Source organism: Echinops telfairi, unplaced genomic scaffold, assembly GCF_000313985.2.
Source record: "Echinops telfairi isolate 266 unplaced genomic scaffold, ASM31398v2 ScPeMD7_11;HRSCAF=52, whole genome shotgun sequence".
Classification (NCBI taxonomy): domain Eukaryota; kingdom Metazoa; phylum Chordata; class Mammalia; order Afrosoricida; family Tenrecidae; genus Echinops; species Echinops telfairi.
Window position 1 is genome coordinate 19,573,994 of NW_022103908.1, and position 72,089 is coordinate 19,646,082.

Sequence of the window (72,089 nt, forward strand, 5' to 3'; positions counted from 1 at the left end):
TAATTCCAAAATATGAGCAAGGGATTAATTAAATTGGAAAAAGAAACATATACTATCAGAAAATGAAAGAGATTTGAAGAAGATTCATAGGATATTTTATATAAAATCTATACTAATTATTATCTAAATGAAACATTAGTGGCAAGTAATTTATTGGAAAAAGTTTCAAAACACTGAGATCTTCTACAAGCACTGAATTGTTTTTAATATTCCCTGTTGAATAACTATGTATTTATCACATTTGTGTATCATTTTGTTCATGTAAACATTTCATGATATTTTTTCATTTATTCGTCACTTTGGAAATTGATTTACTTGTATAACTCTACCTAATTAATCATAAAAACGTTCATTGTATATTGTGTGACTACAGTGATAGGGGACCTCTGATACCAAAACACATAAAGTAAATCATATATCTACTCTTTTGAAAGCAAGCTCTAATACAGAGAGTTGTAGTATTTACTTATATTATTTTGTCAATAGTTTAATGTTAATTCATGGATTATTTTCAACTCAATATAAATCATTTCACTGATATTCCTAGAACATGTACCTTGGCCTATTTCTCTTTAAATGTTCTCTTCTCAATTTATATTAACTATTTATAGTTTTACATAATCTTTATAAATATTTTTTTTATAACAGCCATGTGAAATGTCTTTTCTCTCTTCTCTTGCTTTCTCTTCACATCTTTTCCTAAAAATTGGCATATTTGCTTTGATTAGACATTAATGATATAATTGACCAAATCAGGTTATTTGGATTCTAGGTATAGATACAAATTTAAATATCAGAAACTAAAAACAAGGCAATGAGAAATAATAACCGCCAAATTGGATACCCTTGAACATTCTCAGTACTCAGTAAAGATTACCCTTAATAACTCCATTGCTAAGCTTTTCATTTAAAATTCTTATCCAGATACGAAAAACCATGTTGCTTTCCCTGTTTCTCAAAATCTGTGTTCCATCTTAGTTTTTAGGGTTTTGACTCAACATATTTAGGACCCTATGACTTGCAGATCATGTGATTCTTTGAAGTTCAAGGTTCTTTATATTGTTGTTTGGTGCCAATGCTGCTGAGTCATTTTGATGCAGAGCAGCCTAAAGTGTTAAGCATAGACTTGCCCCCTAAGGTTATTCTACGGTCAAGACTGTAATCTTTATACGATGACATTACCAGGTCTCCCTTTAGTGAAGCTACTAGTGAGTTCAAACCACTAATCTTTTAGTTACCAGCCCATGGGGAACACTAGAGCCACCAGCTTTCCACACTGGGGGGCATGAGAAGTACTGAGCACTAAGCATTCCATTCTACTTTACTGTATAGGAGAATGTGACTGAGCAGTAAACATTGCACAGCAATCTGCAACCACACTTATCCATCTTTGCCAAAAGTACCTGCCTTTTGTTCAGCGTGAGCTCATTAGATAAAGAATAAGAGCGAGGATTGAAAGTTCCTAGGTACTGATCCACATTTTTAAAATGTATGGTTTAAATGATTTTTTTCCATACAAGTTGAAAATGTACAAAATTGATTTTATCTTGGATTTCCTCAATACTGATGGATTCCCTGTGACACAGTATGTTCCCACTGTTCACCAGTAGACTAAGAGTTTTGTACAGTATTTTCACAGAATGTTTTACCTACCAAGGCAGTATAGAAATAAGAACAAAACAAAACAAAAAACCAGCCTATTTCTGTTTAGTCAGTTCTAATTTATGGTGGCTCCATATGTTACATCATACTACTGCTCTGGAGGGTTTACATGGCTGTCATTTCTTTGAAGGCAGATTGCCAGATTTTTCTTTTGTGGTACCACTGCTTGGGTCATAATGTCCATGAATACAAAGGTTATCTTCATTTGCTTCCACCATCTGTAGAAGTATTGGAATATTTATAATTATGTGTGTCTATGTATTTATGAAGATAAATACACACTAGAAACATAAATGCAATAATTCAATGTATGTTTAATTAGACTTAATTACTGCTTGATTAGGAACACTGCCGGAGCAAGTGGTAAATATTGGGTTGCTATCCTACACGGTGCTGTTCAAACCCACCAGGATTTCTGCCAGAGGAAAACCTGGTGATATGTTAGAAAGTTTTAAGAAAGCAGTCCTGTTGCTTCATATGGGGTTTCTATGAGTTGAAATTGATTGAATGTACCTAACAACCTAAACAATGGTATGATTAAAGCTCATAGTCTACTTTCTCTGTAGACTCGTAGACATGAGATCCAGAAACCTAATGGTAATACCTATTAAGAGATGATTTGTTTTTTAGCTACAATTGTGTTATGTTTTCTGACCTTTTTTGCCCAAATATAGCATTGTAATTGATGCACTTTCTTCTCCTTATGGGTACTAAATAATCACTAAAATCATGTAAAAATATCTAATGAACTATCAAAGTCCTATTAAATAGAGGAATTCAAGGTCCCCATCAACTTATGTAATAACTAGGATGCTTCTTCTCTACTACTAGGTGCAGGAATACAAATAATTTAAATTATGATAGTCTGTATTCAAAGCACTATTCAATATAGGAAAAAAACTACTATGACACATGGATCTATTAACCTATACATAGATGGTTTAAATTACTTTCTTTTAAAATTCTGTTTTTTCAAGGACTGTATTGTACCTTGATTGATAAAATTTATCTTATTCATTATTTGTTTTAGGTACATGTTTAAAAATTGAATCTAGGATTGTAGTACCTTGGAGACATAATGAATTTTCTGTCATACTTGAATCAATAGCAAATATCCATTAATATTTATTTCCCAAAGCAGTAAGGACCAATGTTCCCTTTGGCAAAAATTTGCAACATTTAAATGCACTATATGTAATAAGTTTATTATGTTCATGATTTAACAACATATATATGCAGTATGCAAAATACGTAATGCAAATTTCATTAATATACTACATGTATGTCAGGGATGAATAATGTCTACAGTTTAATGTTCACACATTTTATCTTGTACATGCATTTTATTGGAAGCATGCTTTAATGTCTTAGTATTATATATAACTCAATATTTATAATATTTATCAAATATATTTTGTCCTGTTTGCACATTAAACAAATCACATTTAAGCATATGCCTAATACAATATATGAATTAGATAAAATGATCATAAATGTGCTTGCATCAATGTCATACAATAATGTGAGTTTTTTCCATGTGATACAATGTGGCCTTATTTTTATTATGTGAGATGCTAACAGTAGAAACTGTGCATTTAATTACTCTTACCACATTGTCATTTATGAGAAAAATTCATGAATGAAACATTGAACATGTGAAAGTTTAGGTCATTTTGAATGCATTACCTATTTCTCAGTTTAACTATATAATAGCAGTTTATTGATTTCTACCGCGTTGACTATCATAAGAAATCTAATAGAGTACAGTAAAAGCAAATGTAATAATCCGAAATCTAATACTAAAGCACCTCTTGGGTTCAGTGTGCTGTGCTCTCAACCAATGTTTGATTTCCTCCTGTTGGGTCTGACACTGTATGAGAGATGCGTGAGGATCTCTCCTAAAGACATATCACTATGCAGTAAATGCTACAGCATCAATTCCATCCATTTTTATTCTAAGAAAAGCCAAAGTTTCTTTAGAGAAAAGCTATTTTAACCAATAGAAACATGACTAAATTAATAGAATAAGAATGACTCTCAAAAGAACAAAGACAAAAGGAAGTAAAATGATATCAATTGTCCGCAAGAAGGTTCAGAATGAATCCAAGGAGCTCTCAGAGCCCTAACAAGGAATTCTTCTTTCCAGTATCCCACTATCAAAGTAACTCAGCATATCTGTTTGAAACAAATTGCAGAGAAAAGTCTTTTATTTTGCTTTTTTATAGCCAATTTGTTGTCTTATTTGGGGTTAAGGACATTCCATTATCCCTGAAGCTATTGCTAAATGTCAGCAAAATAACACATAGCACATTTTGTTTCATTGCGCACTTAAACCAACCAAGATAGCTCCACATGATGGGGTCCTTGTTGCTGTAATGTGAGCAGTTGGGTTTGCATCTCACTTTTTCATTTAATCTACCTAAAATACTTGGGGCGGTTTTCTCTGTTAGCTTTGCTATTATAAAACAGAAGGTTGGAGAGAAGGGATAAGAGTTATGGAAACTAAAATAGAGATTGAGAAAATGAAAATACACTCAGGGTAGTGAAAAAAAAAAGAACAAAGAAAAGAAAGACAAGAACAACATGGCAATGGATTGATTCAATTTGAAGTATGTGACCAACCAAAAGTCTGATCCATCAAACCAATCCCAACTCATATCAACCAAAAGGGACAGGGCGGTTCTGTCAGGTTTGTTCAGGTAGAACTGCCCCCCTGGGTTTCACAGACTGTCACTCTGTCAGGGAGTGGAAAGCGTGGTCTTTCTCTTGCGGAGTGGTCGCTGAGTTTGCACTTCTGACTGTGATTAGCAGCCCAACTGGTAACAAAGATGGCACCAGCACACCTCCTAGAGTGGTGTCATGATAGGGCTTGAATCCAAGAAATGAGAAAGACAACATTAACGAATTAGAATTAGAACACGTATTGTATGTTAGGTATAATTTAAATCCCTTTACATAGTTTTGGTCATGTTCAATGCTTTTAACTACTTTTAATTTCTTTCATTTTACTGCAGATTTCTGAAATATATATTAATTACTTAACTTTTCTAAATGCACCCAGCTTTAGATGGTGAAACTGTGATTCAAAGCTAAATGTATCTAAGTTAAATTTATATGCCTTTTTCAGTATTCCATAATGTGACCTTTTTAAGTATAAGAGCATTACCTAAACTAATAATTTTACTTTTAAAAAGGTCCATATATGAAGTACAAAACTCAAGGAACTGGAATATGGCCATTAGAAAATAAAATATATATATATATAGTATTGAATAAGAAACTATTTAGCTATTTTGATCTATATACACATTCCTATAATCCACTTAAAAGTTCTTAAAGTTTAAACTCTAACTTATTTGCTATCTTTCAAGAAAAATGTGGCTAAAGATTCAATTTAAGAGAGCTCAATAAACCCAATAATTAATTTGTATTCAGGATCCACCTGTTTTATACAACATGACTACATATTTGACATTTTGTAAATATTATATCTATTTTTTACACTTAGAAACCTCATATTTCATTTTGCTTATTTTTGCATTTCTGGGTCAGTGAGTTGACATCATAAATGTTCACTCAATTCTTGTCTCATTGTTCCCTTTTCAATTCCTATTTAGGTAAATTGCACATTTAGCAGTAAACAGAGGAGAAAATATGATACTGAAGTGAAAGCTATTTCTAATGACATGATTTCCTCTCAGCCTCATTATTTTGTGAATAATAATGACAGCTAATTTAAACTTAATGCACAGGCAATTTCTTTGAATATCCACACCAATAATTTTAGAAAGTCAATGGTGCTGAGGCAGAGGAAAGGATCTTTAGGACAATTTGGGACAAATTCATCTCACTGAGCAAAACACCATTGGAATGAGGCTATAGAACTACAAATAGAGACACAGTTTAATACTTAATACATATGTGTCAATATAGTTTTGTATAGTTTCAGTACTTGGATTTTTAAATATGTATAAAATAGTTGTTCAGTGGATTCTGACTCATGTAGTCCCGCAGACTTCAGAGAATTTACCTTGGCCGTGGCATTTCAGAAGTAGGATATTCTGCCTTTTCTCAGAGGCAATCCTGGGTATTTTCAAACAACTTATCTATGAGCTGTACGTGTAAAATATAAGCCATGCAGGCAGTCCTGTTTTAAATATAGTAATGCTTATTTACTTCAAAATCATTAAGAAATACATACTATGTTTCTCTCAAAAAGTTTTCCTATATGGAATGTTCATCGGTATTGGTCAATGTAATATACATTATTATTTTTTAATTTAATGACACTATTTTCATCTTGAATAGGTAATATACTTGTTGCTATTTGTTATTCATGTCTTGTTGCTCATCAATAATGTTTTAGGTGCATTTGTCATAGCGCTACAATAAATAGCATTTAAGTTAATTTCCCATGGTCTTCCCCCATTTCACCCTTGGCAGAGAGAAGATGAAGTCATGCTCTGCACGGAAGATCTTTAGAGATTCTCTTACAAGTGGTTATTAAGGGAATTGAATGTTAGCTACCATTGCTGTAATTTATCAAGAGGTTCTACAAGGTAGTGGATGGACTTTGGGACTTTATTCATATGATCTCTCAATGCAAGAACACTTTGTTCTAACAAACTGGCATTCTGTGATGCTCACCCTCACAGCATAATTGCTGAAAAGAAAATGTGTGCATAAGCAAATGTGGTGAAGAAATCTGAGCGTACCCAGCTATTAATAGATATAGCATCTGGTGCCTTATAGGCTTGAAGTTAAACAAGCGGCCATCTAGCAGAGAATCAACAAGGCCACATGGAAGACCACACCAGCTGGTGTGATCATGAGGTATTGTCGAGACAAGGAAACAGACATCAGAAGACTCATAAAAAACAAACAAACAAAAACATTGTTGAGAATGGGGGGTGGGGGTGGAGTAGAGACCCAAAGCCCATGTGTAGGCAATGGGACATCCCCCACAGGGGGGTCACATGGAAGGGATGAGTCAACCAGGGCGCAGTAAAGTAATGATGAAGCACACTATATTACTCTAATTCCTTGAGGCTTCCTCACCCCCTACTATCATGACCCCAATCCTACCTTCCATGGCAGCCTACACCAGAGCATGTACTCAGATACAGATAAAAAGATAAGAGCTGATGACATACGGAATCTAGGAACAGGAATGAGAAAAGAGATATCAGAATGGTAAGGGGATGTTGGGGAGGGGAAGGGACGAAAGGGGTACAGATAAGAATGATCCACACAAAACCACACCCATCCCCCCCTTAAGGGGTGACACAACAGAAACCATGGGGAGAGGGAGACAGCGGTCAGTAAAAGATATGAAAATAATAATTTATAATTTATCAAGGAGTCACAAAGGTGGGGGGAGGGAAAAACAAAGGATCTAATACCAAGGGCTCAATAGAAAGTAAATGTCTAGAAAAGAATGATTGAAACATAAGTACAAATATGCTTGAGACAATTGATTTATGGATTGTTATAAGAGGTAAGAGCCCCCAAGGAAATGATTTTTTAATTAAAAAAAGAAAAAGTATAAATAAGTGAGATATAAATATTCCTAAAGAATAGCCATCAGATGAAAGAAGGACTGTAAAGGAGACAGAGGAAACACTCAAGAAGCAAAGCTATGGATCGAGTAATAAACAACGGTGTGTACTTATGTAAATATGTTAATTCATAAAAATAGGGGTATTGACATATGTACATATATTTATATGGCAATACACTGAGGAAGTGGATGGACTTTGGACCTCTGCTCAAGCCTTCCCTCAATGCCAGAACACTTTGTTCTAACAAATTGGCACATTCTGTGATGCTCACTCTCCCAGCAGGATCACTGAAAACAAAGTAGGTGCACAAGCAAATGTGAAGAAAGCTGATGGTTCCTAGCTATCAAAATATATAGCATCTGGGGTCTTAAAGGCTTGGTGTTAAACAAGTGGCCATATAGCAGAGAAGCAACAAGTCCACATGGAAGAAGCACACCAACCTGTGTGATCATGAGCTGTCTATGAGATCAGGTTACAGGCATCAGAAGACTCAAAAATAAACAAACAATCATATTACGAATGAGGAGGGTCAGGGCAGAGACTCAAATACCATCTGTAGACAATGGGCCATCCTCTCACAGAAGTGTCATGAGGAAGGGATGATTCAACCAGGGTGATGCATAGTACTGAGGAAACACAATATTCCTCTGGTTCCTTGAGGCTTTCTCACCCACCAGGATCATGACCACAATCCTGCCTTTCACTGTAGGCCAGGTCAGTACATATACACAGGTACAGATAAGAGCTCATGACACAAGGAATCCAAGTCAGATAAACCCCTCAGGAACAGAAATGGGAGTAGGGATACCAGGAGGACAGGGGAAGGTTGGGAAAGGAAGGGGGAATAAACCATGGGGGAAGGGAGACAGTAGTTGTTATAAGATATACAAATAATAATTTATAATTTATCAAGGGGTCATGAGGGTGGGAAGGGTAGGGAGAGAGTAAAAAGAGGAGCTTATAGCAAGGGTTCAAATAGAAATTGAAAGTTCAAAAAATAACGATGGCAACATGTTTACAAATATGCTTGATACAATTGATGTATGGATGGTTACAGGAACTGTAAGAGCCCTCAACAAAATAATTTTAAAAGACAAAAAGACTATGTGAATAATACAATGTCTGAAATTGCTAATAAATCAGCTTTAGTGAGGTTTTATTAAGGCTGTTCCTCTTAAACTCCTCATTATCATACCTTGTCCATCCTAAGACAAATCTCTCTCAATACTGTATATCAGCCAGTTAATTCCAATTATTGGTGGCCCGTGTGATTTATAGAACTACACTTCATAAAGGTTTCCATGTATGCTTTTCCAGAAGCTGATCAATGGGTCTTTCTCTCAACATGCCTCTCAGGACTTACATCTCCAACTTTTTAGTAAATCCCATATTGTTTTCTACCAGAAGGTCTACCATATAGGCTGCCAAGCACTAATTGAGAGTTTAATTAAAGTATTTTGTAATGAAACACAAATAATAATTGTGATCACTATAGACAGATGGATTCAGTATCTTGCTTTTGTCTGGAAAAAGAGATAACTAAAATGCTGGAAATAATGAGTTTGCCTTTAAAGTTGGTAATAAACAAAGTGCTAAAGTAGAAAATAATTGTTTTGAAATTAAATAATTCTCATCGAAAATAATTTTTTATTTTTTTCTTGAAGCATCAGTAGGGCTAGCACAGAGTTGTAGGGAGTTGTTTTTGTTATGAGGTGATGTTGAGTCTGTTTCAATCCATAGAGACCCTAAACGACAGAATGAAATGTCACACGGTTCTAGCCTCACAATTGTTCTACAGTTGAGTCCATTGTTGCAGCCAATATATCAATCTATCTCGTCTAGGATCTTCCTCTTTAACATTAACCCTATACTTTACCAAGCATAAGATCTCCCCTGATAAAATGTCCAAAGCATGTGAGAGGAAGTCTCACCAGTCATGCTCCTGGGGAGATTCTAGCTGTAGATTTCTTTTGTTATTTTGACAGTCCATACTCCATCAGCACCATAATTCTAATGCACCAGTTCTTCTTCCACAGTCCTTATTCCATGTCCAACTTTCACGTATTCAAGAAGTGATTGAAAATCTGATGGCTTAAAAATACCAAGGCGATTGAAAATGCTAGATAGAGGACGCAACATTTCCAAACAGTGTAAGGTTACAACAAACTTAAGGTGTGCCAATGTGGATTAAGTATATTCATGACTCCTAGAATGGTATGAGTTGAAGTTTTAATTTTACCATTAAGAATCATTATATTAAATGACATTTGAAAGGATAAAAGTTAAGTATAAGACAGATTTTAATTAAATGAATCACCTGATCAGTATTAAATTTTGAAGGATTGGCTCTCAAAGTATGTTGCAGGGAGCATGCTGGGTGCAGCAAAACAGCATCAGCACCAACATAGAAATGCAGAATATTTTACTTCATCTCAAACCAATGAAAAAATCTTCTTTTAAACCTACCCCAATGAGCTATTTGTACATAACAATTTTTGATGCATTAAATTCCTTTTCTTTGAATTTACTAATTTCAGGCCACAATCTGCGCAGTTCTCATCCTGGGGTTTCTCTCAATTTACACGGCTCATCACATCCGAGAGATCTCCAGTCCTCTGACCTTTTGGTTTCATCTTCACCTCGCTAGACCATGCTTTTAAATACTCACTCTCTCGAGAAGAAGGTAGTGGAGCTAAGTCTTCTAACTTTCGCACTCTCAAAATGCAATAATCTTTATACTTCTGGATTAAGATAATATGTGTATGTCTTTCTTTTCTTTTTTTTATATTTGTTTCTAGTTAAGGAATTCTAGGAATCATGGAATTTTAATTGTTATGTATTTCTTTGTTTTAAATTTTCCTCTGTTTTCGTTTATTTATTTATTTTTAATCGTTTTATTAGGGGCTCATACAACTCTTATCACAATCCATACATACATTAATTATGTAAAGCACATTCGTACATTCATTGCCCTCATCATTCTCAAAACATTTGCTCTCCATGTAAGCCCCTAGCATCAGCTCCTCATTTTTTCTTCTCCCTCCCCGCTCCCCTCTCCCTCATGAACCATTGATAATTCATAAATTATTATTTTGTCATATCTTGCCCTGTCTGACATCTCCCTTCACTCACACTCTGTTGTCTGTCCCCCAGGGAGGAGGTCACATGTAGATCCTTATAATCAGTTCCCCCTTTCCCACCCATCCTCCCTCTATGCTCCCAGTATTGCCACTCACACCACTGGTCCTGTTCTTGTTTATTATGAAGAAAAATAGACCTTTATGCCTCATTGTGGCTAAAATTTAACCCAATATCTGTCATTCCATGTGTCATGTTGCTTGATAGTTGGACATAGATAAAATCAAAGAACACTAAAACCAGACACAATTACCCTGATATGATACCAAATTAAAACAAAAATAAGGTTACCTTTAACTCACTGTCATGAATCTATGATGACTCAGAGTGACTACATAGAACAGGTAGAAAAACTCCTGAGTTTCAAAGAAAGTAACGCTCTATGGGATTAGAAAACCCAGTCTTTCTTCCAAAGTTACCCTACAGCCCATAAAAATACTAAACATCCCCAAATTTGGCAAACATCAGTGGTGGTGGTTGTGTTTTATTATTAGGTTTTCGGTTTTGTTTACTTTTTTGTGTTACCAAATATAGCGTTATTCTTGCTAAAAATCTTGCCCACTATACATAAGACTTATTGAAATACTGAACCATAGAATGATCTATGCCTCCAACAGCACTGAATATATAGTGGGGCACCAATTACGTATACTTTCCTAAATCATTCAATCATAGCCAAAATTCAATAATAGGTGCTTTTTTATATTCTCTGGCGACAGTTCATTATGAATTTGTTCTACTTCTCTACAATTTCCAATAATCCCAACTTGTCCATCTAAATTAGTGTTAAAAGTAAAATTGGCATCTGCCATTCATAGGTATGGCATTTTATTCTACTTTGGGGTATGTGGTAACACCAAAACCAGGAATAATCATCACCCTGGGATCACATATCACTTTCAGAGTCATGTTTGAATTATGGGTTGTATTTTATTAACGTGAACATTGAATATGTGAAATTCAGTTCACAATTGGTCAACTGGAATTTAAAGATGTTAATTGATTTTGCAGATTTTTCCCCTTTCATAGCTGATTATATCCTCTTACACCTTCATCAGTGATGCATCAGAATGCTCTGTTATCCTTTGAACAGATAACTTTGCAGATTTGGTTGTCTGTGACTTTGTGCTTCAGATGCTTCGGACTTGTAAATGCCCTTAGGTGGTGCAGTGGGTTATTCCGTGGGATGCTAACCTTGAATCCACCAGCTTCTCCAGGAGGGAAATGCGAGGTTTTCTGCTCCCATGAAGATTCACAGCCTGGGACAGCCAAAGGAGTAGTTCTACTCTGCTCTTCAGAATTACTCGGAGTCAGACTCAACTCCATTGCCATGTGTTGTATGTGTTGCTGTGTCCGTCCATCTCATTGAGGACTTTCCTCTCTGTCGCTGCCCCCTGCACTTTAACCACATGATGTCCTTTTACAGGGGTTGACCATTGACTGAAGAAGGCAGAAGAAGAATTGATGCATTTGAATTCTGATGCTAGGGAAGACTATTGAAAGTACCATGAACTGCTCAAAGCACAAATTATATCCTTATTGGAAGAAATAAGGCCACAATGCTCCCTAGAGGCGAGGGCTATAATATTTCGGGTACATTGTTAGGAGAGACCAGTGTTGGAGAAAGACATCATACTTGGTAAATGAAGGAGCATCCGAAAAGAGGAAGGCCCTGAAAGAGATGGACTGACTCGATGGCTGCACCGATGGGTCAAGCGTGGGAACAGTAATGAAGCTCAGTAGTTATGGGTTGGAATTGTTGAACTGACACCTTGGCACCTGACATCAACTACTTACAAATTAAACTATTTTATGACACTATAACCAAAGTACATAAGAAAAAGTATTGCCAATTTCCATGTGCATATAAAGTGTTTGAAAATGCCACAGTTTTGGTTAGGTACACATTAATTGTCAAAGTAAGCTCGCTGCTTTTCAGAATTCTGAAGAGATCTTGTGCAACAAATGTGTTCAATGACCTCCTGGTTGGCTCTTCCGTGAGCATTGATTGTGGATTCCAACAAGACAGAATCCTTGACCACCTCCATCTTCCCTCCTTTTATCATGATGTTACCTTTGGTTTAGGCCTCAGGATTTCGGTCTTCTTTACTTTGAGTCATAAGCCACACTGAAGGCTACAATCCTTGATCTTCCAGAGTAAATGTTTCATGTCCTCCTTGTTTCAGCAAGTAAGCTTGGGTCATCTGCATATGTTGTTAATTCTATAACTTCCTGTAATCCTGATGCTGACTTTACTCATATAATCCAGCTTTCTCTCAGCATACAAGTTGAAAAATGATTGTGAGAGGAGGCAACCCTAACACACATGTGATTTTCCAGACTTTAAACCATGCAATATTCCCTTTTGTACATAAAATTGCCTCTTCATTCATGTACAAATGCTTCATGAGAACAATAAATTATTTTGCATTTCCCATTCTTCTCCGTGCTATGCATTGGTATGATCCAAACAGTCAACTGACTCGGCAGAGTCAATGAAACACAAGTAAACATGTTCTGGCATTTTCTGCTTTCAGCCAAGATCCATTTAACACCAGCAATAATAAGCCTTGTTCCAAGACCTCTTCTGAATCCAGCCTGAACCTTTGTCATAACCTTGTCAATATCTGACTGCAACCATTGTTGGGTGATGCAAGATTTTACTTGCATGTGGTAATAATTACAGTGGTTCACAATTTGAATATTTTGTTGGGTCACATTTCTTTAAAATGGCTACAAATATTAATCTCTTCTAGTCATTTTGCCAAGTATCTGTCTTCCAGTTTCCTGCATAGATTTATTACCTTTCAGTTGGTATCTGAGATAGTTAAGGTTTTATTGTGCCAACCTGGCCAATAAATACATGTGGCGTTAATTGAAGGGAGGAGAGATAGATGGCTCTTTCTGTGAGCATTGCCTTTCTAGTTCTCGGGTCTCTTGCTTTGCAATGGTCAGATCAAAGTGCCCCTACCTTAGCCAGTTCACTTCCTACAAGACATCCCTGAGGAGAAGCCACATGAACCAACCCCGATGCAGCCCTGGGTGCTGGAGCAGCCATGTGGAGACCCCTGCCAGCAGTGCGATATTTACACATTCACTGACTGCTTTCCTCCTGCAGTCAGCATCATTGCATGTACTTTGTGAGATAGAGGAGGACTTTGTGGATTGGTGTTGAACATATGAGTTAATGTTGGACTTGTGGTTTTGGGCAGCACTCGGTTGGGCTGCTTTCTTAATGTACACTTACCCTTTATATAAAACTCTCTCTTATACATATGAGTTTCTATGGATTTGTGTCCCTAGCTTACCGAGACCAACACAGCATCCTGGTGCATAACCAGCTATGCCACCAGAGTCACCCACCCTGATTCATAGGCACATGATTTTCTTCATATTTCAGAAATTATGAAGCACAAGTCCTTTGCATTACTTCTATAATTGCCATCTACCCAGAATAAACAGATCATTTGAAAAGAAATGTCTACAAAATTAACCATTTTGTAAAATACTTATTTTATTTTCAAATTTCTAAAACACGACTATAAAGATTAAATTTGGGATAGTAAAATATTGCTCAATTTGGCAATTCTACACTTGAGAACATAAAATTGTGTAAACTATAGAAATTGCTTTTATTTTAATGAAAGGGGTGTGTGTGTGTGTGTGTGTGTGTGTGTGTGTGTGTGTCTAAAGAAGCCCTAGGTGCAATTGGTGAAACTGGTTAAGTATTTATCTACTATCCAAATGGTCGGAAATTCACACTCATCAGCTGCTTTGTAGGAAAAAAAAAGGCAGTATATTTTCCTAATGAGCTATTGCTTCTCCATCCAGTGGTTCGAGAATGTGCTGAAGTACAACAATCGTAAGCACGGTACAGGACCAGGCATGGTTTATGCTGTAGTACACAGGGTCACTCTGAGCTGGAACCACTTGATGTCACCTACAGCAATAACAAGCCCTAGCAACTGTTGTACTGTGTCATGTCATCACTATGGATCCTTATAAACTCCATGGTAGTCAATTTGGATGCACACGTGCACACACACACATGCACACACACATCACTCACTGCTGTTAGGTTGATGCAGGGTAGAACTGCCCTGTGGGTTTTCAAGACTGTTTACGGAAGTAGAATGGACAGTGTTTCCCCTGCAGAGACACCGGTGGATTCAAACTGCTGACCTTGCAGGAAGCTCAATGGATAATCATTATGCCACTAGGGTTCCACACACAAATATATTCAGATATCTCTATGCATATACAGACATATAAGCATAGATACAGATGTATATACATTATAGATGTATTATACAGATGTCTATAATATATTATCTATCTATATATATTGAATTCAAAAATTTCCTGGGAGAAAGTTATACCAGTCTGCTTCCATAAAGAAATTACAGTCTTGGACTCTCAATAAGGCAGTTTTACTCTGTACTATAAGGTCACTATGAGTCAGAATATACTTGATGGCAGTTGATTTCTATACAAATACACACACACACGTGTATAAATGTTTAATGACTTTAAAATGGTTATAGATATTTTATAGCAATGTTAACACTAAGTGGGACAGGCAGACATGAATGAAAATACTAACTTTTCTAACTGATTTAATTAATTAACATGACTTTCAAATGAACCTTACACAAGGAATTTAGTTTTACATTTTTCTATGTAAGCCTATAGAATTTAAAATAATATTTCATGGAAATACTTACTATTTAATATCTTAACACAAAGATTATGTAACAGAAATAGACTATATGTTTTCCATTACATCAAACATACAGTATTATATATTCAATAGAAGTACAAAGACTATCTATTAGTATCATAAGCTTAAGCAACTTGTAAAAGCTTATTTACATTTTCAAGGTAAAATCTACTGAACAATAGGGGTGAGAAAATATATGTAAACTGAATTAAATGTTTTTTTCATATTTAAATCATTTTATTGGTGGCTCATACAACTCTCTTATCACAATCCATACATCAATTGAATCAGGCATGTTTGTACATATGTTGCCTTCATTCTTTTCTAGATGTTTACTTTCTATTAAGCCCTTAGCATCAGCTCATATCCCTCCCCGCCTTTTACCCTTTTAACCCCCTGGTCGAATGTACATTGTTGCTATTTTCATTTCTCACACTGACCCCCTGTATCCCTTCCCCCATGTTTTCTGTTGTTCTTCCCCCTGTAGAGGGTTAATTTAAATTTTATTAACAGTTGAAATAATTTTTATACTTAATACTTATATGAAATACATAAAATAATGTTATATAATTCATTAAACATTATAAATATCAATATATAGTTAAATATCTTATAAATATATGTTAATAAAATAAATTAGTAAATAAATAATTCCAAGACTAGTCTTTATATAATCCATTTGAACTTTTATTTGGTTGTATCTATCTGTTCCTATTACTTATTTTATTTCGGGAAAGTTTCAACAAGTATATTAATTGTATTTATAGTAAATTTTTGTGATAATCACTATGACACAAATTCTTACATTATCACATTTCATCTTTACAATAAATCTATTACTTGTGTAAGATGTATAGATACTTCTCCAAGATGTACAGATAACTCAAATACATAATTTGTCCAAATCCACACTTCTGAGAAATCTCCAAAGTGAACTTCAAGGCTATTTCTATCAATTTTAAAAGCACAGTCTTTTTTGTCTTCATTCAGTCATTACCATTCTCAGAACACTTTAGAACGGATATTAAAAAAAGGAGTATTTCAAATATAATAATCTTTGCTATCTTCATATAAGAACATTGCGTTAACTTATCTTTTTATTTAAACCTTGTTCACACCATCAGAATTGGATACGGGAAATGATATGTCAGCTAGACTAAATTAAAATATTCCATTGTGAATAAGCAAATATTTTAAAGTTATATTTTCATAATCCAGGCCACACTAGTGTTTGGAAAGGCATGAATATCAGATGGAGGTATAGCCACCTTTCCCTGGATTCTTTGTCTCATTACCCATGAGGCTATACAATCTCCAAGCCCACTGAGAGTGAGTGGATGAAGCTCATAGTGACCAGAACTAGGGGTTCTGTAAATGTTTACAGGGGCCAAGAGCCTCCTCTTTCTATTGCAGAGTGACTTGTGCATTTGAACAGCCAGACTTGGGGTTTTCATCCATCACCTAAACCAAAGTCCCATCAGGACACATTCAAAGCAAATCAGGCACCTTGATTTACTTCACTTACATTTAAAAATATTCATGTTCAGTACCTGTGTAAGTGTAGGGAAACAAATCCACAGAAACCCATATATGTATAAGACAGAGTTTTATATAAAGGCTAAGTGTACATTAAGGAAGCATCCCAATGCAGTGCTGTCCATGCCCATAAATCTAACATTAGCCTATATGTCTGACACCAATCCACAAAGTCCTTCTCCATCTCACAAAACACACACAATGACACCGACTGCAGGATGAAAGTCTCATCAGTGAATGTGTAAGCAAATCAGCACTGGCAGGGGTCTCCACATGGCTGCTCCAGCACCCAGGGCTGCATCGGGGTAGGTCCATGCAGCTTCTCCTCAGGGATGTCTTGCAGAAAATAAGCCTTGCCAGCTGAAGCAGGGAACTGACTAAGGCAGCTGCACTCTAGTTGGACCATCAGAAAGCAAGAGACCCGAGAACTAGAAAAGTGAGGCTCACAGAGCCATTTACCTCTCCACCCTTCAATTAGTCCCATATGTGTTTATAGGCCAGGTTGGCACAATAAACCTTAACTACCTCAGACCCAAATTGCTATTCATGGTGACACCATGAATACTGTGGTGACAATGAAAACTGCCATGTCTGATTCAAACAATGTATAAAAATGTTGTTCAACATAGTATAAGGGGTGGATGATACTAAGTTCAAGATATTCATATAGCCTTCTTAGTGGGCCAATACAGCATCCAATATCCATTGATACTGAAGGATCAAAAGATCAGTGGAAGTATACCTAGAGTCACAGTATCAAAAATACTTGGTCAATATTCAGCCATTTCAAGAAGTAACATGTGATCAAGAGCAAATGCTATGGAAGAATGAAGTCAAAGTTGCACTGAAAGCATTAGTGAAAAGCAAGGTTCAAGGAATTGAGATACCAACTGAAATAGTTAAACATACCACAGAGCTGAAAGCACTTCGTGTTCTAGGCGCCATCAACAACAAACCTGGAAGACCGCTGACCTGACCCATCTGTAGGAAGAGCCCAGTTCCAAGTTGACCTAACAGAATGTAAAGGTCATAGGACATTATGATTAATATGACATGCAAATAAAATTTCCTGAAGATAAGTCAAGACATTTGCTGCAGTGCATCAATGAGGAATTACCAGTAATTCAAACTATAATCAGCTAACTATTAATGCAGAGTATCATTGCTGATGTCAGATGGCTCTTAGCCTAAAGTGGATAATAACGGAAAGATGTTTAATCCTGTTTCATTGACTATGTAAAGAGATGTATTATATGGATCATAATGAACTATGCATAATTTTGCATAGAATGGGAATTCCAGAAAGTCATTTGAACAGCACAAGTGATGCTGTATGATTTAATTTGGGGAAAGGTGTGCCTTAGGGTTGCATTTTTCACCAAATTTATTCAGACTTTATGCTAAACAAATAATCCAAGAAGCTGAAAATTGTGAAGAAAAATGCATCATCAAAACTGAATAAAGACTTATGAAAATGTATTACATTCCGTTGTCACTACGGTGCTACAAGTGAAGAGGGCATGAAGCTTTTAGTGACAAACACTAAGTTGTACAGAACAGAAACTATTACACATATACATAGAGACAACAAAAGTCTGCCTCACAGAATAAGCAACAGCATAATCAATAAAGATAAGTTCAAGTTCTGATGAATTTCATTTTACTTGCATTCATAAGGAATATCCACAGACAAAACAATCAATAAATCAGACTACTGATTGCAAATCTGCTGAAAACAAACAAAAATCTTTAATGTGTTAAAAAATGAAAATGCCACTGAGAATTAACGTACGTCATGGTTTTCCCTTCTGCTACATATGCACGCAAAATCTGGAAAATAAGTAATGGGGGTCTTATATCCCTTTGTGTGGACTGTTAGCTCCAGTTTTGCAAGAAGCCTAACTTCAGTGAAACCATGTGGGCAATTAAGGTATCAGCCTATGTCCCAAGGCCACGGTGCCAACTTCTGCGCCAAGACACAGCAATGAGCTTCCTTGTCAGTTAATAGTGTGTGTGTACTGGCACCTGCCACGGCCAGGAAAAATGAACACAATGCATGGTTTCATAGAAGGCAAACAAGGCCAAGGTCTGTCGCTAGACCCTTCTCAAGTTCACCCTGTAAGTCTCTACCTTTGGCTGATTGTAAACTGTATTCTTTCTCTCTAATAAATAGAACTAAGCATAATAGGCCTTTAGTGACTCATATGTGTCTTTTTAGCATATCGAACCCTAATGGTGTAGTGGTTATGAGTTGGGCTGAAATCCCAAGGTCTGAATTTGGAAACCACTGGCAGCTGTTTCAAGGGAGAAAGAGGTAATGGGTGATTTAATGGATTACGAGTTCGGTTGCTAACCACAAGCTCATCAATTCAAAACCACCAGCTGCCCCCTGGGAGGAAGATTAAGTTTTACACTCCACAAAGAGCTACACCCTCAGAAACTCGCAGGGACAGTTCCTGTCTATCTCATAAAGTTGCTATGAGTCATAATTGAGTCAATGGCAGTGAGTTTGAATTTGTGAGCTTTACAAATTTTCTTGTGAAAACATAAAAATTTATTTACCCATGGGAGAAAGATAGGACTTTCTGCTCCTGTGGAATTCCAGTCTCAGAACCCCATGAGTCATTATGTGACATGGTTCACTCTGTGATGCTGTGTCACCATCATGTTCTCTGGTTGATTATTGGATCATATTTGTAAATGGCTTGGTCGAATAATTTGATGCTAATATTTACATGATAGACTAGAGAACCGTAACTAGATCTTATTTACTATTTTGCCAAAACTACTTTTGCTCATTTATGAAGAAAACACATCATATTATGCTTTAAAAATATATTCCTTGAAACTTATACATTTTATATATTACATAGCTTATTATTCCGATATGCAGAACAATTCCTGAAATTTTTCTTTAAAAGTATGTATTTTGTTGTAAAACCAAAAGTATTCACAAAATACAGGTAAAGAAGTAGGGATATAAGTAGACTCAGAAGAAAATAATATTCCTTTAATGGAGTTACCATAAATTCCATCCTGATAATATTTTGTATTTGTTTGTTTGCTTTGCATGCTAAGAAAAACATGATAAAACATTAGAAAATTAGTCCAGGTAGACTAGAGAAACAAATCTAGGGAAATTCATATGTGAATAAAAAAGAGCTTTATATACAAGAGCAGTGGAATATTGAGAAAACATCCCCGCTTAGTCCATATCAATTCATAGATCCAATATTGGCCCATATGTCTGACACCAATCTATAAAGTAAGTCTGAAGAGGTTAAGACTCATACAACACGTGCAATGACATTGAATGCAGGAAGATCACAGGCCATGGGTGGAAGGTTTTGAGGATCCAGTGGCAGTGTAAGCATCTCAGCCCTGGCAAAGGTCTCCACATGGATCCTCTTACTCCAGAGCTCTAGCATACCGCCATGTGTCTTATCAGTGGAAATGTCTCTCAGGGAGTGAGCATGTTTCTCACCTCCAGTGAGCTATTTATCTCCTTAGTGCCTCCAAATGAGGCCATCAAGCAGTGGCCTAATTCTTGGCCTATACTCCACCTCTTCATTCTTAAATCTCAAATTGACAACAGATTATGTAAAGGATGGAAAGTCTAAACCATGGTGGAAAAGAATTACTTCTGCATAAAGATTCAGGTGAGACTTTTCTCTTTTCATCATTGATATAAGAATCAGAAAAATATATATTGTAACCTATACAGGATGACAGATTATATACACACACATATGTATATGTATGTGTTTTATTGAATATTGTACATATTAAAATATTATTCTTTCAGTGAATACTTTTATATTTTTTCAATGACTCAATCCATACATATTTTTAATTTAAAAATGTATTCATTGGTGAATGAGGAGATACTATCTTTTTATAAATAAAATACCAATATATATTATATACATTACAGAACTTATATAATATGTTCCTTGAGTATATTAAAAAACCTCATGTAATTTTAAATTAAATTATTAATACATGGAATGAAAAATTATTGAGGAAACTGAGAAATTAGAACAAATAATGTATAAGTAAATATATAAAAACAAATACTATAAAAATAAATTAGAACAAATAATATATAAGTAAATGTGTGTTGTAACATTGCAAATGATGTAGTGCAGAGATTAAAGCCCAGTGGGCTGGTATGGGACGTGGTGGTAATGGCACAGGCCTGGGCAGTGTGTCCTTGGTTCTAAGGTCACCGTGGGTCAGAACAGACTCAATGGCACCTACCAACATAAACATTTTTTCCTTAGCATTTGTACTCTTATTTTAAATACCTATTCTATTCAAAGTTTTATAATGTATGAATACAAAGTTACAATTTAGTTAGTGTGCCTATAAAATAATACAAATTGTAACACAATAAAAACCATCAATTATCATACAATTCTATTCTCTTTTTTGGTTCCCACAAGAACTCTAGTGGTTTAGTGGGTAACATGTTGGACTGTAGACTATATAGTTTTCTGTTTAAAACCATCAGCCTTTCTTGGCAGAAACAATAATCTTTCTGTTTTAGCACAGATGAATAGTCTCAGAAACAAAGCAGTGCTTATTAATATTTAAAAATTAATTTATTAATTGTTTGGTGAATTGGTTCTTTATTTTTTAATATACTAAATACCAAAGTTCAGTAAGACTAGATATCTAGTAAGTCACCCAGCAAAATATTTGTTGGATCAGTAATAATTCTGCCACTAAAATTCTAGAAACCACACCATTTATTATAGCATATTTATATGTGTGCAGTGGAGGAAAATAAGAGATATGTACATGCAATTAGATAAACAAGGACGGTTTCAATAGCTTTGAGTTGTCTAAATAAGACAAATATGGAGGAAGTTATAACTGCTTGAAGAAGCTCTGGTAGCATGATAGTTAAGTACCTGGCTGACAACCAAAGCCCAGCAGTTCAAATCAGTCACTGGTTCCATGTGAGAAATACGTTGGCATTAGCTTCTGTAGAAACATGTAGCTTTGGAAGCACTATGCCGCAGTTCTGCTCTGCCCTATAGAGCCTCTACGAGCGTGAACTGACGCAATGACGCAGTGTTTGTTTTTCAGAAAAATATGACAAAATACGAGCTAACAGAAATACAAGTAATGATTCACTATGGAATGAACCATGGTCCACATGTATGGTGGGGTGGTGATCAGTGAGGCAGAGCATAGAATGGGCACAACATCATGGAGGGACTCTGTTCCTGTTCTAAGCACTTCAATTGCAACTGTGAAGCCTATGAGAGTGCATATTTACTCCTAACAGTACCTTTTAATAGGCCTAACAATCTGATGATCAGAATGCTGTGTGTGTGTGTGTGTGTGTGTGTGCGTGTGTGTGTGTGTGTGTGTGTGTGTGTGTGTGTACTTTTCCCCAGTGTTGAGCAGGCCTTTGAGTTTGGAATGGATGAGACACACACGTTGCTGTTTGAACAATAAATCATCCACAGACAAGAAGAAATACTACTGAAGAGTATTCGAATTAGGATTCCTGGCAAGCTAGCAAGAAGAGGCAATTCCTACCTGTCAAAAAATATCAGTAAGGCCAAAAGGTTGTCGCTTGATGGATAGACTCATAAGGACAAAACTCTGAAGGGATAACAGAGATCAAAAGATCAGTTTATGAAGAGAGAAATAAAGTAGCAGATTGTAAGACTGATTAGCCAGATGTCTGCACTTCAAGGTGTCTGTCCAGGTGAGGGCAATAGGTAATGTCTTATCTCACAAAAAGTTAATGTGCACTAACACTAAATAAAAGGAAGAACAAATTTGCGTGTGAGCAAATACACAAAAATCAAGTTCTGCATTTCCTAAGACTAAGGTAATTTATGTTTGAATACAGCAGGGACTGCAGTGACTTTAGAAATAGGGTATAATGGGTGGTTTGCTCAGATCCCCCCACTTTCAAAGATTCTTTATTTCCACTGAACCCCAAACCAACTCACTGACATTGAGTTGAATCTGACTCATAGCTACTCTACAGGTAGAGCACAGCTTCTCCCCAGGTGCCTGAGGCTATAAATCTTTACTAGAGCAAAAAGTTTCACCTTTTGCCTCTAGAGTTCAAACTATTGTCCTTGAAGTAAGCAGCCCAATACATAATCAACTACAGTAGGATCCTGAACCTTAACATTAATCCATTCTAGAAAGAGCGTCGAGATGTGAAACGCTCGAGTTACAAATTAATTTTCCCCTAAGAAATAACTGAAAATGGATTGATCCTTTCTCAACCACTTAGTTTTTACCCTAATCTTGCCTTTTTATACAAAACAATACACAGAAATTTCAAAGTAAATAAGATCAGAGGTAAATAATATAAATTATATAAGAAACACAACATTAAAAAAGTTTATAAAACTACAGGATGGCCCATACTTGAGACAGATGAGGATCTGGATCTGTGGACACGGACGTGGAGAGGAGGGATGGAGAGAGAGTCCTTGTTTGGAAGGGGAATCCCTTCCATCAAATCAACTGGTAGCTGCTTCTCAGGAGTTGTCCTTTCTTTGTCTGTTTTTCACTAGGACCTGACTGGCTTCTCTTAAAAAAAAAAATCTGTCTAATATGGTCAGCTGTTGGCGTTTCCTTAACTGTTTTCTAAAAGGGTTTACTATATTATCATCAACAATATAGAAAACATCGTTAACCAGTTCCTTATCATGATGATTCTTTTCAAAAAATTATTTCTTAGGACCCATGTTTTTTATCTAAAAACAATACAAAAAGCCACAAAAACTAAGGAAATTATAGCAAAACGCTTGGAACACAGCTGCAAAAGTTTTAAACAACGCTTACTAACAATGCCAAATAACGCTGAGTGACCGAAACACAAACTGCTGTTGTTTACAAGAATCAGGTGCGTCAGGTCGGATTGCAATGTTTTGTTTGAGCTCTGATGCAAAATGTTCTCAACACTTCACGGCACAATCCGATTATGTCGATACTGATGCGGTCGAGTACTAGGGTCTACACTGCACACTTTCAGGGCACCTTACTTCCACATGCCCTAAGCAACCAAACCCACTGGCATCAAGTTGATTCCAACCCATAACAAACTTATATAGGGGTGCTAAGTCTACAAATCTTTACAGAAGCAAATGACTTCCTATTTCTTCCCTGGAAGCCTGGTGGGTTTGAGCTGCCAATTTTGTTGCCAATAAAATTCCTACCTTACCACGCCGCTTCTTCCTAAAACCCCATGAATTTCCTTGTAATGGTATTAATTTTGATCGCAGCCATACATCAATATCCAAATCATATCTCCAAACAGTTGAAGCTCACAAATTGAACACAATATAGGTGCAGGACGACACAGGCATAAACCAACGAGCACAGGCCATTTATTTGAAAATGGTTGGCTGATTCAGGATGAACATAGAATCTAATCTAGCTCAGTCAATGGAGTCAGAAGATAATTATTCGATGGTTGGGCAACTTTGCTTTTCCACTCAGTCAGCTGAAGGAGAAAATACTAATGGTTGGTGCTAGCAGTCTTTCTCCAAACACAGGAAGAATCCAAATTCATCATTTAAAAATTCTTCGTTTATTCACTCTCCAACTTTCACAAGCATCTGAGACAATGTAAAATATCACGAGGTGTGCAGGCACACCTTCGTCTTCACAGTAACCTCCTTTCATGGACAGCTGCCAGAGAATCAGGCTGGATTCAGAAAAGGACTTGAACAAGAGATACCATGTGGAAGTCTGATGGCTCTTGGATCAGTGCAGAGAATACTAGAAAGATGTTGACTTGTTTTTTATTGACAATTCCAAGGAATTCTACTAGATGATAACAAAATATAGTCAACCTTGAGAAGAATGGGGATTCCAGAACATACCATTGTGATCATATGCGACCTACCCTACAGATGAATGAAGAGGTAGTTGTGTGAATAGAACAAGGGAATACTGCCTGATTTAAAACCAAGTAAGGTGTGCATCAGGCTTGTCACTGTTCACAATATTTATTCAATCTCTATAATGAGCAAATAATCTGAGAAGCTGTGTTATATGTAGAAAACGAGGCATCAGATTGGAGAAAGGCTTATTAACAACATGTGCTCTGCAGATGACACAATCTTGCTTGCTTCAAGTGAAGAGGGCTTGAAGCATTTGCTGATGAAGATCAAGGATCACAGCCTTCAGAATGCATTGCAATTCTTTTTTTTTTTTAAAGAAAGCATTGAAAACAAGTTTTAAGTTATTTGAAAACCAAATTATTGATTAATCAGATTCACGTGCATTAATGTTTTAAGATATTACAATTGTTATGGTTTTGTTTGCTAGTCACCTTCAGATCTATTCTGACTTATGAAGGCTCTATAGCACATAGAGCTGATGCTCAAGTGTTTTGAATCACGGATCTTTGCTTTAGCAACTGAAATGTTAACTATTGAAACATCTGATCTCTTTCGATTGAACCACTCATGATTTTAAATTTAGAACTTATCTTTAATTCTATACACATATTTTGAAATTAAAGACTTTAATGGGAGCTGGATCATTTCATTACAATAACCAATTCTATGTAAAATATATTAAACATGTAAATATTTAGATTCACTGAAAAATGTGTGATCATTATTGGAGTCACATTTTTTTAATACTTATGTGACCTATTATTTTCTTCACATTTATCAAATTACATCTATAACTATATTGGTTTTTCATACCAAATCAAACTAAACTCTCTGTTATTGAGCCAATGCAGACTTGCAGGCACAGAGCAGAACTGCCCCTGTGAGATTCTGAGACAGTTTAGTTCAAGGCAAAATGAAATCATCACCAGATAACATATTTCAGCACTTTGGGGGGGCGGGTATTTTCCCCCTATGCATGTATATGAGGTACAAAGGACTTTAAAAATATTGTGGGAAAAATCCATTATGAAAGAATGAGCAGATGGATTATCTTGATTAAATAACAAAACAAAACAAAAAACCCTCAATGAAGATTTCTAGGTTTTTCTCAATAATGAAGTTTTCACTTTTCTTGAAAGTTCTTCCTAATAAGCCCCCTAGAACCTGTGATATCCTGCTGATAAAAAAATCTATCAAATTACCCCTTAGAACTTCCCGAAATATAGTTACCATAACCTTCTGGGCTGATTGATGTGGTTTGAATTTAAATGGCCCAGTAGATCCCCTTGGGAGCTACAGTTTTGATTGGGCATTTGTTTTAATAGAAGGCACCCTAAGACAAATTTGTTACTGAGCGATGAGACAAGCTTATTACTGATAAAAGTTGTCTGCAGTTATCTACTGTTTGCAGACTTGTTTAAAATTGAGTCTCTTTACTTTCTATGTAAAGTTGGTGATTAGCTTTTTCATCTCTTTAAACAACCATATACTGTCTATTGTGATTACATCCTATCTGTAGATCACTTTAGGTAGTAATGGTATTTTCACAATGTTAACACTTTTTATCCATGAATATGGCATATTCCTCCATTTATGTAGGTCTCTCGGTTTCTTGTAACGTGTAGTTTTCTTTGTATTTTTGGCTATGTTTATTGCTTGTATATTTCTGGTTATGTTTAGTACTGCATACTTCAACTTTGGGTGGCTATTGTAAATGGCTTTTCTAAGTTATTTTTCAGAGGTCTCTTCATAAGCATGGAGAAAGCTGAATTATTGTATGTAGCACGAAATTTAAAGAATGTTGTTCTTTGTTTAATCTGCCACAAATATAGTTTGGATACTTTTGACTATTACACCTGTATTTCACATACTAGCAGTAACCACAAATTTCTCTCTGATTATTTGAAAGTTAGAATCAATAATAAATCAAGAAATAACAAAACAAATAAATATCTTCTAATAGGCAAAATGCAAATAATCAAAACTGGAGTGTAAGATAAAAAATAAAAGAACAGTAAATTATTTATGGAAAGGATAAATGTCATTTCATATTTGTATCTAATAATTGTTAAAACATCTGGTTATGTCCACTTCTCTGATATGCAGTCATCTTGGGATATGGCTATTTGTCCCTTCAGGACAGCTAGCAGGGAGATTTACAGTTTAAATTTTGCGTTGTATGATTTTATCTAAAGTTTGTCTTTTCCTACTAGGCAAATGAAAAAACTCTTTCAACTCATGGAGGTAGCCTTGAGGAGTTAAAAAATTGTATTACTGTATATCTTTGTAAATATAAGATAAAAATTTAGTTCCATACAAAAATACAAATACTTGACTTCTTTGTAAGTAGGTATAAAATTTCATAAATTAGCTCACTACAAATATTAATTAATTAATAATTAGTTGATGATATAGGCAAGATTAACATGATAAGCTATTTACTCATATGCATTGTTTTAAAAAGTGACACTGTTATTACCTATGACCAATGTAATTGTAACGAAATAAAAAAATTGGATAAAATGAATAATATTTTTTGTATATAACTTCTAAATCTGTCATGATTCTATCCCCAGATAGACTAAACAGTGTCTATGATTCACAAGCTATTCTCAAAGAACTGCTTGGTTTTAAGACTCAGTACTTCTGGCTGAATATTTATTTCCATCACCAGCCAAACCCTTGAAAAATATTGGAGGAGAAAATAACCAGGCAGGAGACATGAAAAATAATAAGAAGAAGTCTATTATGTGACCTAAACAGAATTACATATTGAATGCAAAACATATCCTATAGACTGTATGTGCAGTTCAATCATAGGCATGAAAGAATAAGGGATAGTGCTTATGATTGGTTCCATCTATTCTGGTCTTCTGTCAGTTCGTGGCTGACAGGTTGAATAATTGGACACAGTGTCTGTTGGCTTAAAACAGGGTGTTGTGTTTTATATGATTCTGAGCATGTCCTGTTTTCAACTGAACTTTTGAATGATTTCAAACCATCTTCTAGTTTCTAAAAATTGTAAAAGTCAATTAATTTTTCTTGTGACAAATTGTCAAAAAAATAAACTGCCTCCTTTTCACATAACATTGAGTTTGGAAACTGCTTCTGATCTGATAAAAATAACATAGCAGTGAATGTTATTTAAGCATCTTTATAGTGACATGTGTGCTTTTATTTTATTTTTTACGAATGTGACTGCATGCAATGTGATGATTTTTTCAGATAATTACTTATTATTGATGAGCAACGTAATTATTCTTTGAGCAAACGCATGTATAATTTAGCAGGGCTTATGTTCCCACAGCTGTTGCTACTGTAATACATACATGGAGTTTAGTTGCTCTTTTAATATTGCTTTGTTTTGCCCACAGATAAGGACATCCATTTTCTCTGCTTCTATCGCTTTTGTTTGTTTTCCCTTTAGAGCATTGCACACGCAAGTTTGGCACACAATGACGATCTATCCATTTATCAGAAGATCGGGGAAATTATCAAGCCATTGTTTTGTGTGTGGAAAATGACAGATTTCACAGTTATATAAATTTTAACAATCTTAACTAAATGGAAATTAGAAGTTACACTCTGTTTTAAAATATGTATTCTATGTATTGCTTTGTCTCCCCTCCCCTCACCACATACAGACTTTCTCATACTAGAAAGACAGAGAATGAAGGAAAGGATAATAAAAATAAAGAAAGAAAAGCAAAAGAGGAGCCTTTGAAGAAATGACATCAATAGCATGCATAGTAATATATGAAATTTACAGTTGGAGGAAGTTAAATAAAATATGGCATTAAATGAGTTTGTTTGAAAGTAATCATTAGGATCAGTAGCTGTTAAGTCCAATGCTTTTTGTATATTTAATTTTTCTTTATGTGTGTGGAGTGGTATGTATAACAGAGAGTTACTATTTAATTTTAAACCTGTTTGAATAAAAATAATAAAAATAATATTTCCATATTATCCTACATGAAATAAGATTAGTCTTTGGAAAACCATATTTTACATCAAGATTTTAATTATTTGTATTATTTATTCACATGTTATGCATCTTAGCTTTCCTAGTTTGTTGTTTTAGTTTAACTGCTAATGCTATTTAACATCCACCAGGCCTGTGGTGAAGGAAGTTGTGTGTTTGGCTGCTAGCCAGTAGGTGGATCATCGCAGCATCAGCCAGCCGTGCTGAGGGAGAAGGATGTGTCCGTCTGCTTCTGTAATGATTCACAGCCCTGGACGCCGTATGGGACAGTTCACCATGGGTACTTTGGCCTCCACGACAGTGAGGTTTTGTTTTGGGGACCCCATCCTAAACTCTTAATGTACTCTATATAAGCCTTGATGTTATGCTCTATGGTACTACAAGGGACCTTCAAACAATTCGATGGTAATTCCATTTTTTCATAAACTTTGAAACCACTTATATAACAGGAAAAAAAATACAAATGGATGACTGCAACAAACTATCATTTATTTCGTCGCAGTATAGGAGGCTAGATGTGATACTTCAGGGCTCCACCCCTCGGGGAAGGCTTTCTCTGTCAAGCTGGGGAAGAGTACTCACCTCCTTAGCACTCGCTTCTGGGTCCCCTTGGACACCTTCATGTGTCCTAGTGTCAACCTTACACCTCAGCTCTCTCTGCTCTTTTTAAAAACCTTATTTCGTATCTCACATGTGAAGGACAACAAAACCCCTTATGCAGATCCTGGCACATTAACATCACGAAGACAATGCGTTCCCAGTGGGAAGTGTAACCTCAGGCAGAGATTAGGATTTTAACATATTTGGGGGATACAATTCAGCAGATAATTCCACATTTTGTCCTACCCCCAATAAAAATGTCTTACCTTTGCCACATATAAAGAACTTTTATTTCATCACATCATTATAAAGTCAACTCCCAATTCCAAGATCTCATTTCTGGCTCATTTAAATCAGATATGACTGAGACTTTAGGCGTATTACATATTGGAGTAAAATTCACCTTCCTGTGTGAACCTTTGAAATCATGATTACAAGTTAATCTCTTTCCAAAGTACAATGATGAAACAAATAGAAAGTAGACATCACATTATAAATGGGATAAATGCATATTTTTAAATGCAGGTAAAATAGGCACCAAATAAATCTAAAACCTTGTAGAACAAATTACAATAGAATTAAATTTTTCTTTCTTTTTTGGTGTGTGTATGTGATTGAAACCATCCAAGCAATGGCCCCACTTTTCAATCTCAGCGTTTGATCTTGCCCTCTGGATTCTAAGTGGAAGCTCCTTGGCTCCAGTTCCACTTTCTAAGCCCTCCTGGATACACCTCTGCTCCCTTGGCTTTCTGCAGTCACTTTCTCTTTTTGAATGATGACCCTGATGCTCAGACAGTGGGCTGGAAATAAGGGTTTCTTCTCTGGCCTGGTGTGCTGCTTCCATGTGGACGTAGTCGACACCTTACTCAGATGACCTCGTGTTTTAAGGCAAGCCTTTAGGATCTCCGAAACTACTCTTCCTGATAGCCAGACACATCTGTCTCCTTCACCACCACGGGCTACGGCCCCCACACCTTCAGTGATCACATGGTGAGTGCAAGTCAAAGGTAAGGCGCATCGCAAGAACCAGTTGTGCTTAGATTAGGGCTACAGTTAAATTTGAGCTCAAAATTAATTCACATATCTATGGTTTCTGTATGTTCCTGGTCTTCTTTATTGAAAAGAAACCTCTCGTTATTTTTAATGGTTAGCCATCTCCTCTAAAAATAAATTAGCTTTAAAAGTCTTATATAATTTATTTAACACAAATATGTGATCAGCAATGTGTTATAAGCTATAATGCGCTATATTCAATCACAGTCTAGTAATTGTATTTACATTTTTACACCTAGCTTACTTGCTATTCATTATTCTAAACTTGTAAACTTCTTGTAAACTTCTCTAACAAATTATATGTTTTTAAAATTTAATTTTAAGAAAATGTCTAACATTCAACTAATGTGATATTACAGCTAATCTAGGGACCAAGACGTCTTTATATATAATTATATGAGTTATAAATGTGATCATCAAAAAAGCATACACTTTATGTTCCAATAATCTATATTATTTATTGAATATAAATTATATTACTTGCTGCTGCATCACATGTATATATTTATATATCACCTTATTAAAGTTTTAAACAATACCATTAACATATAAATAGTAATACACGCATATAAAAAATTATGAACTTAAAAGGATTCTTATGTTCATTCACATGCAATGGAACTACCATACAACACCGAGCTGTCTAAACTTACAACCTTGACTCCCTTTTACAGATATAAGGTATCCTGCTGAAGCATATCTTTTTATTCTTTTGCATCATAGACCTTAAAAATCATTGTCAAATCATTTATCAGAAAAAACAAACCAAACCAAAAACCTTTTCCTTTATATACACAAATTTAAATTGTGAAAAGCACATTTATTCATTTTTGATCAGTGAAAAATGTTTGCCCCTAAAATAGCTGTATGCTGTATTTACATTTTTTATTCATCACAGTGTAATCAAGCATAATTCAGATTATTGTTGCACTAATCAATTGAAATCCTGCTGTATTTATTTCTTTGAATGGAATTACATTAAGATACATACATTAACTGCAACTGGCATTATTTGTTAACCTAATATGGCTGTGTTTTCTCCATGAATTTCACTGAGATTTCCTAACAAGTTCTAGCACTAAAATGCAGAACACAGATTTTCTATTAAAAAGGGACATTTGTACTTTGCACAGTATCCCATTTTTCGTATTTATTGCCATAATAATTTGCTTGCTTCTAGTTGTATATGAGTGCATGTAGCTGTAAGTATTGCCCATATTTATCCTTTGTATTAATGAAGTAGTCTTTTATTGCATTTGTAAATTACAAAAGCAATGGAAAGTAGAACTTTTTTTTTAATCCAGCTATAGCTATTGTGCTGAGAAACAGTTAGGAAAATATAGTGTAACATTAAAACTGGTCGACATCAGTTATAAATCCAATCATTAGTAGGCACAAAGCTGTTCCTGCAGGAATGGCTAACCAACTTCAACAAATGCTCCCTATAGATTTTCTTTTAATATTGTTTTGTAAACGAATCTTTGGTTCTGTAAGGGTGGAGTTAATTAAGCAAGTGCTACTTTGTAAAGAGAGCATGTAAAAGACAATAAACTATTTCCAACAGTGCTGATAAGACTAGGGTTACTGTTCTTATTGTAGTGTGTTCACAAAGTATAGAAAACTCCTGCAACAGCCTCTCTACTTCCAATGCTTGGCTCCACGTTAGATCCTCATGGAAACTGCTAGTTGGATATGTTCTTGCCTTTGAATTGTATATTGATTATCATTACTTAAAAATAGAAATCATCATCTGCAATCCAAGTGTTGAAGAACTCAAAATAATCTACTATGTTCCTCTCACCGTTGTTGTCTACTAAAATTCAGTAAGTAATTGGAGAAAACAGAAAAGATCAGAGTACAGAAGATAAGATTAACCTAACACCCACAAAGTAATATTGATATTCTAATGTTCAATATATCCTTAATTTGGGGGACATAGATTAGTTTTATAATGACACGTATATAAATACATGCACAATTTGATGTAAGATGTACAATCAGTGTGGCATTTTCTTTATTTCTAGTAATAAAGTTATTTCATAGCTGAATAACATTGTCTGATTTGATTTCCTAATAATAAAGAGAAAAAATAACATTAAAGGAGGAAGGGGTTTAATCCAAAAGTGTGTGTATACAGATTACACATTTTATTATGAATTTTATGAATAATCATAGTACCTTAATATCATCCAAATATGATGCAGACATAGAAGTAATGCTTGTTATCCTCTGAGGCATATGAACATCTACTTCACTAACAGTAATTGATTTTACTGTTGTTTAGAATTTGCAGTAACCCTTTCTATGCTACTCGTCATTGCGGAATTAAAGTTGGGCGCGTCTCCCTCGTTACTGACAGCAAGCTTGCTGTTACTTTGTCTAATGAATTACAGAAAATGACATGTGCCTCTTTAAAACAGAATGTTTTCAAAATCATCTGGCCTAACAATTTTGTTTCTCTTACCTCAAAACAAACCGCTTCATACCTAAATTCATAACTAAGTCATTCCATAATTAAAATCATCTTTTCAAATTGAGCCATGTCTTTAACTAAATTCTGTAAGCATGATGGCAAGGAGGAGAGAGATAATTGATTGAAACATGAGCAAGCAGTTGAATTCTGATGTCAAGAAATACTGAGAATTTAAGGATGACTATAACAGAGTAAGACTAACTGTACAGTGAGACAAAGCCGTTGATCACGTTTGCATGATATGACATTGCCAAGTGCCTATAAAATCTCTAAATAGTTACTCAAAATTATCAGCATTGCTGATACTTGCTTAAAAGGAGTTTGTAGATTAGCAGTGGTCATCACCAAAGTGTGATGGTATATATACATCCACATGAGAAAAATTCCGAAGAAAGGAAAATAAAAAGAATAAATTAAAAAGCACCACACACTCACATACACATACCTAATAAATTCACACTATTAGGAGCCTATTCATACAAAGGGAACATTTTCAGAATAAAAAATGCTATGAAACATAGAAGAAAATTAATAATTGTTATTTGGTAGTGTGGAGGCGAGGAAGAAGCTGTGGCATAGGGGGTTGTGCGCTAAGCTACTAAGAAAAAGGTCAGTAGAGCAAACCCACCAGCGGTCCTCCTTAGGAGAAAAGTGAGGCTCAGAAATCAGTAGGAGCAGTTCTTCACTGTTCTGGGATCATTATGAGTCAGATTCGACTCGGTGGCAATAAGTTTGTGTTTGTTTGCTTGAAAAAGTTAGGAGAAAGGAATGAGAACACTTTGCTAGGGAAACAGGAGACAAAGAAAAGTAGAATTAAAAACTCTGATTTGGGCTCAGTGTAGGCTGAAAGCAGGATAAATTTAGATGATGGGATGTTTGATATAAAAAGAAGTGTATGTACATTACTTTTTCTTACTTGTGAAGCTATAGGTGATATTTAATGGAAATGCTTTTGAATGCCTAGCTGCATAAATATATTCTGTAAGTGCTTAGGATAAAAATACTTAAAAATGAACCATGACATCTTTAATGATGTGAATCCTTATTATCCATATGTGTGTTTGTGTATATATGTAACAAATTTTCAGAGTAGTGCCGACTTAAATGAAAATCTCCAATAGCAAAAGTAGGGATAACTGATTCAATGCAGTCTTTTTAAACATCCAATGCCCATAAAGAAGACTGTAGATTTCTATCATCTTGGTAATTTCCCTTTTTAAAAATTGTTTTCCCCGTTGGTATATTTCCTCTATTACATTTATACATATTCCCCATATCCCAGTCTTAGATTTTTATATTGAATCTGGGTATTTGTTTTTCTGGACTTTACTGGGCCTATCAGTCATACAGTTCTGAATGAAGTAATCTTTCCCTTTCTGATTCACTGCTGTGATTATTTTCAGTCCTTCTTCATATATGACTGAATGTATGATGAAGACCTCGCATGGATGAATACAGCAGCATAGCAGGGAGATGATAGGCAAATTTCACCATACTATGGAATTTTAAAGGCTTAAGTAAAGTGTATTCATTAGTGGGGTCTGGAAAAAAGAGCATATTTTGCAAACTTGGGATATACAAAAGTCAATACCAGGAAACAATTTGAAGATATTTGCAGACACAGAAGGATAGTAGAATTGAGTTTATTGGGGAAGAATTTGTCACAATATAGTCCTATTGAATAATGCCAGCCACTTTAAATGTAGATAGATGATCATAAGTGGAATGAGTTTGGAATCATTTGTTTCTTCTAGGTTATTTGCTTGGTGGTTTGAAAAATCACTAACCTGTCTCTTTCCCTTTCTTCTTGCTCTTTTATCTTTTCAGATTTACCCTTTACTGAGATAATGGGGCCAACTGATGTTAACGCAAATTCCCTAATTCTCCTTGCATGCATACCCTTAGTTAGCTATTGGGTAGAATGGTGTTTTTGTGGAACATTAAGCAACCATTAAAATATCTTCTGGAAACATGAGGGATTACAAGTTTCTACTAGTAGTCAGTTGCCAAGACAGTTGATATACTTTGTGAAAGTTGCCTATGGTTGGATATTATACAAACCGAAATGCAAGCAAGCACTATTAAAAGTGTCTCAAAGATCACTGAACTATAATGAATGAGAGGTATGGTACTAACTTATCTATTTATTTGATAGAGGATATAAAATTATCATTTATATACAATTAAATTGATAGTCATATCACAAGTCATGGTTAACTATTTACAGTTAAAAACATAAGAATTATAAATCAGGAGGGCATTTTACATTGAGTGAAATTAACCTCAAAAGTATAGAATTACATAAGAACTCTAGTATAAAAGGAAAGAAAATGTTCCCATGAAGAAAACAGAAGATTTTGATGGTTACCAGGTGTAGAAGGGAAAGGGAGGGAAGGGGAAGTCTCACAGGCAGGTGTTAACGTGGGAGAAGAGAAAGACATTATGCAACAGGCGAGAGGAGATGGGCGGAAAGTGGTGGAAACAAGTCAAGACCTTTGGAGGTTTAATAAGTCATTAAATGGAGCTGATCACCTCCACTTTAGCTAATTCACAGTCAAAGTTAAAAACAACGTAAGATTTTACATCGATTTGTTATGAGCCAAAATAGGATGGATGACAATGTCTTGTGATTGTTGCGGAACTAGGGTTTGACTCATCATTACAGAGCAAGGATATGTGCAAATTATTTTCTTAATATACCATGGTAATATTTACTTGATTGGGTACAATTATACTTTTCTAATTGTACATTGAATGAGATTTCAGATTTTTTTATTATAATTGAGCTCCATCTAGTTGATTCAGAATCTTAGTGACTGTCTGTCTGAGTGTACCTACCAGATGGGTTTCCCTAGACTGTCAGACGCAGACAGGCAGACAGCCATTGGCCTTCAGTTTATAAGTCAAGCTCTTCACCATTGTACCACTAGAGTTACTTTCAGATTTTATCTAGCAGCAATATAGAGCAAACCATGTTCTAATATATAAGCAATGCTTTCCATGTTGCTATATTTTTTTTAAAGGGAGGGCATGATGGCTGCACTGTCAGATAATCATTGGATTACTAACCTCAAAGTCAGCAGTTCAAATGTACCAATCACTTTGTTGGAACAAGAAGATACTTGTCTGTTCCTGCAACGATTTACAAAGCATTGGCCACCCTACATAGGGTCACTATATGTCTCTATAGATGTGATGTCAGTGAGTTTGACTTTGAACTATGGAGTAAGAAAATCAAGTGAAAACAGTGGTAAGGTTATAGTCTACACCTTTGTGTGCATTGTGTTCTCTCCTCATGTGCAGCAGCTTTCTGCTTTGGACTTTCGGATACCATTCAAATGAAACACTACAGCAAATAAAGAAACTGCCTTTTGAAAAAAGAGAACAATTTACATGAGCAATTCACTTTGAGTGAATAGATAAATTTCAAATTCAATACACAGCTCATTAGTGCCCCTTTAAGGCTGAGATTGCTCACTAAAAATGTTAGTTTCACAAAGTTGTTGTTGAATATGCACAGGAAGCTAATGCAATCAAAGGAAAATACAGCCGAGAGAATACGTATTGCTGAGCACACACAGAGGGATGGTAAAGCTATCATCTTTCTTCTTAGTACTTCCTTCTTCTTGTGCTCTCTTTATTCTTGTTGGGACGGAATGTATTACTAATATTTAGCAATTATGCTTTTCTCTGCATCCTCTACAAAAATAATAATAAAGTAAGATTTTTGAATAGAAATGCAAAATCCATAGGACTTTTAACAGGTTAAGTGTTTACAACAGGACAGATGTTGACTAGATCATGAAAATATTAAAGTCTTAAATATTTGAAGGTCAGTGTGTGTGTTGAGGCTGTTATGAAGTTAAGGAAAGTTCATTTGAATATCTTGATGACAGTTGTGTTGAACAGCTGAGATTCCATAGAGAACGATTACATACAATTAAAAGATGATAATGATCTTTGAGTTTCCTTAGCTATACAATTCAATCTCTTGATTCAAATTTTTTCATTTCTGAAAATTCTGTAATAGTTGCCATCTGGTTCTATAGCTCAAACTTTTTTTTTTTATAGCTCAAACTTCTTGAGAAAGTATCTACTACTAGACTATTTAATATTACAAGGATCATAAAGCTTAATCATCTTAGCAGTCTGAATTACAGTACTCATATTTCCTGTTTTACAGGTAAGGAAAATGAGACCAGAAAGTTATATGTAATTTGTGTGAGTTCTGACCTCTGTAAGTTGTAGTGGCAAGCATTTTGTTTACAAAAATGCTTCTGTGGGCAGTTTCATATGGTCCCTCTTTGTTATTCGGCAGCCCTGATGGTGCTGAAGAACATGGAACATGTCCTTATTTGTGTTGTTGTGTTTTAAGTTAACACCTGGAGATACTAACCATTAAAAAAAACACTTGCATGTCATTAAAATTTCCCAATTGTTCTTGAAAAAGAAGAATACAGTGAACCCTCGTTTATCGCAGTTAATCGGTTCTAGACCCTACCGTGATAAATGAAATTCCGCGAAGTAGGATTCCTTATTTGTAAATCAAATATTTTCGCAGTTAGAGCATAGAGGACATGAAAAAACACCCTTTAGCCACCATTACACTCGTATTACCCAATTTATTAAACGAAAAAGGGAAAATACAGGAAAACATTTTGGATGTTACAATGATCATTTATTATTATATTATTTATAGCATCTAGTTTACAGTATTACATATTTCACATACAGTATTATTATACATAGTTCTTACAAATACTGTAATCAATGGTGTGCAACCTCCACGATTTTCTTGCCATCTTTGATCATATCCAAAAGTTTTACCTTTTCCTGGATGGTGAGCATCTTCCTCTGGCGCTTATTTTTATTGTCAGAAGGCTTAGAAGAAGCTCACTTAGGAGCCATCATAGGGCTTAGATAAAATTTCTTAAAAATCGCAAACAATTACAGTACACTGTACAAAAGCAAAAATGCATCTGATACGTAGCTCCGATACGTAGCGATGCAGACAGAAGCGTGTACAGTATGAGCCAATCAGTGGCAGTAATGACAGAGCATGCGCTGTTACGCAAAAACCGCGATAGAGTGAAGCCACGGAAGTTGAATCGCGAAGTGGCGAGGGTTCACTGTAATTATAAACTCCCTCTGCATTTGTGCATGCCAACAAAGTGTTGAAGTTGACAAGCTCAGTGCCTTATTTTAATGGGACATGCCTAAATCCCTACCATCTACTTCTGTATCGTTAACGTTCATATCATTGGCTGAGTGGTACTTCAATCATATGTCTGCAGAAAGTAGAATTGAATCCTGGTGACCCTGTCAGGTCAGCCTTAGCAGACCACAGATCAGCTGTTCAAACCCACAATCTACTCTATGGGAGAAAAATGAAGGTGTCCATTCTTGAAGATATTTACAGATTAGGAAAGCTATATTGGATCTCTCTGAGTCAGAACCCACTCAATGGAAATGTTTTGTTTGTTTCTTTGTCTTGTGGAGCCTAGATAATTTTAACACCTTTCTGTGGATTTCCATAAACACACATCTGACACAGACAAAAGAAGAAAGCAAATATCACATTAATGTGTTATTCTTTTAAAATCTAGAGATAATAATCCTGGACTGCAGAGTGACAGAAGATACCTTATTTTACAACATTTCAAAGTTAGCTTTCCCATGCGAATGTTAAAAACCAAAGTTAAGGAGACAGACAGGAAGCATCAAAAGAAATGTGATTGGAACATGAGAGGATTGATTGGAATGGAAACCACTTAAAATCCATGAAACGTGTTCTTCTTGTCACATCTGTCTTCCGTTGTGATTCAACTTGGGAGAAGGAGCCAGTTTAGCTTTCCACCTTCACGTCAATGTATTGTTTCAAAACCCAGACAATGCAATTAGTCATGCCTAAACCAAGCAATGGGCCACATTTGGAGACCCGTGGCTAAGACACAAAATACACAAAAACAAAGTTCAACTTCAAAGTTCATTACACAATGTGAACCAAAATTAACTCTGACTTTGGTTTATTTTATGTTCCAACATTTAAAAGGCAGATTTTAAATGTGACTCTATAGAACGTTATTATCAGAGTAATCCTCATCCTGCATAGCATTTAGATTTTCTATCAACCTGTTCATGTGTGAATGTGTAGGTTTGGAGTCCTACTACAATCACATGACATTGCAGCCTGATGATACCTCAGGGAAGGTGGAGGAAAAGCGTGAGCTCTGGGCTGCAGAGGTGCGTGTAGCTAGAAAGGGCCAGTGATGGGATGGAAAGCCAGCCAATAGCAGAGGTTCGCTGGAAAGCCAGTAGTCAACGGTTGGGAGGTCCACCAGTCGCCGAATTTCAAAGCCAGTTCATCATTCTACAACTAAGGACCCTGTAGTTCTCCACACCAAAGTACCTCTTATTAAACATACTCAGACATTGAATCAATTGTGACTTATATTGAACTGATACGTACGTACTAGTTCATTCAAACCTTTTCTTTGACTCTGGGAGAGTGATTCACCTTCCTAATGCTGGGACCCTCTAATAGAGTTCCTCATGCTGTAGTGAACCCCTAATCATAAAATTATTTTCGTTGTTACTTCATCACTGAGATTTTGCTACTGTTATGAATCAGGCGACCCCTGTGAAAGGTCGTTCGACCCCCAAAGGGGTCGCGACTCACAGGTTGAGAACCACTGCTTCTGGGATGAATGATGTCGCTCTTCTGAATTCTTCTTGTAACTGGTACAAAAATGGAGAGTGGAGAGACAAGCTTTCAGTCACCTCCCAGTAAGCATAGTGGATTAAAAATTGGACTGCCTACTACCATGTCTGCAGTTCAAATCCACCTTGGAGAAAAATGAGACTCTCTGCTCCCCTAAAGATTACAGCCTCAAACACACAAATGGCAGGTCTACCCTCCCCCACTCAATGGCAGGGAGTTGGTGGGTCCTCAAAGTCCCTGCTGTACAAAGAGAGATCTGCCTGTACTAACTGACCGAGGAGTTCACTGCACTGAAGGGGAGCTTCTCTCCCTTTGACATCAGGATAAACCTGTCACCACCAGTGATATAATCTGAGGAAGGTTTTAGATTTCTAGGTCATGGGCAGAAGCAAACGTTTTAAGATTTCCAGTGGTTTCACATACCCAAAGTTATTTGTATACCCACATCCTCTCCCAAGTGGATGTGAGTTATTCTTTCAACTGGCCTTTTAACTCCATGTAAATATCACAATCACCACAGCCTTGAAAACTTGGTTCCAAATCACAGTGCATTAGTTAAAATGATAAAAATTATAATGCCTAACTTCAAAAGGACAGGGAAGTGTAATCATGTCTATGTTAGGCAGAAATCGTGTTCACACTTGTAATGACTAACACTGTTCTTTTTCTCCTATTTCTAAGGAGGGTTTCTAACTGTGAGGAGGCTAACCTTACTCTTCTCACTTTGAAAATGGCGCCTTTCCAAAATGAGTCTGAATAATCATATTATGGAAACGGATGGCTCGCTCAGAACTGCTGTGAATATTTTAGTAGTTCTGTCTAGGAAGCACCCTGGATCTGAATATGCAATTGTAATTGGAAATGTTTCATAAAGTCCATGTGTTTCTTTAAGAAAAGGGGTGAGTATGTTATCTGTTTTATTTCTCATCATACTATTATTTTAGATGTATGAATTCTTACAACTACATGGTAAGAAAGCTAATAAGAAAAAATATAAACTATAATTAATATAAGTACTTTGTATTTTCCAACATCTTTTTTTTTTTCCTCAGTGTGGATTTGACATGGGTTGCAGGTAAATGATTGCACTCATCCACACTTTTCCTCCACACTCGCAGAATCCCATTGCTCTATTAGCAGCCCTGGTGGCAGAGTGGGTTATGTGTTGGGCTGAGAACCACAAGGTCAGCAGTTGGGACCTCTCAGTTTCTCCACAGGAGGAAAGTGAGGCTTTCTGTTCCCATAGAGTATGACAGCAGTCTAAGAAACCCACCGGATCAGTTCTGCACTGTCCAAAGTGTCATTGTGAGTCAGAATCAACTCGATGGCAATTAGTTTGAATTGTTTAAGGTTTTCCACAATTGCCTTCTCTGAACTGATTCATATTGTTTTCAAGGAAAGAAGTCCTCTATTTTGTCCCAATGTTCTAGGTTTCACAGATAAAATACAGGTCATGATTATACAGGTCATGATCATGATCATGAACTGCTCAATAACAATAAATAATATTTTTTTCTTTTCTTTTTATATTTTGATGTAACTTACATCAACCAAGATAGTGTGTTGTGCTAGTCTGGATATTTTAGAGCAACAAATCCACAGAAACTCATATGTTTAAGAGAAAGTTTTATATAAAGGGTAAATGTACATCAACAAAACATCCGAACCCAGTGCTGTCAAAGCCCAAAAGTCCAACATTAGCTCATATGTCGGACACCAATCCACAAAGTCCTCCTCCATCTCACAAAATACACACTATGACACTGACTGCAGGAGGAAAGCCAAATCAGTGAATGTGTAAAGCATCTCAGCACTGGCAGGGGTCTCCACACAGCTGCTCCAGCACCCAGGGCTGCATGAGGGTAGGTCCATGTGGCTTCTCCTCAGGGTTGTCTTGCAGGAAGTGAGCCTTGCCAGCTAAAGCAGGGAACTGGCTAAGGCAGCTGCACCCTGGTCCGACCAGCAGAAAGCAAGAGACCCAAGAACTAGAAAGGCGAGGCTCACTGAGCCATTTATCTCTCCACCCTTCAATTAACCCCACATTTGTTTATTGGCCAGGTAGGCACAATAAACATTAACTAGCTCACATGTTAAAAGGAATATAGGGCTTTCAGATGAATCTAGGGGGTCATCAAAAATTTCAAAGGAAAGGTAACATGTAACACACCACAATAAAGACTATTGTGACATAATTCTGTAAATTAGAAGTGTCTCTACTTCCAAGAGTCAAAGCAAGAACATAATTTTGAGATACAGATTTGCTTCCATAAATTAAAAAAATAAATATATTTTTGAGAACAGTAGCTTTTCAACCTCGATAAATTTCCAAAATAAAAATTTCAAACATGAAATACACTGTGTGTGGGAGTGTTTGTGTGAGCAATAAATTTAATTAGGAAGTGGATCTCCAGGCCTTTCTTTCACAGCATCTTTTGGGAAACCCTGTCACCTGGATGTAGCAGACATCTTTAACTATGTGCACTACCTAGAGACTTGTCACCTATTACTAGAAGATAATATTGATGAGTAGGAGCTATGTGTAATTAAAAACTATATTCTCTCTGTACATAAAAAAATGCCTAAAGTCTGGTTATGGTTCAGTCAATTATTTAATATGACTCTTCAAGCCATGATCTGTAACGTCCACCAAATGACTTTTCCTGATGGGTCTGGACAAGCAAAAGGTGGGGGAGATGATAATAAGGTTCATTTACGAGTGACAATTAACAGGATTCACTGTGATAACATAAACTTGGAATTTTACTGTGGGGATTAGTCAGTTTTTCCTTATCAGAAGCAGGAGTGAGGATCCTACTACCAGCGAGAGAGAAGAACCAGAAATGGGCAATACCTTTTAAACCCTGAGATCCAGGAGACAGAGAACTGTGACAGCAGAGAAGGGGCAAAGATGTGGCAGCAGAAGACCCAGAGCAGTCTTCCTGGCACATGGAACAGATAAAGTGGAGTACTTTTTCTGGACAGAGGCACACTTGCAGAGAGGTGGGGGCAAAAAATACATGAGAAACAAAACAAAAATATCACTACCATTAAGTCTATTTCAGCTCATGGTGAACATGTTAGACAGCCCCTATGGGTTTCTGGGATTGTAGATCTTTTTTTTTTTAATCATTTTTGGGGGGGCTCATACAGCTCTTATCACAATCCATATATCCATATATTGTGTCAGGCACATTTGTACATGTGTTGCCATCATCATTCTGAAAATATTTTCTTTCTACTGGAGCCCTTGGTATCAGTGCCTCATTTCCCCCTCCCTTCACCACTCTCGCTCCCTCATGAACCCTTGATAATTTATAATTTTTTTTCATGTATTACACTGTTCGATGTCTCCCTTCACCCACTTTTCTGTTGTCTGTCCCCCTGGGAGGGGGCTATATGTCGATCATTGTGATCGGTTCCCCTTTTGTCCCCCACCTTTCCCTTACCCTTCTGGTATCACTACTCTCATTATTGGTCCTGAGGGGTTTATTTGTCCTGGATTCCCAGTGTTTCTAGCTCTTATCTGTATCAGTGTACATCCTCTGGTCCAGCTGGATTTGTAAGGTAGAATTGGGATCATGATAGGGGCAGGGGGTGAGGAAGCATTAAATAAATAGAGGAAAGTTGTACGTTTCATTGGTGCTATACTGCACCCTGACTGGCTCGACTCCTCCTGACAACCCTTCCATAAGGGGATGTCCAGTTACCTACAGATGGGCTTTGGGTCTCCAGTCCGTACTCCCCCTCATTCACAATGATAGGATTTTTTGTTATTTGCTGCCTGATACCTGATCCCTTCAACATCTCATGATCACACAGGCTGGTGTGTTTCTTCCATGTGGTCTTTGTTGCTTCTCAGCTTGATAGCTGCGTGTTTATCTTCAAGCCTTTAAGACCCCAGATGCTATATCTTTTGATAGCCAGGCACCATCAGGTTTCTTCACTACATTTGCTTATGCATCCACTTTGTCTTCTTTAAGGGAAAGCCTCATCTTTTTTCAGTGAAGTGGCTGGTTGTTTTGAACTGCTTCAGATCACAGCCAAATAAATGAGTTATCACTATGCCACCAGGGCCCCTTAATTAAAGCACTTAATAAGGGAAGCTTAACCTGCATAGCTAGAGTACTGCATCTTCAACTGAGGTTTATGGCAGATTAGGATTCCCTTTGTGCATTTATTAACAGTGTTTAAAGTGCTTTGTATTATTAACTGGGCAGGAAGCAGACAGGCCAAGAAGCTGGAAGTCAGACAGAAACCTGCCAAAGGCACGGCAGGGAAGTGACTATTCTGACCAGAGAACTATCTGCTTAATATAGTTGATCCTGATTTGTAACCTGTTAACTTCCCAAAGGAAACCCTTATTCCTGAGTAAGGTTTGTGAGGTCTATGAATGACTGGACCCAGCTAAGAAGAAGAGAGTACAGTCAAAGGGGTGGTGAAGGTCCAAACTAGTAAAGACGTTTGAAGGATGGAGGCAGGTTTGACTTCTTGAGCTTCCTAGAAATTGACCTTGGGCTACTGATGATGCTGAGTCTCCGTCTAACCCCTTGGTGAGTCTGAGGAGATTAGAGACTGCCGCCAAACCCTTTCTGCAGCATTGTCAGCATCTAGTTTATACTCAATGAGTAAATGACTATAAATGTGAGTATCAAGGACTCTTTCTTCTCTATTACAGTAAAAACAATAAGACATAGGATTAATGTGTATTTATTGATCTCTCATTTCTCATTTCCTAAACTGACAGGTTTCTGAATTATGCTTGGTAATGGTGGCATTACAAAGGATTATTATCAAATCTTCTTCCGGACTCCTAATGTTGAACAGGGACTTTACTATGGAACCAGGCGGATGGTAGTTGCTACAGGAAAGTGTGGATTCTAGGATTTATACTCCAAAAATAAAAATGAGTTACGATTTCTCTTTTGATTTAATGCCACCTCTCCTTCTGTATCCCTCTATTAGTATGAGTAATTGAGAGTCAGAAATATATTTAATCATTTTGCTCAGACTTTGCTGAATTGTTACAATTGGGAAATAGTATAATTCCCATCTAATGAATGTAGTTAATTCAGGAGCTCAGCATTAACTCTATTCTAGAAATCATATAAAATTAATGTTTATTGGGAGGAGAGCTTTAAATAATAGCCATGTTTTAAGATTTTCTTATTTGTAAAACCATACATTTTCTCTTAGATAAACAATAAATTATAATTATTTTGAGCAATTTGTTTCTTGATTTAAGAGACAAAAAGGCATGTGTATAACATTATGACCCAACATTAGCATCTTAAAAAATACTTTTACACTATAGAATAACTTTAAATTATTCATAATATTTTGGTTGGACATGAGAAGAGTGCATTTTATTGCATGGATTTTCCAATATTGGTTTTTAATATATTTGCACCTGTTTTAGAAAATATAAACTTTTGTTTTCTTAGCATGACCATATAGAAAGATATTATTATTCATTTACTCTGTTAGAAGCAGAACACAGACAGCACTCATTTGGCACAGTGCTTCTGCCTCCCAGTGTTCATTTATTTATTTACTTCTAATTTGACCACTTAAGACAATATCAAATAGTCATTGTCATAGACCAAAACAAGCCAAACTCACTGCCATTGAATCACTCAGACCCATAATTACCCTATAGGACAGGATCACACTGCCCCTGTGATTCCCAAGGCTGTATCCTTTGTGGGAGTAGAAAGTCCAGTCTTTCTCCCATGGAACTGCCTGGTGGTTTCTAACTGCTGCCCTTGTGGTTAGCAGCTTGCTGTGTACCCACTACGCCACCAGTGCACCTCAGTCATAGGCCATGAGGAACACTACATACTTAAGGAATAAGTAAGTTACCTTTGGAAGAACCCATCAATTTAATGTCACTTTTTCTTATTAAACCACATTGTGAGAAACTGTTAACATATTTCATTGCTATGGACTATTGCTATGTTAATATCTGTAAATGGATACAAAGAGTTTTGAATCGATTGCTGAATGTACATTTCTACACACATATAATCCCTCAAATTTACCTCAGAACTCCTCCTAACATGGGACACTGCTTTTCTTATTTTGTAGATTTCTGTCCATATATGCTTGCTGTTCATCTGATGCTTAGCTAATGGATAATGGTGGATTGGAACAGCACATTGTAGTGTTAAGTAGTAGCAGATCTATGACAGGCTGCTATAAAGGAAAAATAAACTACACTTATTTTAATGTAATTTCATAGTATAACTAGGGAACTAATAGTTAACAAAGTTTCATTTTTATATGTTTAAAATTTAGCTGCTTTATATATCACCTCCTAGAATAACTCTATTATTTTCACTTGTGAATCCAAGATTGAGAATACATCATTTACAGCTTCACACATAACTTGTTCACTAAAGAAGGTAATTCTGCCATTGGATTTGAAGGACTGCTTTATGCTTAACATGAAAAAAGAATATGTGCCTTGTTAATTTGAAATTAAATATCACATTTTCCACTAAATGTATTGCCTTTCTAATGATCTTTTCTATAGTATATAAAGAAAAAGCAAATTAATGGCAAATAAAGATGCATTTCTAAGCCACTATGATATGTCATACTGGAAATCTATATTATTTCTACACTTGAAGAATGATAATGCATATTATTTTTACACTTGAGAAATACCAATGCATTTATAACACAAAAGGCCCATTATTTACAGATTGAACTAAAACTAATTAATTTAATTCCTATATGATACAACATAGTACAAATTGACTTCTAAACATTTATAAAACCTCTTTTTTATAAAATTACAACTTATATTGCACACACCTTTATTTTATTGACAGTACAGAAGCCAATTAATATAATTACTAGAAAATCTCATTGGATTTTACAATTTGAAGGAAGCTATCTTAATGTAAACAGGCAAGGATTAGAAGTAGTGGGTCGTGCAGAGGTTAAATCGTACTAAAAAATTCACTGGGAGTAGTCATTTTGCATAACGTAAGTTAAAAGAAGAAGAAGAAAAAGAAAGAAAATCTAAAAGGAGAAACAAAAAATGACATTTGAGACATAATTCAATGTACTTAGAATATTTGCATCCCAACATTTCAGTAATCTTCATAATCATAAAAAACAAATAATTATGTTATGCATTGTATTATGTGATTTTATGCCATTAGTATCTTGTCACTCAGGCTTAAATATACTATTTGGCAATCAAATTCATCCTCTAGTCATACTATATGCAGTTAGAAAAATAGATCTTTAGAGAGTATTTAGTGTAATTTTGCATATTGTATCTTACATAGAATTGATAATGAATGCTTAAAATATATGAAGTAAAAACAAGAAATTACATAGGAACTTGTGAAGTTTTTCTATGAATGGTTCCATTGTGAACCATTGTGAGGATGGCAGAGGACAGGATAGTGTTTGTTCTACTGAGTAATAGGGTCGCTATGAGCCAGGTATGTCTGAGATGTACTGATGATCTCATGCATTTAGAATGTCTTCAAAACATGCCTATATAAGAGAACCTTCAAGTAACGTTTATTATTATATGACAGTGCAAAGAATTGAAAATAATCTATGGGGGACATAACAGATTAGTGTTCCATTAGTTTTATTTATTACCCTAATTATTGTTAAAGTAGAGTAAATGCAAAGTCAGGAAACTCACAGATGGTGCTTAGGGGGAAGGTGAAAACATTCTAAGAAGGAATATTAAATAATGGATGATGTTAAGGGAATAAAATGTCAGAAAATTCCTATTGTATAGTATGAAATATGGCATCAGATTTTTTTTTATTTGAGTGATACAACACTAGAAATGCAGGAACAATGGGATGTATTCAGTGGAGAGCCTCAGACAAGTTGAGAAGAAAAAGGATTCTTCATGAAGTGGATCACGTTGGATTTGCTGAGAGATTTGCAGTGGGTTTTCAGAGTGATGAAGAGAAGTATCCGGCTAAAATAGCTACAGACCAGAACACAGAAGGGGGATTTTTAATACATGGGAACTCACTAAGACAGAGATCTCCCTAAGTGTTTGCGGGAGGCGAGACATTTCTAAACTAGAAAGGGTAACCTTGAAATGGAGTTAGCTTTGTCTCTGTTGTGCAGCTTGTATATCATCCACTTTATTTAATGAAATTCCACATTTACAACAAATAAAGAATGACTTTGAAATAATTTGTGGATGTTTACAGTTAGAACGCATGCATCTCTACTCTATCATCTTTTATTGTTGTGGTTCGATGTCATCAAGTTGACTTTGGCTGCTAGGGACTCTGTAAAATCCTGCTGACTCCTGCATCACATTGGGTAAATCTGCTGCATGGAACCGTCTCAAACTATTGAAAAGCAAGGAGGTTACTTTGAGGACTATGGTGTGCCCAACCCATGTCATAGTATTTTCAGTCACTGCATCTGCATGTGAAAGTTGGGCTTGAATGAGTTAAGAGCAAGAATCTTTGCATTTGGATTAGGATGTTCCAGAAGAATATTTGAAGGACCATGGACTGCCAAAAGAACAAACAAACCTGTTCAGGAATAATTACAGCCAGTTGCTCCTTAAAGGGAAGGCTGGTGCGTGAGACTTGGTCTCATGTACTTTGGACAAGCTGTCAAGAGACTGGTCTTTGAAGAAGGACATCATGCTTGGTAAAGAAGAGGGGCAGAGTAAAGAGGAAGGCCTTCAACAAATTGGATTGAGACAGTAGCTGTCTCAATAATATGTTTGATAATAGGCTCAAACATAAGAACAGTTGTGAGGATGGCACAGGATAGGGCAGTGTTTGTTCTATTGAATAATAGGGTTGCTATGAGTCAGGTATGTTTGGGATGTACTGATGATCTCATGGTTTTTTCGGTTTTCAAATTCCAGGTCTTTGTAAAGTTCAGTATAAAACTTCACTATCTTCCTGAGCTACCCCTCAAAATACATGTTCAGTTGCTTTGCTTCACCATTCCTTCCAGTTGCTGTAACTATTCTGTTTGCTAGACCATGTTTCAGAGTCTTTTCTGACATCATATTAGCATTTTCTTTCTGGTCTTTTTAATGGCCTTTTGCTTTTTCATGATTTTCTTATTGTCACCCGATGTTGGGTCATTAGAGTTCAGTGCATCAGATCTGTTCTTAGGAAGGTCTCTTACATCAGGGAGGGTATATCTAATAAATATTGAAGCATCTTGGTTGTATATTTGATCAATTTCAGACTAAGCTTGTTCAACTTAAGAAGTTACAAGAATTCTTCAGTTTTTTTCATCACTAAGCTTAGTGGCTGTTTCATGAACTTGAATACTAGTTATACTACATTATGTTCCATGTAGCTGTATAGACATAATCCTATCACAAATAGCATTGTTCTTTTTTTATTATTGTTCTTTATTTAAAATTTTTATATATTTTAGTATTGTTCTTCAAGATAGATTTTTAAATGTTCTTTTTGATGAGAATTGTGACACTTCTTGAATTTTTCATTCCTAAAATAGTAACTTATATTATTGTTCAATTAAAAATAGTCAATACCAATCCATGTCTGCTTGACATATACATCTTTATACATTCCATTATATTTTGACAACTCAAAAATTCCTAGATTCATACTTTGTACATTCCAAGTTCTGTTCCTAATGGGTATTTGCAGCCATTTCTTTTCATTTTGAGTTGTTAAACCATTAGCATAAAGGTTCCAAAACCTTTGTTCCACCCATGCCCTTGAGATTAAGTATATTTTAAGGAGGCAGCATTTGCCCAGTTGTATTTATAGTAAATTTCAACCTGAGTGGCTTGTTTTCCAACACGAGGTCACACAATATCCTGCTCCTGTTCAAGAGTCTTTCACTGACTAATCCTTCAGAAATGGACCACTCATCTATTTTTAGTTTGGACTATGCTGAAACCTTTATATCTTAGGTGATAATGCTGTCATTTCTTTTTTTTTTATTAATGCTGTCATTTCATATGCCACTGGCATAGCTGATATGATCACAGCTAAAACAATGCCAAAAATATAAAACTTGCAAACATTGCTTTTTGTTAATCTTCTAGATTATAAATGCATGTTACTTTACTTCTGAAATTAATGTTATTAATACATAGGTCTAGTATTTATATTTTAGATAGTATTTCCATTGTATCATACATGCTTATTCTTCAACATGAAGCAATTTCCTCATAGCTTTGTTTTGTATTTTTGATGAGACAAGATATGCAAAGAGAGAAGGAAAATGAAAATGATTCAAAAATTGGCCATTGCGATGCATTTTGTAGACTATTAAAATTTTGTAGTCCATGTCTTACATATGTATTCAGCACATAAAATTTATGGTCACATCACTTGGACGTTTATGATGAAGATCTCTTTTTTAATATTCTAAATTTGCAGGAATTGAAGACAGAACTTATAGCTCAACCAAGTGTGTTAATCTGGGCTGACTAGAGAAGCAAATCCAGAGACACTCATGTGTGTTTGAGAGAGAATTTTATCTCAAAGAGTAATTATATATTAAGGAAACAGCCCAGCCCAGTCCAGATCAAGTTCATAAGTCCAATATTATCCCATATAAACAATACCAGTCTATATTTCTCTTCAGACTCACACAACACATGCAATGATGCCAAATGCAGGAAGATCACAGCCCAGTGGGTGGTAACTCTTGTGGATCCAATGCCAGTGAATGCATCTCAAGACCTCTGGTTCCATCAGCATGGCTCCATATGGCTTGTCAACAGGAAGGTGAAACAGTGTGTGTGTCCCCCCTCCAGGGAGGAAGACTGGAGTTCCCAGAATCCTCAGGAGAAGGCCATGCCCACCCAGAGGCACCATTGGTTATGGTCTGAACGATAGGCTAGACCCCACCCCTTTGCTCCAGTTGACAGGAGATTAAATAATTTCCACACCAAGCAACCTCAGTAATTCTTATCAACAGAAAACTTGGGAAACTGAATTAGGCCAAAATAATGATTAAAATTTATGTCTTTCATGGATTCATTAAAACATTCTTTGTTTTGTTCTGTCAAAAATAATTTTTTTAAATATTAAATACACAATACTTGTGCAAATATATATTAGGTAACCACTAAAGTTTTGTAAGTCAGTGAAGGAATTGCAGGATAATGAGTCAAATTCAAAAGAGAATATAAAAGAAATTCTAAAGTAAGCTTGCTAAAGCAGATACAAATTCAGTTACTGACCTCTAGAACAACAGAACCATTATTTTGTGGTCTAAAAATTCCTCTCTCTCTCTCTCTTTTTTTTTTAAATACTCATTAATATAAAACCTTTCAAATTTCAAAGCACCTAAATGAAACAAAATCCCATGTCATGAAATCAATTCTGTGGAGTGAGTCTATAGAACTTCCCAGTGTGGTTCCTAATGCTGTAATCTTTAATGTAAGCAAACCGCCAAATCTTTCTCCTGCTAAACAGTGACTTCAAATCTTAGACTATTGGCTCACAATAGAGGACATAGCCAGTTGTGTTATCAGGGTTCCTTGTAAAGTGTTTGTGGTTGTCAGTTGTCTAGTTGGTTCAAACTCCTAGTGGCCCTGTGCACAACAGAATGAAACAGTGCCCATCCCTGCTCAGTCCCCACAATTCTGCTTATGTTTGGGCCCATTGTTGCAGCCGCTGTGTCAATCCATCTTGTCGAGGGCTTCCCCCTTTTTCACTGGCCCTCCAGTTTACCCAATATGATGTCCTCTTCTAGGGACTCGTTTCTCCCGATCACGTGCCCCAAATACGTGAGAAACCCTGCCATCCTTGCTTTCAAAGGGTATTCTCACTGTATTTCTTCCAAGACAGATCCGTTTGTTCTTTTTAGTGACCATAGTACTTCATATATTTTTTCCAGAACTACAATTCAAATACATCAATTCTTCCTCAATCTTCCAAATTCAATGTCAATCGAGTCATTAGAACCTTAAATTGTAAATAGCATGTCAGCGTTTTACACCTGTGGGCTGTCAGGTGATCCTTAGCTGGACATAGATGGCCCATATAATATTGTAAGAACTCCTTGTCAATGTCAGGCCTAAGTGATTTATGCTTATGTGTGTTTGTGTGTACGTGTATAGGTTTTGCTTTTGAATGCATTTGGAAAAGTATAGTATCACAATTTGGGAAAGAAGATTATTCTTGAGAAACTTGATTCTAAGACCATACATGACAATGAAAATGATTTTGTTGAATGCTTATATCTAACCAAAATAAAAATAATGCATATGAAATTAACTTGAATCATTTACTAAAAAGCATTTGCTTTATTAGCACTCTCTAATTATTCATTCTTAGAGAAATGAATCTACTGGTTAAGAGTCAAGGATGCAACAAAATCCTCTGATACCTGAACTGGGAGAGTTTACCATGGATAACTTTGAATTTAAAGATTAAAATAGTTTTAAGTAAAATCTTTTTTTACAACAGCAGTAAAAATAATGCACTTTCATGTCAATAACACTTTTATATGTGTTTGTTTTTCCTTAAGAATTTTTTGGTGGTTACTGAAAAATAATCTGAGCTAAGGTCATTATTCTAGTTACAACATAAGATTTAGATATCATGAATTTATTACAACTGTTTGATTGAAACTACACTATCCTCATTTGGATAATATTTTTTTTAAATCTTGAATATAAAATAGACTTAGGAAAATTGTGAATAATTGATCTCTTTATGTTCCTCAAAATATTAAAACTAAAACACTTTCTTTTGCTAAAATTCTCTATGTGATACAAGTGTTTATGTTCAACTATTAACCAATAAGTTGGTGGTTGAACAAATTTCACAGGATAGTTGAAAAATAATTTTCTTATGGAGATGAGCACCTGTTAGAATTACAGTCAAGGTAACACTATGGAGGTGTTCTCTTCTGTAAAATTACGCCGCCCTAAATCACAATTGACTAGATAGTAAACACCAATTGTTAAGAAAGGACAAACAAGGGGATTATTGGTGATAAGTGTAAGCACTTTAGAGAGACACAGTAGAGGCACAACCATGTTGGTCATGAGAGCTGATATATATCAAGTAGGATCGTGCCTACACACAATAATCAGTTCACTGGAACTCACAACAACCTACAAAAACATATGTGTTTATTGTAGTTTTACTTATGTGTGTGTGTGTGGTGGAAGGGGGGAAGGTAGTTTTGTGGCTTGAGAACACCATCCTAAAGTAGTAGAGGTAGAATTTAAATTTAGGCTGCCTTCTACCAAGTAATTCCCAAAGTGGACTATTCATGTTACTTTTTGTGTTGCGGTGTATACTTAACCTGATCTCCTAGTTATAGTCTTTGTAATTCCCATCAAATACCGAGTATAATGGCACAATTGTGAAGTGGGTGACAATGCTATTATTTGAAATACAGGTACGTAGTTTCTAGCAACACACAAGCGTCCACAGTGTTACAAACTGTTAGCAGTTTGGGGAACTGACAGACTAGTAGGCCATAATATGCTAGGAGCCAAAGAAGAATCAATGCATTTGAATGATGGTGCTGGCGACAATCTTAAAAGTGCCCCAGATTGCCGAATGAACTACCAAATCTGCCATGAAAGAAGTACAGCCAGAATGCTCCTCAGAAGCAACAAGAGGAAGTCTTTGCCTCCAGAACTTTGGTCTTATTAGTAGGAGAAACAAGCCCCTGCAAAGGGAAATGATGCTTAGAGAAGTAGAAGGCAGCAAAAAAAGATGAGATTGATTGACACAGTGGCTACAGCAACGGGCTCCAACTTAACACCAACTGCAACCATGGCACCGGTCTGGGCAGTGCTACATTCTGTTGTACACAGGGTGTCCAGGACTTAGAACTCACTTAACAGTACCTAACAATAACAATAAGAATACGAAGTAAGATGTGGCAACCTAAGTTAACAGCCGCTGTGACTAAGCAGGCATTCCCTGTGTGTTCATGGACCCACCTGAATGATACCCTTCAACCACAAATGACCTACTGCAATCTGGTGGCTTTGTGAATGCTTCTGGTTCCCTCTCCTTTACCTGTGCTACAGGAATTTCAGGTGTGTTACATTATAATGAGAATGGGTTCAGTGAGTCTTGGTAACCCTCACCACCTGGGCCAGTTCACTTTCAGAACAACACCCCTCCCACACCTTAGTAAAAATGGTCCTGTCCACCACCTAGAAAAAGCAATGCTATTCTTCTCAGTCCACAAACCCAGAATATAATAAAATAGTATTTCTCAGATTGGCTCCAGGTGCGTTTTTTTGGTCTGTAGACACTTATTTATAAGGGGTGGGGGAGTCTATCAAGGGGCTCTCTCTTACCCATATATTAGGCTGCTATGTCATGAATCTTACTATCTTCTATAGAATATATTTAGGCTAACAAATAATTATAACACAATGGCAAACTTATTAGAGACAAACATTTATTCCTGGTTATAAGGTACAGAAAATGGGTAAAAGAGCAGTTAACACTAATGGAAAACTCACATTGCTTCAGAGTAGAAATGCACAACCTAATAAATTTTACACTTGTAGAAAGTTAAATGGGAAAAGTGGTGTTACAGATATATTTACAATCACCATCAAAAGCTGCAGTCAAGAGATCAAAGACGAGTTGCATTAGGTAAATCTGCGGCCCAAGACCTCTCAGAGTATTGAAGAGCAAGGATGTAGCTTTGAGGACTAAGATGTGTCTAACCCAAACCATGGTATTCTCCATTGCATCATATGCATGTGAAAGTTGGACAAAAGGAAGACCTTAGAAGAACAGATGCATTTGAACTGGTATGCTGGAAAAGAATATTGAACGTACTATCGACTGCTAAAATGACAAAACTATCTGTCTTGGAAGAAATATGGCCAGAGCACTCCTTAGAGGCAAGGATGGCAGGATTTCATTGTTCATACTTTGGATATATTATCAGGAGAGACTAGCCCCTGTAAAAGTATATCATATTTGGTAAAGTGCAGGGGCAGGGAAAAGTGGCCCTCCACAAGATGGATTGACACAGTGGCTGCATTACAGGGCTCAGACACAGGAACAAGTCTGAGGCTGGCTCAGAATTGTGTCGTGTTTCCTCTGTGGGGCATAGGGTCACTGTGGGTAGGAGCTGATTCAATGACACCTAACTGCAGGTCAAGTCAGTGGCAGTGAGAGTGCATGTGTGAGTTAGTCAATACAGAAGGAAATAATTTGAGAATAAAATAAAATAATGTTTAATGGATTTTGTAAAGTTGCTTTGCATTTAATGTTTACAAAAATAAATAGGAGCAGTTTATTTCATGGCTTGAATCTCTTTTCCTCTGTAATGTTAATAGTCTTTTTATTTTTCTAACCTATTGGATTTACTTCTATGAATTCAATATTTCCTATTTTATAATTTAGTGCAACAATCTATAGTTTCAATATATTGTCTTTTCAGTAGGCAGATATTTTTTATCAATTAGATTCTAAAATGTTGGTATTGCAATTAAATTTATGATCATTATTTTGATTTTGAAAAGTAATATGGCATACTCTAACTATAGATTGTCATTATAAAATGAAGTTATGCACAGTTATATACTTTATTGTACTTTATATCCCAGGGAAAGTATTTTATCTTTTTATCTCACTAGCCTTATTCATTTTCATTTGAAATAATTTTAAAACATTTATTTAGAGAAATATGAACTATTTAAAAATACAAATCTGGCATATATCTAATTGAAGTTTATTCATTGAGTCAGGCAATAGAATACAATTTTTTTAATGAAATGCTGTTTTACTTCACAATGAGGCTGGTATATTCTAATCAGTCTTTTTATTGCAAATAAGTATCTTTATTCAATCTTCCTTGCTTACATTTTTTCTGAGTTTAGAATTCTGAATCAAGTTTTCTTTCTTTTCTTTCAGTAAGCTAATGATGCAGTTATATTGCCTTCTTGCCTGCTTTTTCTTGAGAGAAATAAGCGAATGGTCATATAAATGTAGTCAATTATGATTATGATATGTAAGCATTACACTGTTTTTTTCAAGATATTTGTTTTCTTAAATTCATAATTAAGCTCCATGTGAATTTTATTTATCTTTTAGAGCCTTAATTATTTTTTTCACATCAAACCTTGCCTGAAATTCTAAGAGAAGTTTAAAGAAACCTGGTGGCTTAATAGTTATGTACTAGGTGGTAACAGAAAGTGTATGACTTTAATCGAACTCATGGCTCAATAACATAAATATATCACAATCTGCTTTCATCAGGATCAAAACTTAAAACCGAGTGAGAACGGGTCAACTTTGTCACATGGGGTCTTTTTGAGTTAAAAATAATAATCTCAATGTCCCCTCAAAATAACCATAGTAACAAAGTTGAATTAAGTCCTACTAGTATGATACAAGTGAAATACAAGAGTTCTACAAGTATGATAGGATCCTTCAGCATTGCTTATTGCCAGCTCCAATATCTGGTGGTAATGTGGATCAGGACTTAGGCTGTTAAAATCAGTTCAGTTGTTCAAACCCACTGATTAGCCTAGAAGAGAAAGATAAGGTTGAATGCTCTTATAAAGCCTTACAGTCTCAGAAACTATGGACATGTTCATACTCACTCAAAATCATCTTAAAACTATGTCCATGTTCATGCTGACTCAAAATCACCTTGAAAGCAATGGGTTGGGTGGATTTATTTCCATACCTTAGAGTTCAATGATATCTCAGTGTTATGATTAATCAGAACCGTTTTATGTCTGTGTCCTTTCTGAACTCTGCATAATGCTACACTAACAACTCTACAATACACTCCATTTTCACTTAATGGCATGGCTAGATTCCAAAGGTCAGGTCATATAAAAAATCAGTATTATATTAAAACAGAGGTTGATCACATCATATCACTAACCACAAGATACGTATAACACTACATAACTTCCAAAGCACTGAAAACCATTGTCCAGTAAATTGACAGATAATCTTAACCCTATCGGTCAACGTTATTATCGCCTTACATCCCAGCACCCATTAATTTCAGGTCTTGTTAATACTCAAAAGAGTGACATGGTAAACTTTAATATTGCCATAAATGTAACATGTCAGATACTGAGGAGAGTGTGTAAATCTTACATTCAACTTGATGAACATTTTCCTAATGTACAGCTCACTGCACAATCCCTGCTCAAAATCCTTCTTCAGGAATCAATGTTCAAATTTGGATAGCTCTTTCTTGCACATGCTCCATAATTTCAGGAATCTTACCCCTAAATTCCATTGACTTTGAAATCCCCTATCAAAGAAGCAATTTATAGCAAACATCATTTGTTGACTTGGCATCCATTAATTCCTCTTAGTTGCCTTTCCACCTGTTTTTTGACATGGTCACTTGTTCATCTTGTTATAAGAGTCTCAACATTGTAATATCCACTTAGCTCTTCGGGCCCTACCACATAGTTTCCTGTCATATATAGTTTCCTGCGGCAGGAAATCATTACTGTATTACAAATGAGTCACGACATGACTTGCTCTTTGCAGTTATGTACCATATGTTACTGTCAAGTGTCATTGGGTGTGCTGATGCATAGATCCCCTATGTACAACAGAAGGACACCATTCTTGCAATGATTGTGAGGCTTGAGCCCATTTTTGCAGTCATGGTGTAATTATATTTTGAATGCCTTCCAACACTAGGGGCTCCTCTAGCACTCTATTAGCCAACCTGCCAGGACTAGTCATAGGGTGTCAAGGGCTAGCCACTCAAAGATAGATTGCCCGTTACACCTTTCTAACCTGTTTTTAGTTAGATATTTCTATTGAAATGTATTCACCAGGGATGACCTAGCTGGTATTTGAAATCCCAGTGGTATGATGTCCAATATCACAACATGCACAAGGTGACAAAGTGCCTCAGATTGACAGGAGAATGGTAATAAGTCCTATAATTGTTCATCTTTAAAGTGATCCCTTTTCCTAGTCTAATGCACTAGAAACTGTGAGATTGATCAACACTAGGAATTTAACGAGTCCTCATGCAGACTCCTACCATGCTGCTAGACATAAATTACAATTTGTTGTTACCCTTCCCCGAGTGTGGTCACTTGCGTGGTCCTGCATTGAGTCAGGTTTTGATCTCATTCCTAGAAACAAGAAGAACTAAATGTGTTTTGTTTCCTCATCTATCTTTGTGATTCTCATTTCTCTGTACTGCACCTGATACACAATCCAAACACCTACAGCCTCTCTTTACATTGAATGTAACTCCACCTCACCCCTGACCTTTTTCTTTAATGTATCAAGGTCATCAGTCCCTACACTGGGGATGCTGCTCTGCACTGCGGTCCAGAAACTGCTAAGAAAGATGATTATAGAGATCAGGTCATTGCCTTTTTGTGATTGAATTTCAATCTAATTTCTTGCCCAATGACTTAAAACAGTTGTTTTCCATTCTTGATTATTCACGTCCTCATTGATTTACAGGAAGAGAGAAAACATTGTATTAGTTTCTCTAATGTGTACTACCCAATGGATTTTAATCTATTAGCTTGTTGTGCAACTGATACCGCAATCACTTTCACAACACTTTTATTACCCAAGTAGAAACCTTGTTTACATTAGAATTCACTAACCTTTCCTCTCAACTCCTTCAACACTAGAAAACCTGAAACGTATTTTCTATATGCATGGATTGGATTTTTCTAGCGATATCACATAAATAGACACATATGATATGTGGCCTCTTTTTGTGACTGACTTCTTTCACTTAACATATTTAAAGGTATATCCATATTTTTATATCGAAGTATGTATTTATATATAAGCCCCCAAAATGTTTTATTTTATGGGTAACCAAAGTTTTACTCATTTACCAATTAATGTCTATTTCCTTTCAAGATATTTTTGAATGAATGCATTTCTACTATACAAAATCTATCTGTTCCTTTTATTGGTAGCAATCAAATTCTTCTATTATACCCCAAAGACATTATATATTTTTAGGTTTCACAATGAAGTCTATGAACTATTTTAATATGGTCCTCTCCATGGCATATATAGGATTCTAGATTCATTTTTCTTAAAGATAAAATAGCAAGACCCTTTTTCAGTATCCTTTGTTCAGAGACCAAATTCTTTTTAATTAAATAGCTGGATAACTATGTGAAAATCAAGTTCATATATAGGTAGTTATATATATATATATATATATAAATACATATGTATTTCTATTTCTCTATTTTCATTCCATTCAAATTGCATGTGTCCTTGTGCAGGTCAGTATAGTTGGGGTTTTGTAAGCCAAACAACCAAACCTGCTTCCCTGGACTAGTTTCTGCGTCCTAGACACCCCTGTGCTCTAGATGATAGAAGTCAACTGCTCCTGTGAGTTTCTGAGGTGTAAGTCTTTACAGGAGCAGACAACGTCCTCTTTTCATGCAGAGCATCTAGTGGATTCAAAGCCTCACCTCCAGGTTGGTAGTCCTATGTGTGACCCACCACACCCCACTGCAGGGTCCCTGGGAGGTTTACAACCGATCATCACTGACTAGTTTCTGAAACTTAGCAATGAAAGAGAAACAAACCAATCAAAAATGAGAAGAAGACTTGAACAGACATGTCACCAAAACAGATTTGACCAATAAACATGAAAAAATGCTCAACATTATTAGTCGTTTGGGAAATGCAAGTAAAAATCTACAAACTGCTCTAATTTACTTCTGTTACAACACCATTATTTAAAAACAAAATGACATTAAAAAAGATTGTCAGGCAGTGCTCAGGGTATGAAGACACTGGAATCCTTGTTCACACTTGTTGGGAATGTAAAATGGTACAGGCACTATGGAAAACTACTCCTTTACAAGGTGGGTTCCAATTAGCTGACATAGAATTTTGCAGTCCCATTTAACTTTAAAAAAAAAAAGGAAAATTTATGAATACTCATGATTTAGCATTCTAGGTGGAGATTTTTTGTTTTTCCTCTTTTGTATCAATGTAGTCAGAAATTTTAACATATCTCTTTTGAGAATTTGCATATATTCCCCACATCTAGATTATAAAACAAAACACAGGAAAACATTTCCATAATACTGTGAAGAAATTACTGAAACTTAAAATGTTGAATTAGATACATTAATTATAGCAAATGTATTCTTATATTCTTGTAGGATATGGGATGCGTATGTATATTGGCATATATATAATGTGTATATATGATATATATTTAAGCTATATATATGTGTGATAGCGTCCTATGGTGATTGTAGGAAGATAGACATAGAAAATGCATAATGCATAAATACTATGAATGATTAAGCTTCAACAGTTATTTGTAAAAATATTTGTTAGTGTTCCACCAGAGACAGTTATATGAAAAAGTTTTATTTTAATGAATGAAACCATCGAGAAATACACACACACAAACACGTCTCCTACCAGAATATATGTATGTATATGTCTTCTATTATTCTGTCTTTAAATATCCTGAAAACCTACTTCCAGCAAACTCTGACTCATAGCCTGCCCTATCAGAAAGAGAACAGCCCTCTTGAGTTTCCAAAGATATACATCTTTATGGAAGCCAGTTAGTGCATTTGAACTACTGATATTAATTTTAACATCCCAAAGGTGGCATAGTATTTCACCAGTGTACCATTCATTAAAATCAAGGTTTACAAATAGCAGCCTACTGGTGAAACACCACCAACTCAGTTTATAAATAATTTTGGAAGCATATTGTTCTTATTATTTACGTGTTTTCTACACAGATCCCTATGACCAAAATAGTTTTCTATTTGTATTAGTTGGCCATTCAGTCACAAATGATTTTACCTCGTTAAGATAGTTAGAATTAGTCAGAAAGATATTCCAGTTTTTGAGGGAATTGTGTTACTCATTTTCTTTTAATTCCTCATTAGAAATATATTTATATGATTTTTCTGTCTTACACAACAAAAATGCCCAGATAAACTGTGTAGACATGTTTATAAAACAGGGGAAAAGATACACCTATATTTATAGATGCAATTTCCAGAATATAAAAAGATTTCTAGCTCTCTAAAACAATATTAAATATTACTCTGAAAATAAAACTTTAATAAAAATAGATAAATTTCTTTTACTATGTTTAAATTTCAGGATTAGTACCTCTATGCACAATATTTAGAAAGATGTTTTCTCTCTTTGTATATTTTTTATTTCACACATATTTTCTGTGGAAAAATATAATTTCCTATTCTCACCCCAAGAACCTTCCACCCACACACTGGCTATTATTGCTTTGGCTATGCTGGAACTATGCTCAGATTGTATTAGGTGACTGTAAGGAACTACCTTCACTGAGATGAGAATAATTATACATGCTGAGTGTTTCAAGTCTATATCATTATCTATAGCATGACTTCATTATACATTTTAATCATGATTCTTTCTTTATCTACAATCTTTTAGATCCCAGGTACATGATAGCAAACAATTTTCCCATGCTTTACTCCATTTCATTTAAATTGGCCTTATATCTACTTTTGCTTTTCCTTCTGCATTAGCAATAAATCTAACCCACTTAGATAATCGTATTTTAACATTAGTTAGATGATATTTATTGGGTACTATCTTTGCACATCCAATAAGGTGTAGGAGAACTTTATCATATGTTGTATTCAAATGGAAAATGAATCAAATGAATAAGCACTTAAACAATTAAATCCTGGTGTAGCACTCTTCCTGGAAAAATGAAAAGCTTTAAAATGACTAATGCAAATTGATTGCTCAGATTAATATCATCAAATCTTTCTCAGGAACATACTTTATATGGGAAAAATATTAGTATAATAGTGTGCCTTTATGTTTTGATGTAAGTACCATATGCCTACCCTGCAGATTCAGCGTTCATGAGTGCCAGGCTGCCATCACTTGGTTGGACTGTGTGTGATGCGATGACTGCTGTGATGCTATGAAGCTACACTACCAGCATTTCAAGGGTGGCCTATTTCAGTGGGGATCCCCGATGCAGACCGACTAGAAAGAAAACCTTGGCATCTAGTTATTAATACATGGCCGCTCAAAACATGAATTGAAAGATGAGCCCTCCAGGGAAGCCGATTGTGAACTTGTCCTCTGACAAACCCTTCCCAAACAAACAATCAAAAACAAAAACTCACTAACATCGAGTTATGTGGATACATAGCGAACCTACAAGACAGGGTAGAACTGCCCTGGTGGATTTCGGAAACTATAACTCTACAAAAGTAGAAAGCTTCGTTCTTCTTACATGGAGTGACTGTAGTGTCTAATTGTTGAGGTTGTTAGCAAGCCAACATTCAAACAGCTATTAGTCAGCTGCTACTGACGTCCTCCACACTAAATTGATTCCAATGCATAGCAACACTACATAGGCTTTCTGAGGCTGGGGACGTTTATGGGAGGGACAGCCTCAGCTTTCTCTGTTGGAGCAGTTGTGGGGTGCAGGGAGGGGGGGATTTTAGAAATGCTGACTTCTCTGTTGTTTAGCAAGCAGTCCAAGCCACTACTCTGCCGGGGCTCCTTTATTAAGTACTGGAAAAGGAATGTTTATACATTTAAAAATAATTGTGAGCTTATCTTTTTCAGTTTGTTAATTTTTAAAACTTTATTATTATTGCCTTTTATTGTCATAATCCTTTTTTCAACAGTTTTATTGGTATATAATTCACAATCATACCATATAATGATTAAATGCTATTAAAAAAGGTTGTATTTTACTGAAATTCAAATTTTAGATTGCTTTGATGGTCAGTCATACTGTCTACTGCGTATGTTCATGTTCTTTTGAAAAATTAGCCTCCTATTCACATTAAAATGTTTTCTTTCACCTCCAGTAGCATTGCTTGTTCTGAAATATAATTTGATTATTATTATCATAGCAACTTAAGTTTTCTTTTGATATGAGGGTGTCGGATATATCTCAAAAAACAGGCTGATGGTGCCCGGCTATCGAGACCTATAGCGTCTGGGGACTTAAAGGCTTGAAAGTAAACAAGCGGCCATCTAGCCCAGAAGCAACAAAGCCCACATGGAAGCAGCACACCAACAAGTGTGATCATGAAGGGCCAAAGGGACCAGGCTTTAAACACCAAAGGCGGGGAGAAAAGTCATATCCTTGTCAATGAGGGTGGCGCGCGATGGAGACCCAATGCCCATCTCTAGACAACTGGACATACCTTGCAGAGGGGTAGTGGGGAGATGAGTCACTTAGGGTACAGTATAGTAATAATGAAACTCACAACCTTCCTCTAGTTCTTAAACGCTTCCTCCCCCCAACTACCAGGACCCCAGTTTCGCCTTGCAGACCTGGTTAGACCAGATGATGCACAGCGGGACAGATGGGAATTGGAAGCGCAGGGAATCTAGGACGGAAGAACCTCTCAGGACCGGGGGTGACAGTGGCGATACCAGGAGGGAAAGGGGAGGTAGTAAGGGGGAATGGATCACAGGGAGCCACATATGGCCTCCTCTCTGGGGGACGGGCAGCAGCGGGGTGGGTGAGGGGAGGCTCCGGACAGTGTAATATAAGATACAATAATAATTTATAAATTATTAAGGGTGCATGGGGGAAAGGGGAGGAGGAAGGGAAGGGGAGGAAGGGGGAGGAAAATTAGCGGATTCCGGGAACCCAAGAGGCAAGCGAATTTTGGGAATAATGAGGGCAACAAATGTATAGATGTGCTTTACACAATTGATCTATGTATTGTGATGAATTGTATGAGCCCCAATAAATTGATTAAAAAAAAAACAGGACAATTAAACGCCCTTTAGATGCTTATGATTCGTAGGAAGCCTGCAGCACAGAGTGGAACTGCCCCTGGGTTCCCAGGCTGAAACTCTTTACAGGAGTACAAAGCCTAGTGATTTTGAATTATGAACCTTGCATTTTGAAACTCAAAGGATAGCTCACAACCCCACGGGCTCCTTGCCATCAAATTGGCTCCAATTTAACAGTGATATTTCTAATAGGATGAAACTTTGCCTGCTTTGTATTTTCTTCATGACTGCTGATATATGTGAGCCTTTTGTTGTGACTATTGTGTCACTTCTCACATTCACATGCAATTCTTTTCTGAGTGCATCTGGTCACATAGGAGGCTTAGGCACAGGAGATTAGTTTTCAGTTCCGCAGCCTTTCCATGCCATAGGACACATGTGAATGAGTCGGTCTAATGTAGCTGTTACAGTGACCTTTCAAAATTCAAATGATCATCTTTTATTCCTAAGTCTTCTCAACTATAAAATTAGGTGGTATTAGGTATTAGAAAATACCAAAGATTAATGCCAGTTGCAGCCATACATGAATACAAGTAGCAAGCAAAATAATAGCACGACATGGCCAAAGATGGGAATTCAGTCAAACATAGCAATTGCCAAAGGACATAGACAATCTTATAATATTCAACTATATATAAATATTGGGTGCAATTTTGACTTAGAATTCTTAAAAATACGCATTTGGATTTTTAAAATAAATAATTACATTGTTTTTATAGCACATCCAGGAAGTATACTTTCTGGACTCAGAATAGCTAATCTAAATAAATTCCGCTAGGATTCTGTCTTGAGTCACCAACTTAAAATACACACATATACACATTAAAACATGCACACACATTTATTAAGATGTGACATGAGGAAAACTAAATTATTCTAGTGTTTTCTCTGTAACTTATAAACAGCTTCATCTAGCAATCATAAATATCTTTTATACTTTCTGGCTGTAAATCTACATTACAAGGGCAGAAATATGCAGAAAATGTGTATTGCCTTATCTAAAATAAATGATCATGATTGCAATTTGTTTACAAAAGGAAATTCTATTTTCCTGTCCTGCAATTAGTAGATTAACACAGAGAGCATTTGAGAAGTGTTGCTAATTAATTGATAATAACCTGCTGAGAACATAACCAAGTCAGACACTAAATTGCAAAACTAGTTATCAAGTGTGTTGGAGCAGAAATGATTTAAGGATTTTAATCAGAATCCTTTGTACAAAGTATTTATTTAGCCAGGCTACCTAAATGAATGAGCCATTAAGAAAAGAAAGGAATCTGAAACTGTTCATGGCCAACATCACCCTACTAAATAAATAGTTTGTTATATTTGCTTAATAATTTTAAATAATTTCACATGACTTAGTTTCCCTATGATATAATTGTATATATAATCAGCCATATTTTAAAAATAGAACACTACATTTATTTACTATAGAAACCTACTTTTTACTTCTGCAGCTTTATACACAATGTTCAAAACTTAGGAAACACAGATGAATACAGCTCTTTAATGGAGGATGGTACAGGACCAGAGAGTATTTTGTCCTGTTGTTGATGGGTCACTATGATCTAACAAACAAGTAATCAATTAAAATATATTGAACTCTTAAGAGCCAGTGGATAATAGTAAAAAGAATTGCCTTAATGAAACATAATGATCAAACAAGCAGCAACAAACCCAAAGGCAGCATTTGTCCTTTGTAGGACCATATTCTTCTCATATATTTTTTTAATGCGTATGCAACATAACCAAGCAAACATATGTTTGTCTTCTGCCCATTTATTCCACATGCCTCGCCATTATCCATATTTTTCTACTTCCAATGTCACATTAGAAGCTTGCTTCATGTTGTTATCCACTTTATCAAGATAAAGCTTAAGAGAAAGTCTGTATTATTACATTATTATTGCCACTAAGACAATCTGTGACCATTTACCTATTCATAATTCAACCCAAATGATTTGACATCTTTGTGTTTTGACTGCGAATCCCACAGAGGCAGCTGAAGCAATGATTGACAGATTGAGTCAAGCTCTTCGAAAGAACTCAATTTAGTCAAAATGATTGATATTAACACAATGTCAGGTATCTACATGTGTTTTAAGGTGAGGGGAAGCATTATAATAGAACAGCGGATGAGGGTGACAATGGAGAATACCTTTTTTTCATTAATTAATTTATTTTTTAATTTGAATAGGAATTAAAAAGGAAAGAGTGATAGTAAATAAGATGAGAAAATTATCCAGGACCCACAATATTAAAAATTCTGTAGATAATGACAAGTACTTTAGCTATTATTTAAGACATTATATGGAGCCATTGGCATGTCTTTAACAGAGAGTAAGATGTTATCTAACTTTTGAATGAATATTTGTATAATTAGCTTTGAAAAAAAAGAATAGCAGAAATAAGGGGCTAGTTCAGATGTTTGGGGGAGGGGCTGAAATAAAGTGAGCTTGGACAGATAATTAGAGTTTGATACATAAAAAGTGGTTGTCAGAAAATATAACATTCAATAAGCTTGGAGGCATAAGCTTTCTAAAATAAGAAAGAAATATCAATGTGGTCTTGGAGCTTTTCAAGGAAAAACAAAATGATGTTATAGCCATGGGTTTTAATTACAAATTTAAACTCATAACATCTTTTGTTTACATATATTTGGATGTTTATGACATGATTTCTAAATTATTACCTTAATTTTTTTTTCCTCATAACTCTGACGTGTACTATATTTCCACTAGATTTTATTAATTTATTTTTGCGTCCGAATTCCCATGATGATAAAATGTATTTTTCAGATTTATTTTGATAGTTTTATGTATAAATATGTGGTTCAATTTTCAAGTATAGGTGCAATTTTATACTAGTTATGTAAGGTCAAAAATCAAATCACTATTCTATAGTTTCATGCACTCAAGTAGTAAAAGGGATGAAAAGAAAAGAAGAAAAAGACAAATAAAAAGGAATTAAAACAAAATAAGGAGTAATCTAATTATAGAATAATGATTGTTTCTAAACAACCTAAACTTATTTGCACCTCAGAAACCAATATTCAAACAGAAATTATATATATATATACATATATATATGACAACCCAAATTAAATAGCCAACATTATTACATATACATTATTCTGGTGGAATACATTTTATCTTTAAAGGAATAAGGAGGTTTAATAAAGTAAATAGGAAATGTGAGGCAAGTAAGGGAAGATAAAAATATTATACACAAGGTTCGACATAAAATGTAACAAAGTTAAGATACGTGACCCTTGTCCTGCTAGTTGACCTCATTAAAGGAGTCAGACACCTAATAGGTTAATACAATACAAGCCATTGATGTTAATTGGGAACTGTGAAATATGAATAATAGGGTGGCTGTGCTTGTGTGCCACCGAGTCTATTTTCATTCATAATGACCTCATAGGACAGGTAGAACTGCCAAAGAAGGTTTCCTAAACAGTAATCCTTATGGACACATATTGCCCATTTTTCTGTGGCACAGTGGCTGGGGGTATGAACCACCATCTTTGGGGCAGCAGTTCAACTGTGCTTAAATGTTGTGCCACCAGGACAGAGAAGTACATAAGACATTTTAATAAAGTAACCTTCTTTGTGATCAGAGTGATAGTTAAGTTTGGGGTCAACTTGGCAGGGTAGGATGCTCAGGAGTTGGGCCACTGAAGACCTGGTAATCCCCCATGTAATCAGCTCCCTATGCTATCTGCGATGAGCAAACACCACAATCCATCTGTCCCTTTGTCATGCTGGGGTGGCTGGAGAGTGGCTGTGATGCTGGAAGCTCCATCGCTGATATTTCAAACGCTGGCTTGGTCAGTCAAGTGGAAGAGATTTCAGCGGAGGTGGCAGGCTAAGAACAGATAACAAAGGAAGAATTTCCTGCCCACTTTAGTTGAAGTAGCCAGAAGTTCAGGCCAGATTCAAAGGATATGGAACAAGTTATATCATTACTGATGTCAGATGGACCTTGACTCAAGACATAGACTACCAGAAAAAAAATGTACACTTACTGACTATGCCAAAATATTCAACTGTGTGGATCACAACAAAACTATGGATAATCTTGAGAAGGATATGAATTCCAGAACATTTCATTGGTCTTATGAAGAATTTGTACATGGATCACGAGGCAGTTAAAACCAAACAAGGGCATGATTCAGGGATATAGTTTCTTACCAGACTATTTCAGTTATATGCTGGGCAAATACTGAGAGAAGCTAGTTTATACAAAGAAATATGCGATTGGAGAAAATCTTATTAACAATATGTGATATGTATATAGATAATGCAACTTTGCTTACTGACAGTGATGAGGAATTGAGGAACTTATTAATAAATATCAAGGATTGCAGCCTTCAGTATGGATTTCAAATCAATGTACAGAGGACCAAAATCCTCACAAATGGACTAAAAGATAATATCGTGATCCATGGAGAAAAGATTGAAGTTGTCAAGGATTTCTTAGATGCACAACCAATGCTCCTAGAAGCAGCAGTCAAAATATCAAAAAATGTGTTGCATTAGGTAAGTACAAGCCCTCTTGGAAGGGCTGAAAAGCAAGGATGACACTTGGACAACTAAGGTGTGTCTTCAATTGCTTATATACATAACAGTTGGGCATTGAAGAAAGAAGACCATAGAAGAATAGATGCATTTGAACTGTAGTGCTGTAGAAAAATTTTGAAAATTCCATGCACTACTAAAAAGGCAAACCCATCGGTCTTGGAAGAAGTATGGCCAGAAGATCTTTAAAGGCAAAGATGACAAAATTTTGTCTTATGCACTGACACCTGGTCAGGAGACACCAGACCCTGAAGAGCATCATGTTTGGCAAATTGAAGAGGCAATGAAAAATAGGAAGACCCTCAACATGATAGATTGACACAGTGGCTATAACAATAGACTTGGGCATAGTAACAATTGGGAGCACAACAAAGACCAGCAGTGTTTTGCTCTGTTCTATGTAGGGTCACTATGAATGGGAACCAATTAGAAGGCACCTAACAACCACTACAGACAACTGATGGTGCACGAACGGCTGGAAAACACTCCTTAAGGAAGAGTCCCTTCAACAAGTGGTGTTGGCAAAATTTGATTTCCATTTGTGGAAAAAAAACAACAACAGGAACCATATCCACCCCATTCACAAAAATGAAATCAAGATAGATTAAAGACCTAAAGACACATTACAGAGCCATAAAGATCATCAAGGAGAAAATAGAGACAACCTTCAGAAGAGTCCTAATACTATGCATAAACACAATATTAGGTAAAAAGAAAAAATACAAATAGAAGACAAAATAGTTGACTGGGGCCTACATAAAATAAGACATCAAACAATAAAAAGTTAAACGAACCCATAGAGTAGGAAAATATTTGGGCAAAGACTTATTGGACAAGTGATTAATCTCTAACTTTTATAGAAAACTGCAACACCAGTGTACGTTTTTGTCTAGCCAGATTTGTAAGGTAGAATTGGGGTCATGATAGAGGGAGGTAGGAGAGGGGAGGAAGCATTAAAGAACTAGAGGAGAATTGTGTGTTTCATTGGTGGTATACTACATACACCCTTATTGGCTCATCTCTTTCTTGTGGTCCTTCTGACAGGGGATGTCCAATTGACTACTGACGAGCTTTGGGGGTCCGCTCTGCCTTCCCTTTCATTCACATTCATATGATTATTTTGTTGGGTTTTATTTTGGGTCTTTGATACCTGAAACCTGGTCCCATCGACACTTCATGATCACACAGGCTGGTGTGCTTTTTCCACGTGGGCTTTGTTGCTTCTCAGCTAGATGGTTGCTTGTTTATCTTCCAGCCTTTAAGACCCCAGACACTATATCTTTTGATAGCCAGGCATCATTGTACAGATAAGAGCTCACAACTCAGGGAATCCAGGACAGATAAGCCCCTCAGGATCAATAATGAGAGTAGTGATACTAGGAGGGTAAGGAAAGGGCGGCAGGGAGCAGGGGTTGTAGTAAGGGGGAACCGACCACAATAATGATCGATATATAACCCCCTCCCAGGGGCACGGACAACAGATAAGTGGGTGAAGGGAGACAGTGGTTGGTGTAAGACATGAAAAAGTAATAATTTACAAATTATCAGGTATTCATGAGTGAGGGAGGGTTTGGGGAGGGGAGAATGAGCTGATACCAAGGGCTCAAGTAGAAAGAAAATGTTTTGAAAATGATGATGATAACATACATACAGATGTGCTTGACACAATGGATATATGTATGGATTGTGATAGGAGTTATAATAGGCCCCAATTATTGATTTTTTTTAAAATCAAACTGGAACTCATCAACAGAAAATGTTTAGATTAAAACTCCAATTAAAAGGAAGCAAAGGACATATACAGACAGTTCAGTGAAGAAGACATCCAAATGCGCAAGAAACATCTGACTAAGTGCTCACAATCATTAGCCATGCTGTAGGTGCAGCTCAAACAATGGTGACCTCGCACTGACATTGACAGCAATGTTTAAAAATAAATAACAGAAAAGAAATACTGGATAGGCTGCAGAGAGATTAGTATCTTCATACACTTCCATTGAAACTGTAGTAATTTGCCACCCATTGGTAAAGACATATGGTGTCCTCTCAAACAACAGGGAATAGAAAGTTCAGCCCAACTCATGACTATACCACCAGGCCTCCTTTTAAAGTTTTTGTGGGTAGAGGATCCAAAAACTAACCTCAAAATCATTGAGTGGATTCCAACTCATGGCAACCCTATAGAATAGAAGTGCCTCAGCAGGTTTCTGATACTGTGACTCTTCATGGAATAGAAATCCTCATCTTTCTCCCGAGGAGTGACAGATGCTTTCTAGCGACAGACTGCAGATCGCAGCCCAACATGTAACGACTACTCACGTGCTGACTTGGGTAAAGGTGAAAACAGTATTCCACAAGAGGAAAGGGAGTTACCAAATGAAGGATGGTAGCGTGGGCTATTAGAAGGCAGCAGGGTGGGGTTCATAAGCCACTTAAGTTATTGAATACAAAATTGAGGATATGAAATGTAAACTCTCACCAATTCATAAGGAAAATCCTTAAAGTCCATTGTTTGTGAAAATTCCAAAGAAAGATAATAAAAATTGCAGAAATTGTCTGCACTATCATTAATATCACAGGCATGCAAATTCCTGCTGAATGACAATTTTAAAACGGCTGTACCTCTGTGTACACAGGGAATTTCCAGAAATTCAAGCTGTATTCAAAAGAGGACAAAAACTGAAAGTATTATTTCTAATGTATATGCTTCTTGGCTGAAAGTATAGACTACCAAAAAAAGTTATTTTCCTGTGTTTCACTAATTATTCAAAGGCATTTGACTATGCGGATGACAGAAAAATATGGATAATATCAAATAGAATAGGAATTTTAGACACTCGATTGTTCTTATGAGGAATACGAACATAGAGCAAAACCCAGAATACGAGAATAATGAGTGGTTTAAAATGGGAAAAGGTGCTTGCTAGGAGTCTATGGTTTGACCGGATTCATTCAAAATGTAAGTAACTGGGCCATATGAAGAACACAGTACCAGGATTAGGAAAGCCTCATTCACATTCTAAAGAAATGCCAATGATATACTCTTCTTTATAAAACAAAAACAAAACTAGTGTGTGATTTGTTAGTCCAAATCCCATGGGAAATACTAATATACATATATATATATATTCACATTCTAAAGAAATGCCAGTGATATAATCTTCCTTATAAAACAAAACAAAACTAGTGTGTGATTTGTTAGTCCAAATCCCATGGGAAATACTAATATATATATATATATATATTCCTTTTGGAGTAAGGTTTCCTGAATTGGGTCGAATCCCTCCCTGGGGTGTGCTGTGTGTGCTGGAGCACTCCAGGAAGGCTGCAAGAGCCTAGATTATGGGTGAGCACATAATGACCTTTAAGGCCACAATGAGTTTTTGTTTTTTTTCTGAGAAGGAAATTAAAGGCCAAATAAATGTGGAGACTGTGTTTTATTCAATAATCACCAAATCCTCCTCCTTGAACTTTAAAAATATATATTATTAAATACTTTTGGGGGGCTCTTTCATCTCTTATCACAATCCATACATTTATCCATTGGGTCAAGCACTTTAGTACATATGTTGTCATCATCATTTTCATAGCATTTTCTTTCTACTTGAGTTCTTAATATAAGCTCCTCATTTTTTCCCCTTTGTCCCACACCCTCCATCCCTCGTGAACCCTTGATAACTCATAGATTATTATTTTCATATTTTACATTGTCCTCTGTCACCCTTCACCCTTTTTTCTGTTGTTTGTGCCCTGGGAGGGGGTTATATGTTAATCCTTGTGATTGATTCTTCCCCTTATCCCCCTGGCAGCTCTATTCTCATTGTTGGTCCTGAGGAGTTTATCTATCCTGGATTCTCTGTGTTTTGGGTTCTTATATGTAGCAGTGTACATGTTCTGGTCTAGTCCAATTTGTAAGGTAGAATCGAGGACATGATAGTGGGGGAGGAGGAAGCATTAAAAAACTAGAGGAAACTTGTATGTTTCATATTCTATTTCAATATTGTATTTTTTTCTATTCATTCTTTTTTTGGGGGATTATTTTCATCTAGCTTTACTTTAAGTGACTATTTCATATCCGTCTTACTGAGAACAACTTCTTAGGTATTCTAAGTTAATGATAAGCACTTTCTTTTTGGGTTCTTGTAGAAATATTTCAATGACAGTTTTCAGTTGTCTGATAACTTTCACAAGTTGGACCAGATAGTAAAAAATTATATCCGCATAGTAAAAATCACAACTGTCTGTGGAGACACTGTAGGAATGGTACTGAAATATGCATATATGAGATTTCATGGCATTTTTCACCTGCATAAGTTTGCAAGGTTGGTGTATGGTTTCCCTCTATTTAACCCTGTGATTATACTACCTTCTTAATTCTGATTATAATACCTTCTTAATCCACAAACACAAGCCACCCTCAGACGACAGAGAAAATCAGAGGTTAT